Source organism: Talpa europaea, assembly GCF_964194135.1.
Source record: "Talpa europaea genome assembly, chromosome: 8".
Taxonomy (NCBI): Eukaryota; Metazoa; Chordata; class Mammalia; order Eulipotyphla; family Talpidae; genus Talpa; species Talpa europaea.
This window is the reverse complement of record NC_140075.1, coordinates 11,937,785-12,009,873: the sequence shown is the minus strand read 5'-3', so window position 1 is coordinate 12,009,873 and position 72,089 is coordinate 11,937,785. Positions and strand designations below refer to the sequence as shown.

The 72,089-nt window shown below is 45.6% G+C and overlaps 1 protein-coding gene across 1 annotated transcript; it reads left to right on the top strand.

Moving 5' to 3' along the window:
• Positions 1 to 45,309: 45,309 nt before the first annotated feature.
• LOC311175149 (golgin subfamily A member 2-like) lies at positions 45,310 to 56,786 on the top strand (the record flags this gene model as incomplete). Its single annotated transcript, XM_084240080.1, is given in 22 exon segments — positions 45,310 to 45,345; positions 46,822 to 47,008; positions 50,148 to 50,209; positions 50,371 to 50,419; positions 50,422 to 50,450; positions 51,217 to 51,255; positions 51,483 to 51,518; positions 51,522 to 51,545; positions 51,629 to 51,734; positions 51,825 to 51,931; positions 52,290 to 52,348; positions 52,604 to 52,741; positions 53,014 to 53,095; positions 54,820 to 55,065; positions 55,159 to 55,230; positions 55,443 to 55,514; positions 55,717 to 55,875; positions 56,017 to 56,070; positions 56,074 to 56,107; positions 56,193 to 56,299; positions 56,419 to 56,524; positions 56,608 to 56,786. Coding segments are annotated over 22 exon segments (1,983 nt in total).
• Between the last annotated feature and the right edge of the window lie 15,303 nt (positions 56,787 to 72,089).

Below are 72,089 nucleotides of genomic sequence, written 5' to 3'. Positions count from 1 at the left end.
ATTCTTGTCCTCCATCACTACTAGGTACCTAGATGGACTCCAGAAATTGAACCCTCATTGTTTGGAGGGGGATGCGACCCGACCAGGGTCACACAGCTGGTAGATGAGACATTCCCCAGGACTGGAATTCAGACCTGTGGGCCGACACGCAGTTCTTATCGCGACACTGTGTTTTCTAGATAAGTCGTCATGGCTGATGTTTACTCTGTGTGTGTCTGTTCTACCTCATGTCATCTTCACAACCATCCTACGAAGGAAGCGTAGTGTTATGTGAATGAACGACACTGTCCTCATCTTACAGAGGCACAGAGAAGTGTCCTAAACAATATAGGAAAAAATGAGTGTTTCCTTTGAAATCAGTTCCCCTATGAGGGTTAGTGGCATTTGAATGAGACAAGTGTTTTGTTTTGATTTTAAATGGGACTATCCCTTCAAAAATATCTCCAGGGCCTCCCCTGATTGAGCCCAGCCGGCCAGCAAGGGTCCCACATGGCGTGGCAGACTTCTCCTGTTGTGCCCGCTGCTCCCCTTGTAACAGGGTGGTCCCCAGGAAAGGGGGAGGTTCCCTGCCCCACCCAAGGGAGGGTGGAGCTGAGCAGGAAGAGGAGAAGCTGCAGAAGAGACTGAGGAAGGAAAAGAGCAAAATCAACATCAAGATAAAAGCCGCCATGGTCACCTCCCCACGGGTCTCACCCACATCTGTGTCACCCTGTCCACGACCAAAAGACAAGCACAGTTTCTTCACGTGTCTCTAGGCTCCATGCGCCTCCTCCAGGTCTCCTGGCTCCATCCTGCTTCCTACCTCAGTCTCTTCTGCAGCTTCTCTTCCTGCTCAGCTCCACCCTCCCTTGGGTGGGGCAGGGAACCTCCCCCTTTCCTGGGCACCACCCTGTTACACCCTCAGCAGTATATTTTGTCAGTCTGCCTGTTCTGTTCCCCACTCTGTCTCTGGTGAATCCCCTCACCCCCCCCACGCATCTGGCCAGTACCCCGCTTCTTGTATAAATAAATCTTAAAAAAAAAAAACTCCATGGCAGAATGTTCAACCTCTCTGGCCCCACAGTTAGCTCCCCACAGGAGCTAACTGCCCATTATGACAACATCAGGATTTCCCAAAACCTCCAAAAGGTTGTCCAGAGGTGGCCCTGCTGCTGCTGACTTCAGTGCCGGGCCCGGGGCAAAGGGGTATAAACAGAATGGCTGTGCTGGTTTGGCTATTTTTAGTGAAGGTCTCAAGGTGGAGATCCACGAGCACAACCTGGAAAGGTGAGGCAGCATTTCCTCCTGGCGGCCCAGGAGGGAGGGAGTCCTGGGCCACAGCACACCCTTGTATGGGGTCTCTGCTGCTGTGGGGCTTGGACAAGGTCTGCCCCCACTGGGCAGACCAGCAGGTTTGACAAGGTAGGGGGTGGGCAAGGAGGGGTCCCTGTGTCCAGGGGAAGCCAGGCCTGTTCAGTGGCAGTGTGGGCAAGGCCGCTGTTGCCAACCTTTCTTATATTCAGAAGAATCCACAGGGCTGGACTTTCATAGGAAATCTCTTTAGTGTCAATATTGGATTGAAAATAATTGTTTTAAACAAGTAGGCCAAGACAAAAACGCCTGCATGTGGATCTGGGTGGCTCGTGAGCTACGGCCAGGTCCTCTCGGAGCAGCCATTCCCATGCACGGTGTGCGCTAATTAGTGAGTTAAACTAAATCATTGATGTGTGTTAAATTTTTGAAAAGACTTATTTATTTGTGCATACAAAAACTAGGGTGCAGGCCAAAGGTATAGGGGGTGAGAGAATTCACCAGAGACAGAGTAGGGAGCAGAACAGGCAGACTGATTGAATTACACTGCTGAGGGAAGCAGAGGGCGAGTCAGGAGAGTCTGCTGCGCCATGTGGATTGCTCCCTGGCTGGCTGGGGGATCGAACTCATGCTTAGAGGCTTCCGGACAACTTCATAGTGTTGTGCTTAAGCCCTTGCACCACCAGGGAGGCCCAATTTTATATTTGTATAAGAGTTTTGATTTACCTTTAAAAAGTTATCCTTTCACAGAAACTACCTCTGAGGGTTGTTGTGAGGGTGGGATGAGGTCATGGATAAGCAGGTATCTGGCTCAGGGCCTGGCAGATCATGCGCCTCCACAGCTGGGGCAACACTGTCTTTTTGTTTCTGAGCCCCAGGGACCCCTGTGTTTTCACTAACACAAGAAGCAAATAAAATCTTTGGATTAAACACTACATCGCAGCATTAGTGACTTTGACTGCCAAGCATTTTCACATATTAGATGAGCACTTGCTGTCATGGTGGCTACCCAGACGGGTGCAGCACCCAGGTGTTTTAGAAATACGGGACCAAGCACCTTTAAGACCTGCCCTGCTGGCATCTAGCTGCAAAGGGCAGTTTGACCCCATGCCTAGGCCTCCCTGATATTGGAAGAGCCAGTGTCACCATGTTGGGAATAACAATTTCACCCTTGTACCAGGATCTAAAAGCATGTATTCACATAAAGTCCTCTCCTTAGATCTGTGCGGTGGATCTGTTTATACCTGTTGTTGACAAGGAGCTGGCAAGGCTGGATGCCTTGCCCAAGGCTGTGCAACTAGGAAACTGTGTGAGGGCTGAATTCTGGACCTGAATCCAGAGCCATGGATTTGAACTGTGAACAAGCATCTCTCACCAGGATTTTCCTCCACCAAGCCCATTGCTATGCTGAAATCTATAGCCGAGTGTGACCCTGGGCAAATGGAATGATCTGGAAGGCATCATGTGCCATGATAACAATAAGAAACTAATTAATTTGAACAGGTTTTCATCCATGGATCAGGGCCCAGCTGAGAGGAGCAGGCCCTTCTTTGACTGGGGGCTATGCCCAGAAGGGCCTGAGGGCTGCGGGAGTTTTCCCAGGAAAGAAGCTGGGCGGAGTCAGGCAAGCCTGTGGGAGAGCCATAAGCACTTCGCCCTCTCTCCTTGGACCCTGATAACTGGAGAAGACACAGGGCGCAGGAAGAGGAGTTTGCAGATCTTGGGATCTGAAGAGGGCTAAGTCCACTAAAACTAAAGTGAACTGGCCAAGGCCATGCTGCCCTTTGCACTGTGTGGGCCAGCTGTGGCAGGGCAGGCGGGCAGATGCTGGGCTGAGCCAGGTCAAGGACAGTGAGTCAGTGTGGCTCTCAGCCAGCCAGAAAAAAGTAGGCCCCAGCACAGGGAAGTCAGGTGTGTGGGTGTCTTGGTGATGGATGGGGGTTCCCTGACAAGCACAACTTTTCCATCCATCTGGCCCTGCTGGACAGACCCTGTGGCTCCAGGGCCCCTTGTCGCCCACTGATTGCTCTGTGATTAATGCTCAAGTCACTTATTCCCGCCTGCTGTCCCTGCTCTGTGCTCCTCTGGTGCACACGGTGGGCCTTCTGCGCTAGGTAATTTACTCAGAAATGATTGTCCCGGCATCTCCATCTGCTCTGCATACGGCGGAGCCAGGGCCTGCATGTGAGCTCCATGGAATTCTAACCAAGGACAGTCAAGTCACAGCCTTGGGGGAGACTTAAGTATCACACTGGCCATGAACACAGAAGGCCCGGCCAAGGCCAGAACCTGCCCCGGCTTCCTTTTTCACTCGCTGGAGCCATGTGTGTTCCACATAGGACTGACCACCTCACTCCAGTTTGGGAACCAGAGGATAGCAGCTGGAGCAAGGGACGCCACGCTCTAGTTCCCAGTGACATCAGGCAGACTCTGCCCCTTTCAAGCACGGAGCCCAGAAGCGGGTGCTGCCCCAGGCGCGCGGGCAGCTCCGGCCAGCGGTTGTGCTTGACAGTCACACCTGTTCCCACAATAATTTTCCTGATGTAGCTGGGGTAGGAATTCATACACCTATTTTGGAGATGAGGAAACTGATGCTCAGCAGGGGGCAAAGAAGAGAATCCAAGGAAGGAACCCAGATCTTGGAACCCAGGACGTAGAGCTCAGCTGTGAGTATAGCAATCCTGTCAGCACTGTGCCTCCATCAGCGCACGCCCCATGCCCCCCACTTCACACACAGCCCCTCCTTCCCCGGGGTGATCCTCTTCATTCCCCAGCTGAAAGTGCAGTGCAGGGAGGCGGACGGGCTTGCCATTGAGTCTGATAAGGGCCCAGGAACCAAGCAAAATCAGAAAAATTATGTTAATGGAGAATATAACTTATTTAGATGCTCAAGACATGATTTGGGATGTCTAGCTTAAGGTTTGTGTGTTCTAGAATAAAGAAGAATATTTTATAAAGCAGCCATTAATCAAAGGAACAAAGCATATCTAAGCAACCACAGTAATTCACACAATGTTAGTGTCCAAGAAAGAGATGCCTTCAGTATAGAAAGATAATCACAAAATGCCACAAATATTTTAGGTGACAGTTGCTTTTTTACTTGTGACATCACCAGACAAATCATTCATTAAAGAAAATGAGTGGTGGGCCTCTCCTGGTGGCGCAGCAGTTGAGCGCTGGGCTGCGAAGCTGTCCACAGCCTCTGCAGCACCTGTTCGATCCCCGGACGCAGGGCGAGTGTCCCAGATGGCGCACAGACCTCTCCTGCTGCACCCGCTGCTCCCCTCAGCAGTGTACTTCGTCAGTCTGCCTTCTCTGCTCTCCCCTCTGGCTCTGGTGAATTCTCTCACCCTCCTGGGCTTCTGACTATACCCAGTCCTTGCAACCACTTTTATTTTTCATTTTCAACATAAAATCTACAATGTTTCTAGAGTGACTATTTTTATAGCTGAGCCCATGTCTTTGATGAATAAATTACTATGTATCCAAAGAAAAGCATGCAATATAAGAGGAAAATAAAAAAGTTTAATTTAAAACCATCGTTGTATCCAAATCTATATATTTTAAATCATAAGACATTCACACATTAACCTCAACAGGAATACACAATTTTTTTAAATCACTGACATAGAAAAACACATATATCTGACATCGATAGAGATATGCTTGATTACATGTGCACTTAGGAGGTGCACATGAATATAATGAACTCTATTATTAGACTCAAAGGCATCTTTGTATTTGAGTAGAAGATAACATCTATGAGGAATAATTGAAACTCAAATAGAGTGTAAATAACTTCGATGTTTTAATCAAATTTGACAATCATTAATAGCTTCTATTATAAGTAGAACCTCAAGAAATATAAAATACATAGATAATGTATTGCCAAAATGATTCCACACATCGAACTAGCTATAGATTCAGATGGTAGGACCAGTAGCCCAGTGTATTACATTTGACTTCATTCTATGTTGGGATTGTACTTTGCGAATTTGTATATGTGAATATTTCACATGAAGGTAGCAAAAATTAGATAACTCATAGTTGTTGGGACAGGAATGTGCCAGCACATCCCTGGGGACACCCTGAGGTAAGAGTTATGGAGCAGGTTAGCAAGACAAGATTCTACTGCTCAGGGAGCAGCCCTATTGCTATTTGTTAGCAGTAATAAACGAGCATGATTGATTATGTGATAATGGCAGGAGGAACAGTGTCCGGGGAGATGAAGGATAATCAACTTTATGGGGAACTGGAGGGGACATTCTGGCCACATATACAGGGAGGACTTCCTGTACAGGTACTTGATACAATTTCTGTGGTACTCCCAGACCACCTCAGACAATGGCCACATAATCAGTCAATGGCTATGTAGGTGTCCCAGGCTGCCTCATGATGTGGTCCATTGTCATACAGGAGTGCCTTATAAAAATCCTCACACATATTGCTGCATAGAGAGGCCATACAAACACAGGTGTAGAGATCCCAAGTTGTAGAAAGGTCATCCATAGTAACAAAATATGAATGCAAGTTAAGCATACTCGAAAATAACAGAGGTCTTTGTTACATTAAGTTATTAATATTAAGAATTATAGTGGTAGTCAAATAAAAAAAATTAAGAAAATGATAAAATTCTAGAAATCAAGCCAGATTGGCTGGATACCACATGACATTCCACAGGCAGGACACTGCTGGCTCCCATATAGGTCAGCAGCCATCATGTGAGTTTCAGTGTGAACCCACAGGCTCCACCTGGGCTGGTAAGAACGTGGAGTCCATTTGTAGAGGGAAATAAAGTATCCAGACACCCCGACCTTCTACAGGATGCTTCTAGTACCACTCACCACCCCTCAGAGGTCATGTGACTTCTGCAAGACCCAACCAGTGCATTTATAGAATGGTGAGTGTCTGGACCCATGCTGGAGAGGATGCCAAAGCAGAGACCCCATCAACTCCAACTCAGTTCAGCAGAGGCTTTCTGGTGATCCACAGACCCACCAGCACCTGCCCAGATATACAGAGGCCTCATAATCTTCTACAGAACACTGTTAGTGCCCACCTGGATCTACAAAGGCCTTATGATTTCCTCCAAGATCCCACCCATACCTACACCAACTGGTGAATCACATGGCCTGCATGAGAGAGTGAGCCAGGGTTTCAAAAGGCCTCACAATCTCCCATGAAACCCTGTCAGTGTTTTGCCCTGATAAATGACAACCATGATTGGTGAGGGAGAGGATCCATGCCCACAGGAAACCCCACACACAAGTTGGGTTCCAGGCCTAATAATGTACAGAAGGAAATGCCCAACAAATGGAAACATAAGTCCTGATTGAATGATAAAACACAGAGAGAAAACAAATTCCCAGAATACCAAATCATAGAATTGGAAGTTTTGTTCCCTATCAGATACAGATTTTAGAGTTGTAATGATGAAAAAAAATGGAAAGATGTCCTTAGAAACAAAAATGTTCTTAGAAACAATTTCAGTGAACTGAAGACGGAAAATGAGCTCTGAATAAGATTTTAAAAAATGGAGATTCAGGAATTGAAAGGAGAAATACAGAGACTAAAAAACTGAGGAGAAAGTTGCAGAAGTAGAATAGAAGAAATGCAAAAACGACAAAGTATAATTGAAGACACAGATGTACAAATGACCTGGGTAGAGAAGAAAAGAGATAAATGAAATTTAAAAAGTGAAGAATAGGCCTCCCCTGGTGGCGCAGTGGTTGAGCCCTGGGCTGCAAAGCTGCCCACAGCCTCTGCAGCACTGGTTCAATCCCTGGCTGCCAACAACGGTCCCACATGGCACGACAGACCTCTCCTGCTGCACCTGCTGCTCTCCTCAGCAAAGTATTTCATCAGTCTGCCTGTTCTGCTCCCCGATCTGGCTTGGGTGAATTCTCTTACCCTCCCGCACTTCTGACTGTACCCAGTGCTTATATAAACAAACAAACAAACAAATAAATAAATAAATCTAAAAAAAAGGTGAAGAAGAACTCTGAGAACTATCTGACACCATGAGAAAGGGCAACATAAGAATAATACAGATACCAGAATAGAAGAAAGAGAGAAAAGAATGGAAAATGTATTTAATGAAATAATAAAGGGAAATTCATCAAACCTAGAAGTGAATGCATTTATAAGTAGAGGAAGTTAAAAGAACCTCATCACACCTTGATTAAATGAGATTGTCAGCAAAACATATGATATTAAATTTACAAAATTTCAAGAGAAAGAAAGAATACTGAAGTTGGCAAAGGGGAAGAAGTAGATACAATATAAAGTTATCCCAATGAGTCTAACATCAGAATTCTCTGAAGAAACAATACAAATGAGGAAAGAATGAAATGGCATGTGTCAAATACTTACAGAAATAACTGCTAGCCAAGAACACTAACCTGCAAGATTCTCCTTTATATGTGATGGAAGAATAAAGATCTTTTAAGACAAAAAAAAAAAAAACCTGAAGGATTTTGAAAAAAAAAAAAATCTCTTCATGAAATATTGAAAGGAGCTTATACATTGAAGCTGAAAAGAGGAACATTCACAAAGAAATAAGTAAGAAAATAGGTCGACCCTCAAAAATTATGAATAAAATGGCAGCACCTGATTTTCACTCATCAATCATCACTTTAAATATTAATGGTATGAGCTCACCAATTAAAAGAAACAGAGTGCCCAGTTGGATCAGGGAACAGAATCCATCCTTCTGCTGGCTTCAGGAAACACACCTAGACCATAAAGACCATAAAGTCTCAAAGTAAAGGGTTGAAAAACAGTTTTACAATCAAATGGGACTTTAAGGAAGGCAGGGACACTTATTCTTACATCAGACAAAATAGATTTCCAGTAAAAAAAAAAAATACCATGGACAGGGAGGAACGTTATATAATTATTAAGGGACCGTTACATCAAGAAGACATAATACACATTGCATAGCTTCATAGTGCTGTACTTAACACCCCCCTGCCAAAAAAAAAAAAAGACATAATACACATCAATATGTACTCATCAAATTAAGAAGCACTAAAATATATAGGCAGCGACTATCAATTCTGAAAATGGACACTGACAAAAACACATTTAAATCAATCTTTAATCTTTACTTGCACTATAAGCAGATCAACCAGGCAATAGTTAAATAGGGATACACTAGCTTTAAACAAAGTATTTTACTGCCTAAACTTCAAATACATTTACAGGGCACTGAACCCCGCAAATCAGATTACACGTTTTTCTCAAGCACACACTGGGCATTCTCTAGAGTAGACTACATTCTGGGATAGAAAACAAATATCAATAATTCCATGAAAATTGCAATCTTACCCATTACCTTCTCAGACTATAAAGGTATCAAACCAGACATTAGCTATCAAAATAAAGCAGGACAAAAGATTAATAGATGGAAATTGAACAGCACATTACTGAAAGACTAGTAGGTTAATGAAGAAATCAAACAAGAAATTAAAAAAAATACATTGAGATAAATGAAAACAAGCACACAACCATCCAAAACTTATGGGACAGAGAAATAGCAGTACTAAGAGGGAAATAGATAACAAAACAAGCCCACATCAATAAATCAGAAAGAACTCAAATAAACAATCTTGTATCTCAACTTGAGGAATTAGAAAAAAAAAACAAGAACAAAACAAAAACCAGTAGAATATAAATAATAAAAATTGAAGCAGAAGTAAATTAAATAGAAACTTAAAAGACAGTTAAAAAGAACACTGCAAACAAAAGCTTATTCTTTGAAAAAATAAAACAGACAAACCTCTAGAAAAACTCATCAAGAAAATAAGGGAGAAATCTCAAAAAATAGAATAAAAAATGAAAACAGAGAAATCACAACAGATGATTCAGAAATTCAGATGACAATTAGAGTCTATTCTGAACATCTATGTACGAGCAGATTCAATAACCTACACGAGATCAACAACTTTTTAGAATTATATGTTTACCAAAGACTGAATAGAGAATAGAAATACTGAACAAAATAATCACAAGTAAAAAAAAATGAAACAGTAATAAAAACTCTCAAAAAATAAAAGTCAAGGACCAGTTGGCTTCACAAGTGAGTGCTACCAAAACTTCAAATATAAAGTCATGCCTATCTTCCTAAAAATCTTTCAAAAATCAGGAAAAGGAATACTTCCAAATACTTTTTATGAGGCTAACATGACACTAATACCAATGCCAAAACACACAATATACAAAAATTACAGACCAAACTCCCTAATGAACAGATGCAAAAACGCTGAATAAAATCCTAGCAAACTGAATCCAACAGTGCATTAAAAGGATCACACACAATGACCAAGTAGAATTCAAACCAGAAACATAAAGATGGTTCAACATCTGAAAATTAATTAATATAATTCACCACATCAACAAAAAGAAAGATAAAATTCATTGATTATATCAATAGATGCTGAGAAAGCATTTGATAACAACCAACATCCATTTATGTTTTTTTAAAGATTTATTTATTTATTTATTTATTTATGCATTCAAGAGCTAGAGTACAGGCCAGAGGCGTTGGGGGTGGGGTGGGTGGTAAGAGTATTCACCAGTGGGGCCTCCCCGGTGGCGCAGCAGTTGAGCGCTGGGTTGCGAAGCTGCCCGTGGCCTCTGCGGTGCCAGTTCGATCCCTGGCTGCTCCCCGGCCACCAGAGGAGGGTCCCACATGGCGCGCAGACCTCTCCTGCGGCCCGCTGCTCCCCTCAGCAGTGTACTTCGGTCCTTCTGCCTGCTCTGCTCCCTGCTCTGGCTCTGGTGAATTCTCTCACCCTCCCGCGCTTCTGACTGTACCCAGTGCATGTATAAACAAACAAACAAATAAATAAATAAAACATGCCTCTAAAAAAAAAAAAAAAAAAAAAAGAGTATTCACCAGAGACAGAGTTGGGAATAGAACAGGCAGATTGACCAAAGTACACTGTTGAGGGGAGCATCAGGCAAGTCAGGAGAGGTCTGATGTGCCATGTGGGTTGCTCCCTGGCCAGCCAGGGATCGAACTCATGCTGCAGAGGTTGCAGACAGCTTCATAGGTGTGTCTTAACCCCTTGCGCCAGCAGGGAGGCCCTGATAACAACCAACATCCATTTATGTTGAAGACCATTGAAAACTTGGTATAAACAAAACATCCTTTAACATAACAAAAATATATATTCAATATATATTCAACTGAAATATTTCCCCCTAAGATGCGGTAATAAGACAAAGATGTCCACTCTGACCATTGCTATTAAACATAGTATTGGAAGTTCTAATGAGAGCAATTAGACGAGAGAAAGATATAAAAGTATTGAAACTGGGAAAGATGAAGTAAAGGGAACCCTCAAGATTCTGCAAAAAACTGATTGAAACAATTAATCAGCTTAGTAAAGTGGCAGGGTATAAAATCAGCACACGTAAATCAGTTGCCTTCCTTTACACAAACAATGAGGCAAAAGAAGAAGACATTAACAAAGTGATCCCATTTACAATTACACCAACAAAATTAAAGACCTGAGGGTATACATACCAAAGGAAGCAAAAAATCTATGAAAGAACATTATGACATTGTTGAAAGAAATAGAGGAAAACACAAAGAAATGGAAACGAATCCCCAGTCTATGTATTGGAAAATTATCATGGTCAAAACGGCCATTCTACCCAAAGCAATTTACACTCACAACAACCACAATAAAAATAGCAAATTCACATTTAAAAGACTGGAGCAAATACTACTGATATATGTCCGTATATAATCACAAAAGATCTCAGAGAACAAAGAAATCTTGACAAAGGAGGAAGAAAATGGAGGTATAATACTTCCAGACCTCAATCTATATTATAAAGCCACACTAATTAAAACAGCCTGGTACTGGAACAAAAACAGATAAATAAAATAGAAATGAGAACCCAGAAATATATACATATATATGTATATATATATGGACAGTTAATGTGGAATACATGGGAATAAGTATAACCTCTTCAATAAGGGAATTGAGGGGGGGAAATGGATACCTGCTACAAAAGAATGAAACTAAACCATGGCATCACACCAAAATCAAATGAATCAAAAAATTGGAAGTAAAATCTGAAATCATAAATCACATAAAAGAAAACATAGGCAAAACATCTCCTAAGTCTTAGATATTAGGTATTCATCCCCACCAACAAGGAAAACAAGAGATCATAAACAGCTGAGACTACATCATATACCTGATGGGAGTACCCCAATATTACCTCAGTTAAAAATAAATAAAACATAAAAAATAATAAATGAACAGTTAATATTAATTTGAAATATGTATATACATTGAAAAATGTATAGTAATAAGGGAGAAAGAGAGTTAATGCAGCTGAACAAATATTTTAGGCAACTGGTCTCCTGATATGGATTGCCTGAACAGTAGAGAAAGTCAGCAAAAGAACAGGGATTATGAAATAGAAAAATTAGCTGAGTTAGTATTTCTTAAAATTTAATACTATACTACAGAATTTGGAAATGTAAGAATATATTTTTTTGAAATTACTCAACTTATCATGAAAGAATACATCCACAAATCAATAAAGCAAACAGCATAAATTGCTTAAGTTTGTCCCAGTTAAATTATGAATGCATTCTTTCTAAGAATTAATGAAGAAAAGGCATAAATGAAATTGATGAGTAGTGATATGAAAGATAAGTTGGAGGGAGAAAACATAAAGAAGACTATCTTTTATGGAAATATAAGATAAATTATTAAAATTCCAAATTACATTTGAGATGAGTTCATACAATGTATTTTTCTACAAAAGCATTTTGAAGGAACTAATTTATTAAAAGAAAAGACACAACTTCAAAACAACCATAGAGAATGTGTAATTAATTGTTAGAATTGGTCCAGAAAGCCAATATAAGATAGCTATAAGCTGAACAAAGATAGCAATCTTGAGCTTTCCTTCTTAATGAGAAATTCATTGATTATTAAGAAATATGAAAATCTTGAGTTGAATCCAAAAAGGAAAAGATAATTTGGCAAAAATGTAGAAGTCAGACACTCTCCCATCATTTGTAAGGAACATCACAGCTGAGGGTCCTCTGGAAAAAAAAAATAGGAGTATAGGAAAATCAGTGCCTGATAACCTTAGCAATTCCATTTTATATGAAATTATTCACAGAAAAAAATGTAGATTGTACCTCCTCAAATTTTGTAGGACAACCCCCCAAAAAATATCGATCCAAAGTACATATAATGAGGTGCAAGATTATGATCATAATTGTCAGTAAAATCATTCTAAACCTAGTCACAATTTTCTTATGGCTTCATCCAAGAATAATAATTCTCTGTGTAAATTTGCATTTATTGCACTGTCTTCAAGTCATAGTAATTAGAATGATGCCATTCTGTCCATTCTCTGAATATTAAAAAAAAAATCTTTATTGTGTTGAGATCTATCCAATTAAGGATACTATTTGAAAATGTTAATGAGAAAGAAAAATGGAATGAGAAAGAAAAATGGAAGTTTTAGACAAAGATATAAAATAAAAATCCAGTAATGAGATATATTTTCCAGGAGATATAACTCCACTTTTCTTTCTTCCAGTTCTTCTAAAGCTGAAGAATAGGGAGATAACAAATCCCAGATTTTTTTATTATCAAATTTACTATCTCAACAAGTCAATGCTAAGTTTCACTTTTATGTATACATGAGTGGGCTTGATAAAACTAACATCACAAATCCTTTTTAACTGATAACAGAACTGTTCTTGAGCTGAAGTTTTCTTGTAGAGCTTGATTTGATTAAGAATTCATCAAAACCATGAAAACATGGGAAACTCTCCTGGCTAAAAATAATGTTCCCTGATCATGGATTGGAAGAACTAGCATTGTTAAAATGACCATCTTACCCAAGGCAATATTCAGTTACAATTCAATATCAAAATTCCAATCACATTCTTCAAAGACATAGAACAATGACTGATATTCATGTTGAACAATGAAAGACCACAAATAACCATGGATCCTGACAAAACTAAGAGGGAGAATGAAGGCAGATCACTCTTTCACAACATATACAAATATTGCCTCAAAATTGATTATTGACTCAAGTGCAAGACTTGAAACTGTAAAACAACAAAAGAAAATATAGCTAAAACATGCCAAATTAACTCACAGATACTTTGGTAGTGCAAATTCAATGGTAATGGTAACAAAAGCAAAAATAAACAAATGGAATTAGATCAATGTAAAAAACCTTCTGCACAACAAAATAAATTATCATTAAAATTAAGGATACCTTACTGAACGGTAAAAAATAATGTTCTTCATACATTCAACAGGGAGCTAATACCAAACTCCATTCCCAAAATAAAACATAACCCTAACATTTTAAAGTTGTCAAAGCTAAATACATACTTCTGTAAAGAAAAAGAAAACAAACACAGGTGGTTGAGCGCAGCGCTGTGAAGCTGTCCGCACACAGCTTCTGCAGCTCAAGTTCGATCCGGGTCTGCCGGCAAGGGTCCCACATGGTGCGGCAGACCTCTCCTGTCCCACCCTCAGCAGTGTATTTCATCAGTCTGCCTGTTCTGTTCCCCACTCTGTCTCTGGTGAATCCTCTCACCCTCCCACACATCTGGCCTGTACCCCATTCTTGTATAAATAAATAAATAAATCTTTAAAAAAACACACACACACACAAACAGATGGTCAACGGGCACATAAAAATGCTCAGTATCACTTATCATCAGAGAAATCCAGATTGAAACCACAAGGTCACCTGTAATAATAGCCCTTATCTAAAACATAAGCAGCCCTTATCTAAAACAAAAGTTGCAAACATATAGTAAAAGGAACCCTCATGCATTGTTGGTGGGAATGCAGACCAGTAATGTTCCTATATGAAACATTATGGACATTTCTCTAAACATTAAAAATAGATCTACCATATACCATACACAATGCCACTGTTAGGTGTTTACTCAGAAAATGCAAAATAACTACTTTGAAGTATACTTCGAACCCTAGAAATCTGACTGTAAAACCAAGAATAACAATAATAGAGATGGAAGATGGAGAACAATATAGTGAGAGGCCCCAAATGGCTATGATGGAGGACATGGTACCTTGTTATAACTGTGATATGCTTACATACATTTAAAAATGTGCAAACCTATACTGCAGAATCATAAAAAGTGTTGTAAGTCAACATTATGCCAATTAAAAAAAATGAACTACTACAACAAAAATGGCTCATGTAAGCACAGCTCAAAAATGATTGTGTCACTGGAGGCAAATAAAAAGATGTTCATAATACCTTATTAGTAGGGAAAAGGAAAATCAAAACAAGAATGAGATATATCCTCAAACCTGTAAGAATGTCTATTATCAAAAAGAAAAGGAACACGTGATGATGGAAAGAACAAGAAATGCATTTATGGGGATATAAATTATTAAAGTCATTATGATGATTACTTTTAAAATTAAAAATAGTAATTGTATATGATCCAGTTATCCCAATTCTGGGTATATACTTGAAAAAATACAAAACTTCTTAATCTGAAGAAGTACATGCTACCTCATGTTTATTGCAACATTATTTATGATAGTCACCATCTGGAAACAATTGAAGTACCATAGACTAATGGTTGGATAAAGAAGATAGTAGAGGGCCTCCCTGGTGGCGCAGCGGTTGAGCGCTATGTTACAAAGCTGCCCGCAGCCTCTGCAGCGCCGGTTGGATCCCCAGCTGTTCCCCCCAGCCACCTAAGGAGGGTCCCACATGGTGCGCAGACCTCTCCTGCCGCCCGCTGCTCCCCTCAGCAGTGTGCTTTGGTCCTTCTGCCTGTTCTGTTCCCCGCTCTGGCTCTGGTGAATTCTTTCACCCTCCTGTGCTTCTGACTGTACCCAGTGCTTGTATAAAATAAATAAATAAAAGAAGATAGTAGATAGATAGATAGATAGATAGATAGATAGATAGATAGATAGATAGATAGACAGATAGACAAAATGTAATACTACTGTGATATCAAAATATAATACTGAGGCCTCCCTGGTGGCTCAGGGGCTATCTTTAACCTCTAAAGATAGCAATAGTGCTATCTTTAACTGGCAGCCACTGCAGTATGAGCTCGATCCCCAGCTGGCCAGGGAACAACACACAAGGTACAGTAGACCTATCCTCTCTCTCCTGCTCCTCTCCTCAGCAGTGTATTTCAGTAGTTGCACCAGTTCTGGTCCTGACTCTCTCTGGTGAATCCTCTCATCCCCCAAACCTCTGCCCTGTACCCCAGATTTTGTATGCATAAATAAAATCAATCTTTAAAAATAAAAATTATATATATATATATATATATATATATATATATATATATATATATAATACTGCTGAGACCTTGGGCTCATGTGATGGGAAGTGTTAGAGTGGCCCCAGACCTCACAACCTCTCACAAGAACCTGCTATCCACACACTCAAACAGTGAGATCCCTGACCAATAACTCTCTATATACAACAACTTGGACACAAAGCAAATAATGGGGAGAAGGAGAGCCCTAACCAAAATATACACAAGTCCTTGTGGGAATAACACAACACAGAAAGACAACAAATTCCTACAAACCAATTTCAAAGATGTGGAAGAAATGCCCCTTGGTTCAGATACAAGGTATAGAGTTGTCATCATAAATAATCTCAAAGACATGGAAAAAATACTGAGAAAAAGATAAAAGCAAATTAATGTCCTTAGAAATAAAATCAATGAAAACAAGATAGAAAATGAAGCTCTCAGTAAGATAACAATGGAGATTCATGATACAAAAAAAAAAAATATATAGGAGATAAAAATTTCAGGAGAAATTTAATGAAATAAATAGACAAAATGACAGAATGAGTCAGTATACTTGCAGAAGAGACTGGTCAAAGAAACTGGGTAGAAAAAGAAAAGGATAAATGAAGTTTTTTTAAAAAAAAAGATAAATAATTACTCCAAAAAACATCCAATTCCAGGAGGAAAGGCAATTTAAGAATAAGGTAAATATGAGCCTCACCTGGTGGCGCAGCGGTTGAGCACTGGGCTGTGAAACTGCCCGCAACCTCTGCAGCCCTGGTTTGATCCCTAGCCGCATAGCGCTCAGAACTCTCCTGTCTCGCCCGGTGCTCCCCTTAGCAGTGTATTTCATCAGTCTGCCTGTTCTGTTCCCCACTCTGGCTCTGGTGAATTCTCTCACCCTTCCATGCTTCTGACTGTACCCAGTGCTTGTATAAATAAATAAAAAAAATCTTTAAAAAAAAAAGAATAAGGTAAATACCAAATTGGAGAGAGATAAGTATTTAAAGAAATGGAAGAAAATTTCCCAAATCTAAATAATGTAATATACAAACTGAGGTAGTTAAAAGAACCCTGGATTATCTAAACAAAATGTTACCTCAACCAAGACATATACTAGTTAAAAGGCCAAGAGATCAAGAAAAGTTCACTATTTATATTGACAAGGGAGAATAAGCAGATAATCGATACACCCAACTAGATAGAGAAGACACAAACAAATTAAAAAATGTTCCCTGTTCATGTATAAGAAGAATCAACATTGCCAATATGGCCATCCTACCGTAAGCAATACAGAGATTCAATCCAATCCTTATGGAAAGCAGTGTGGAGATGACTCAAACTACCAAAACTGGATCTACTGTATAACCCAGGAACTCTACTCCTAGACATCTTCCTGGGAAAAAAAAAATTAAAACCCTAATTTGAAACAAAACTTTGCACTTGCATATTCATCACAACACTATTTACAATAGCCAAATTATGGAAACAACCTAAATAACCAAAAAGAAACGTGTGGACAAGAAGATGTGATGTTCCTACACTGGAAAATTATTCAGCAATCAAAAATGTTAGACTCATGTCTTTTGTGATATTGGATGGTACTGGAGGGGATAATGAAAAATAAATTAAGTCAGGAAAAAGATAAATATTAGGTGGTCTCACAAATATATGGAATTTGGAGTAACCAAAATAAGGATCAGATAAAGACAAACTTAAAAACAAGCCCTTGAAACTTAAAGATACAGCTGAAGCATCTAGGCGGGGAAGAGGTTAAGGGAGAGGAATTAACAAAGAGGAAAAGAAGCACAGTGGACTCTGGTGGTGGACTACAGGTGATTACATGGTGGGTGCACTATGGTGGTAATACCGATGGGGTATCCTGATACTGTAACTAAAAATAAGAAAGAACAAAAAGAGAGCGAAGCAAAGAAAGAAGAAATTCTGCCATTTCCAATAGCATGGATGGACCTGTAGGGTATTATACTTGCAAAAAACTCATTCAAAGAAATACTATCAATTCTCTCATAGGTTGTATATGGAGACAACTGATAAATAAAATGAATAACAAATTTTAAAAATTAAGATTATTAGTGGTTACCAAACAGGAAAAAAGAGGGATTATGTGTAAAAGAATGCAGCTATATGGTAAATGATAAAATTTAATTTTTTAATTGTGAAATTAAAAACTATGTACTACATTAGGTATACATATTGGTTTATAACGATCCATACCTGAAACTTACATAACTTATATAATGCAATGTTACTTTCATAAAATAAATTAATGAAAAGAAAAATGGGGACACTCTTAAAGGAGTTGGATGATAAATTTCATTTACACATTGACTTTCCTGTGGTAACAGAATCTCACTTTCTATATCTAATTATGAAATTTCTCTTTGCATTCTTGAATTATGAAAGTAGTCATAGAAAACCTACACAAATGTGAAGATAGTCTTAAAGAAATTCATAGTCAATAAACATAACATTTAGAAGAAAAATGACTCGCTATGCCATTTGTAAAGTTTATAGCCAGTTCAGTCACTTCTGTGTAACTTGATAAATTTCTATACCTGTCTTGATAAATTTCTATACCTTATCTTATTTTTGCTATCTGTAAAGTGGGCATAACTATTCTAATATATTTATTTTTTTACCATTTATTTATTTGTATGCATTTTTTCAAATATTTTCTACCCACATACATTTTGTGTCTGTGTATATATTTTTTTTAAAAGATTTTATTTATTGTATTTATACAAGCATCAGGTACAGTCAGAAGTGCAGGAGGGTGAGAGAATTCACCAGAGCCAGAGCGGAGAGCAGAAAAGGCAGACTGACAAAATACACTGCTGAGGGGAGCAGTGGGTGGCAGGAGAGGTCTGTGCGTCATGTGGGACCCTCGCCCCACAGCCAAGGCCGAGGATCGAACCGGTGCTGCAGAAGCTGTGGGCCTCTTCGCAACGCTGCGCCACTGGGGAGGCCCATGAATTTTCTTTTTAATGCATTGTTGCATACTGTTGGCTAGGATTTTATTTATTGAGGTTTCTTTCATCAGTGTTCATTAGAGAGAGTGGCCTGCAGTGTTTTGTTTTTTGTTTGTTTGTTTGTTTGTTTGGGTTTTTTTGTCCTTGTTTGGTTTTGGTATTAGTGTAATTAGGCCTCATAAAATGTATTTGGTAGTATCCTTCCTTCTCAATTTTTTAAAAAAGATATATTTATTTATGCATATAGGAACTGGGGTACAGGCCAGAGGTATAGGGCATGAAAGGGTTCACCAGAGAGAGAGAAGGGGAGGAGAACAGGCAGAATGACTGAAATACACTGCTGAGGGGAGCAGCAGGTGAGACAGGAGAGGTCTGTTGCACCATGTGGGTAGCTCCCTGGCTGGCTGGGGATCAAACTCGGGCTGCAGAAGCTGCGGATAGCTTCACAGAGCTGTGCTTAACCCCTTGTGCCACCAGAGAAGCCCCTTCTCAATTTTTGAACGAGTTTGTGTAAGATAGACATTAGTTCATTTCTGAATGTTTGGTAGAATTCATTTCTGAAGCCACCTTGTTCTGGGCTTTTGTTTTGGGGGAGGATTTTGATTACCATTTCAATTTCATTGCTTTTAATTGGTCTGTTTTGGTGTTCTATTTCTTCTTTATCTAGCTCTGGATGATTCTATAATTCTAGGAATTTATCCATCTTTTTTAGATTGTTGAACTTGTTTGCATGTAACTGTTCATAGTAATATTTGATTATATTATTCTTTTGCTTTCTGCTGTGTCTATTGTAGTCCCTTCTCCTTCGTTTATGAACCTATTTATTTGTGCTTTCTCCTGTTTTTGCTTTGTGAGCCTGGCTAGAGGTTTTTCTATTTTGTTTATTTTTTCAAAGAACCAACTTTGGTTTCGTTGATCTTTTTGGACTTTTTTTTTTTAACTTCTATTTCATATATTTCTGCTTTGATTTTTTCTTATTTCCTTTCTTCTGGCTTTTTTTTTTTAATTATTGTTCTTAATCCAGTTCCTTAAGGTGGGAGATTAGGTTGTTTCTTTGAGTTTTTTTCTTGTTTCTCAATGTTAGCCTGTACTGCTATGTATTTTCCTCTTACCACTGTTTTTGCTGTGTTTGCTACATTATGGAGAGTTGTTTCCTCATTGTCGGTCATCTAAACATATTTTTTTTATTTTTTTTCTTTGATCTCCTCATTGATATGATGGTCTTCCAGTAGCATGGGTTTTAATCTTCATGAGGTAGGTAGGAGGGTTCCTTGTTTCCTTTAGTTTGAATGCCTTTATGGTCAGAGTAGACAGATGGTATGATTTTCATCTCAGTGCAGTCCCCTGCTACATAGTTATTTTCTCTAATATCTGCTTTTAGAAATGATAACAATTGTCTGATATATTTTGATGTTCCTTCATTTGGTGAGTATATATTGATGAGTGTTATGTCATTTTGATGTATTGTCCCCTTAATCATAATGTAGTGACCATCTATGTCACTTTTTACCTTTTTTTAGTTTAAAGTCTATTTATTTGCTATATGTATACTTTTTTTGTCCATTTGCTTTTAGGATTGTTTTCCATACATTTACTTTCAATCTATGTCTATCTTTTGTAGTTAAATGTTTCCTGTAGGGTTTCCCCTGTGGCACAGCAGGTTGAGTGGAGTGCTGTGAAGCTGTCCGCAGCCTCAGCAGTGCAGGTTTGATCCCGGGCAGATGGAGAGAACCACATGGCGCAGCAGACCTCTCCTGTCTTGCCCGCTTCCCCCTTCAGCAGTGTATTTCTGTCGTCTGCCTGTTCTGCTCCCTGCTCTGTCTCTGGTGAATCCTTTCACCCTCCCACACCTCTGGCCTGTACCCCAGCTCTTGTATAAAAATAAATAAATCTTTAAAAAAAAAAGTTTCCTGTAGACAGCACAAGGTTGGGTTCTATTTTTCAGCCCAGCCCACTGTTCTGTGTCTTTTTATTGGTGAGTTTAGTTCATTTACATTTAGAATTAATATTGACATACACTGGCAGACATATTTGCCATTCTGTTTGCCTTTTTGTGATTCTATTCCTCACCCTATTCTGTCCTTCCTATTCATTCCTCTATTAGTTTTGGTTTTAGGGTTTCTTGTAATACTTTTTGGAGTAGAGGTTTAACAGTCATGAATTTCTGGAGATTTTGTTTGTCTGAGGTTTTTATTTTTCCTTCACATAGGGAGAGTTTTGCATGGTAGAACAGTCTTGGTTGGCATTTGTTGACCTAGAGTTTGTTAAATATGTCTCTCCATTCTCTTCTCACACATAGTGTTTCTTCGGAGAAATCTGGTGTCAGCTTGATTGGTTTTCCTTTATAGGTTATCTATTTATTTGCCCGCATCAATTCATTATGTTTTCCCTGTCTTGGAACTTTGGAAGCTTTACTATTATGTATCTTGCTGTAGTTTTCCTTTCATTGTGATAATTGTTCTAGCTTCCTGTATGTCTATTTTCATTTTCTTCTTCACGCTGGGGGACTTCTCTTCAATAATTTTGTTGAATAGTTTCTTGGGTCCTAGGTGTATTTCCTCACCTTTTGGTATTCATATGACTCTTATATTACCTTTCCTCATGGTGTCAGATAGTTCTCAAAGTGTTTCTTCATTATTTTTCCTTTGTACTTCTTTTTCCTTTTTGGTTCTTTTTATGTCTATATCTTCAAGAATAGTGTGCATTTCTTCTATTTGCATTGTTTTTCCAAGAATTCTTGAGCTCCTCCACTAATCTCTGGATATCCTCCAGTTCCTTCACTTTCTTCCTCAGTTCATTGATTATATTCTTATCAATTTCCATGATTTCTCTTAGCAATTTGTTCTTATTATGGCTTTTTTGATTTTTTTTTCTATTAGGTGGAGATATTCTTCTGTGCCCAAATTATTGGATTCTGGAGGTTATCTTTCTCTCTGTGGTGTATTGTTCATAGAAGGGCCTGCTTGATTATTTGAATTTTTCGTTCTTTCCATTTTTAGTCTTTGGCTTTGCTTCATTCACATTGCCCATTGTCCTTGTATTGCTGGTGCTGATGGGAATGAATTCTTAGTTCTCTTGCTGAAGCATGGATGTGTCTGTCTAGTGTCTGATTCACTGTGGCTGGGTACATATCTGGATACTCTTCTATTATGGTAGGTGTTGTTCTGAGTTGTGATTTGCCTCAGAAGACCCTGCTTTTCCAGCCCCAACTAAGCAGGATGGGATACGAAATCTCAGCCTGTGGTAATCAAGAGTCTCATGTGAGTGCTGCATTTCCAGACATATGCTGAGGCCAAGTCCACTGGGAAGTGCCTGTAAGCTGGGTGGGATGAATTTCTCTGTTGAACTGTTATGTCCCTCTAGGCATGTCTCAGAAGAAAACCAGGATCAAAACAGTACAAAGAGTGATCAAATGGATAAGAAGAAAGAGGAGTATGATCCAGAAATTAAAAGGAATAAAGATGAGATAAGAAAGATAGGGCGGGCCTCCCTGGTGGTGCAAGGAGTTAAGCACAGCAATGTGAAGCTATCCACAGCCTCTGCAGCATGAGTCTGATCCCCCAGCTATCCAGGGAGCTACCCACATGGCACAGCAGACCTCTCCTGTCTCGCACACTGCTCCCCTCAGAAGTGTATTTCAGTCAGTCTGCCTGTTCTGCTCTCCACTCTATCTCTGGTGAATCCTCTCATCCCCTGCACCTCTGGCCAGTTCTTGTATGCATAAATAAATAAATCTTTCTAAAAAAGGGCTAGATAAGGGGAAGAGAATGTATAGAAAGAGAAGATAAAGTAGAGATGGTAATGTTAAAGGGGAGAAAGAAGAAAAATAGAAGAATAAACAAACAAACATACAAACAGCTGGGGGAGAATTGATTCTAAGGGCTCTGGTGTCTCCCAGTGAGCTAATTGTTATTGTTTTAGTCTGGTCCTCTGGGAAGTGCCACAAGACTGGGAAGAGTAGTCTTCCAAGTGCCTACTATCTCCCTTGTAGCTGTTGAGGGAGTTAAAAAAAAAAAGGAGCACAAAATGTCACAGATTGAACTGTAGCTGTAGGTGTGAGAAGATCAGCACTATTTCTCTGTCCAAGAGATAGTTGGTTGGGTGATGGAGCTCCTGTGGCCTCCTTCCACCTGAAGGTTTGGGTTACTAAGAGTCTGCTGGTATAGGGACCAGCCCTATGATACTCCCCCTAACACCTTTCCCAGTGGTAAGTGTGACCAGTTAAATAGTCTCCCAGGTCTCCAGGAAGGGGCAGGTGAGGGAAGTTCCACAACACCTCTGACCTGTACCCCAGCTCTTGTATGCATAAATAAATAAATATTAAAACAACAACAACAACAAAACTATGAAAGTAAAATAGACCAAATGGAAAACTGAGTCTCTGACCTTAAAAATAAGAATACACATGCAATGCAGGTAGAAAAAGAAAGTGATGTACTAATAAAAAATGATGAAGAAAACTTCAAAATTTCCCAACTCCGTGTGGAAAGGTAAAATAAGAATAATGTGTTGGGGGAAAGAGAGAAGGGAGACAATAGATTATTAATAAACAAAACAGAGTAAAGCTTCCTGATCTTGGAGAAGGAACTAAATATACAACACCAAGAATCTAAAAGAATAGGAGGGTACCGGGCCTCCCCTTGTGGTGCAGCGGTTGAGCGCTGGGCTGTGAAGCTGCCCGCAGCCTCTGCAGCACCAGTTCGATACCCTGCTACCGGCAAGGGTTCCACATGGCACACAGACCTTTCCTTTGGCTCTGGCTACTCCCCTCAGCAGTGTATTTCATCAGTGTGCCTGTTCTGTTCCCCGCTCTGGCTCTGGTGAATTCTCTCACCCTCAGCACTTCTGACTGTACCCAGTGCTTGTATAAATATATAAATCTTTAAAAAAAAAAGGAGGGTACCTAAATAAAATGAGAAGTACACTAAGACACATAGCAGTATAACTTCTAAGAGCTCGAAACAAAGAAAGAATATTGAAGGTGCCTAGGGGGAAGAAGCAGATCCCCTATAAAGGACCCCTGATCAGACTAACATAGGGCTCTTCAGAAATACTACAGATAAGAACAGAATGGATTGACATAATCAAGTCATTTAAAGATAAAACCTGCCTCCAAGAATACTCTATCCTACAAGCTTGCTTTACATATATAGTGGAACAACTAAGTTTTTTCTCAGATAAACAGAGGCCGAAGGAGTTGCAGCACTAGAAATCCTCCCCAAGTAATGTTCGAAGGAGCTATTTTATTTAAATCAGAGGACAATACACAAAGAACTGAATAAGGAAATACATAGAACTGCAAAATAAAAGACAAAATGACAAAAGATTTTCATATATCAAATATCATTAAATATAGACAGACTGAACTCAGAAATTAACAGGCAGAGAGTGTCCGGTTGGGTTAGATAACAAGATCCAAGTTTCTGACATCTCCAGGAAAATCATTCAAGAGGCAATGATAAAGTATCAGTGTAAAGAATTGGAAAATGATCTGACAAGTGAAAGAGATCCACAGGTGGGCCACACTTATATCAAAGAAAGGAGATTTACAGCTAAAAATGGTAACTAGAAGCAGGTATGAACTCTGCATAATGATTAAGGGAACAATATATCAGGAGAATATAACATCAATATATATTCACCTACCAAAGAAATACCACAATACATAGGCATTTACTATCATATCAAAAAATAGACACTGGGCAAAACACATTTGTGGTGGTTAAGTTCAACTCCCTACCTTCACCAATGGGCAAATCAAGTAGACAGAAAATAAGTAAGAACAAAATAGTGTTAAATAAATAATTAGACCACATGGACTTAAGAGATATATTTATAGGGCAATTTTCCCCCTTAAATCTGACTACACATTTTTCACAAGTGTGTGTGGTACATTCCTCAGGATTCACTACTTATTGGGTCACAAGGCAAGTAGCAACAAATTCAGGAATATTGAAATCATGCCGAGTTTCTTCTCTAAACATAAAGGTATTAACCTAGAAATTAATAGAAAAAATGAAAGCAGAAAAAAAAATCTAATACATAGAAACTGAATAAGACATCCATGAATAACTAATGGGTTAATGAGGAAATCAGAGCAAAATCCAAAATTACCTTAAGATAAATGACAATTAGGAAACAATCTTCCAGGACTTAAGGCTCACAGCAAAAACAATGATAAGATGAAAATATATAGCAATGCATGCCCATATCAAGAAGGAAGAGCTAGAATAAATGACTTTATCTTTCACCTCAAGGAACTAGAAAAAGAATGACAAACAAATCCAAAATCCAGAAGAAGAAAGGGGATATTAGAAAGTAGAGCAGAAATAGAAGAAATAAAAATTAAAAAAAAAAAAATACTGCTCTTGTTGAAAAATAAATGCACAAACATCTAGCTAGGCTCACAAAAAATAAAAGACAGAAAACTAAAATAAATATAATCAGAAATGAAAGAGAAGTCACAGCAGATACTACAGTAATTCAGAGGATAATAAGATTAATATTAAAATTCATATGCTAATAAATAAAATAATCTACACAAGATAGACACATTCTGAGAATTATATAGCCATCTGAGACAGAATAATGTAGAGACAGGAAATCTGAACAGATCAGTCATAAGCAAGAAAATTGAAAATCTCCCAAAAACAAAATTCTGGAAGAGAAGCACACAAATGAGTTCTACCATACATTCAAAGTTGAGATATTACCTATCCATCTCAAATTCTTTCAAAAAGTTGAGAATATACATTGTAGTAAGGGAAGCCTCATAAATAAATGGTGTTGGGAAAGTGGACATACTCATAAAAAGAGTGAAATTAGACCATTGTCTCTCATGCTAGACAAAAATAAACAGAGAATGAGGAAAAGTGTTGGATATAAGATTGTATATTATAAAACTCAGAATAAAACAGGAAAAAACTCCATGACAGATTTTATAAAATATTTTATGGGTTCAGCTACATTAGCAATGAAAGCAAAAAAATGTATATGTATACATACATATATATGTGTGTATATATGTATATATATCAATAATTGGGGCTACATGTAACTGCATATGCTAGCAAGGCTACTGAAAATAAAGGTAACCTTTTTACCTTTTTTGGTGGGAATTTTGGTGGGAATGTAGCCTGGTCTAGCCCTTATGGAAAACAGTACAGATGTTTCTCAAAATATTAAAATGGATCTGCCATATGATCCAATATTCCACTCCTAGGTATCTCCCTGAAGAATACAAAACCACTAAGCTGAAGGACAACAAAGCATTATTTACAATAACTTAACTATGGAAATAACCTAAGTGCCCTAATATATAATAGGAGATTAGGAAGATGTGGTGTGCATATATACACAATGGAAAGATACTCAGAAATCAAAAAAGATAAAATCTTGACATTTGTAGCAACATGAGTAGAGTCTGAGATTATGTTTGGTGATATAGGTCAGAAGGAAAAAGACAAATACTGGATAGTGTCACATGCAATGACGTATAGAGAAGCCAAACACAGGGTCAAATAAAGTCAAAATAGTAATTGATCCTAGAAAACTGATGATAGAATTGAAATATCTATCAGAGAGGCAGAAGGAGGAGAAACAGCATTTTTCAGAGGGAACACAATGGAATATGGTGATGGACTATGTGTGTTTTGGTGGTGAGTGTAGAGTGGTGACAACACCTGAGATAGATCCTCTGTTTCTGAGATAAAACAAGGATGCAAATGATTGTTACCTCAATTAAATAAATAAAAATAAGTAAATAGATATTCATTGCAGTTATACCAGCTTTATGACATTCTTGGTGAATTGCTTTGCATTTATTTTCTTCATTTTTTTATTGACCTACTGTCATATGTTTCCAAATACATAGATAGAAGTTGTATTTTAAAATTTGTCACAGACTTTTAGGCATAACATAAAGTAAGCTCCACTTTTCTGGGAACCTTGGGTAAATAAGTAATAATAATTCAAAAATGTTTTAAAGATTAATAACATAATTAATTCTCCTCAATCTGTTCCTATTTTTGTAATGTCTGTAGTTGATGAATTTTTCATGGACAATATAAGAGAATGCTTATAAAAAGGCTATCTATTGTTCTTGTTTCTTTGACATTGAACTATGTCCCAAAGTCTATGTCTAAGAATTGTTTGTGAATCATTTCAGATTCAACTTGTGACTTATTCAACAGACGTCCTAATGTCCATTCCTTTTCCATATTTCTCAGGGACTTTTCTTTATCATTTATAATTATACTATTGTTCTACTTTCTTTTTCATAGAGAAAAACATCTGATTAGATATAACCCTCACTGAATTATTAGATGTACATATGATAAAAGATTGAGTAAAAGTTGTTTAATGTATGATCAAAATATTGTCAGGTTTTATTCTGGCTTTAGTTTTGATACTTCCTAAAGATAAAGAAATCTTCTGTTTCTGATACTAGGTTGTCTCCAAGTTATATTCCATTAACCCCTTGAATTCATGATCTTTCAAATACCTTAAGGAAAATAAAGGTGAATGACTTCAGGTAAGGTTTCACCATGGTCATTATTTACCATATGATTGCTGTCATTGAGACCCATGTCTATTGCAGAGAAGTGGTTACCTTACAATATTGAGTCTGCAAAACATCCTAGTTCATTAGTTCTGTCCAAGAGAAAGACCTGGTTCATTAGTCAGAGGAATTAACTCATCCATCATACACAGCCACACAAACACTAGACCGCAGTACTATTCTTCATTTACCAATGATCATTTCTGCTCTAATATTCTCTATTTTATATTGATAAACAATTGCAATACTATTTGTAATTAATGCAAGAAAAAACTTTATTTGTGTTATAACAATTTTGACTTAAAAATAACTGAAATAAAAATATGAAAAATAGGGCCTCCATGGTGGCAGAAGGGGTTAAGCACCACACTATGAAGAAATCTGAAGTCCCTGCAGCACGAGTTCAATCCCTGGCTAGCCAGGGAGCAACCCACATGGAGCAGCAGACCTCTCCTGACTTGCCCGCTGTTCCCCTCAGCAGTGTGTTTCAGTCAGTCTGCCTATTCTGTTCCTACTCTGTCTCTGGTGAATCCTCTCACCCCCCCACATCTCTGGCCTGTACCCCAGCTCTTGTGTGCATAAATAAATCTTTAAAAATATGAAAAATGATTCCCTGATTAATATTTTGTATATAAATTTATTACTTTTTTAAAATTAAACCCAATATATACATCTCAAATAGTTTGCATTGACACTTTACCCAACTTTCTGAAAAATAGGTATTTCTTGTAAAAATGAAAAATCTCAATTTTTTTTGTTCATTCAGTTGTAAAATTTGTTAAAATACAGAGTTAACACAATACAGAGTTAACATTCAAAATATGAATGGTTAGTAAAATTATTGAATACACATTATAATAGATTAAAAAATAATACCTCTATATACTTTATGTAGAAAAATACAGAAAATTGCATTGAAGACTATATAACAACGGTTTCTTAGTTATTAGAATAATAAATATATTTTATGTTTCCATTTCAAATTTACTTGGAGGGAAGTTATATATGTGTTTATGTTATCTATACTCCCATAAGTATATTTATAAGTATGTATATATATCAGCTACAATTATAATTGTATACATTATATAAGTAAACAAAGTTATGTTACTAAGAGCATATGGATTAACAAAAAAATAAATTAAAATATATTTGAACATTTGTTTTATACTGAAAAATATTATTTATTTATTTATTTATAAAGATTGATTGATTGATTGATAAAAGCACCGGGTACAGTCAGAAGCGCGGGAGGATGAGAGAATTCACCAGAGCCAGAGCAGGGAGCAGAACAGACAGACTGACGAAATACACTGCTGAGGGGAGCAGTGGGCGGCAGGAGAGGTCTGCGCACCATGTAGGGCCCTCACCTAGTGGCTGGGGAAAAAACCGGCACTGCAGAGGCTGCGGGCAGCTGCGCAACCCAGTGCTCAACCGCTGTGCCACCGGGGAGGCCCTGAAAATTATAATTTAAATACATGCATATACGCATGCAGTGTAGCTATGTATCAGAACTTATTAATTTATTTTCTTCTTACTATGTTTTTTATTTCCATTGTTAACTATTACAAATAATCTTGCACTGGAATCATTTGTACATAAGTCACTAGCAATGTGTCTTTTTTTTGCAGTGTGTCTTTTATTCATTAAATTATTGTACTAAATGTGTATGATTGTCAGATTTTTTAATAAATTTTTCTGTGTTGGAGTTAGTGATATAAATACCATATATTTTCTGAGTAAAAATGGACTTTAAGAGGTTCTTTAATGGAAACCTACACTTTTTTTTACCTCTAAGTATCAGAAATGAAAGAGAATTATTCAAGGTTACTCTAATAAAAAGCAATTGATTCATACAAAATTTCAGCCTGCTCTCAAGAAACTTCCTGTTCTAGTCCCTGCAAAACACACCCAAGAATACAAGTGACCTTTATACTTTTATGAATTTGACCTTAGATGAAATTACCTTTTTCTTAACTTTTAGTTCTGGTAGATAAAACTTTTTACTTCTTCTGGCCCATGTAAAATTGATATTTCTACTTTAATTGGGCATATCTTAAAGTTCTGCTTTCCAATTCTCTCACAGAACTTGGTTCCAGGTGACTTATCTTCTTGCTATGGGAATTTCCTGCCATAAAATGAGTGTTGTTATGGAGAAATAGAAGCTGTCCAATATTATCACCATAGATTATGCCAAAAGAAGCAGTCAGACCAATATTTAAAATATAGTATCATTTTATAAATGTTTTGCCTTTCTGATAAGCTTCATAATAATATTTGACAGGTATCCCTTACACCCTTCCTAGTTACCCTTTCTAGCAGTGTACCTTTAGCACTGGAAAGAGAAACAAATATTTGTTAAATGAAATTAACTAATTTTTTGAGGATTTTATAACAAAATCATGGTAAAATTAAATTACTAGTATTTTTATTTTCTAAGTCATTTTAAAAATCACAATAAAATGAAGCTGATGATATTTTATGTTTTTCATACTATTGCAAATTTTTAATTTCTCCCCACATGTATCCATAAAATATTATTTTGCAGACGCAGAAGTGAGAAAATAAACAAGGGGGGCATATATGGTCTATTCATTTAAAACAAGCTTTGACTTTAATGTTTAAAAATATGGCATAGTTTGATAATGTAAGTTTGTCCATAAAGAGGATACTTTATGGGGCCTCCCCGGTGGCACATCGGTTGAGCGCTGGACTGCGAAGCTGCCCACAACCTCTACAGCGCTGGTTCGATCCTCGGCTGCTCCCCGGTCACCAGAGGAGGGTCCCGCATGGCGCGCAGACCTCTCCTGCCGCCCGCTGCTCCCCTCAGCAGTGTGCTTCGGTCCTTCTGCCTGTTCTGTTCCCTGCTCTGGCTCTGGTGAATTCTCTCACCCTCCCGCGCTTCTGACTGTACCCAGTGCTTGTATATATAAATAAATAAATAAATATTAAAAAAAAAAAAGAAGATACTTTATGGGCCACCCTCGTAGCACAAGGGGTTAAGCACCACACTGTGAAGCAATCCACAGCCTGTACAGCATGAGTTTGATCCCCGGCTGGCCAGAGAGAAATCCACATGGCACAGTAGACCTCTCCTGACTCACCTGCTGCTCCCCTCAGCAGTTGCTTCAGTCAGTCTGCCTGTTCTGTTCCCCAATCTGTCTTTGGTGGATCCTCTCACCCCCACATCTCTGACCTGTACCCCAGCTCTTATATGAATAAAATCTTTAAAAAAAAATACTTTAAAACACATAGTGAACCAAATTCCTAAATATTATATTTATTATTTACCATAAATATATGTATTTTTATTTTAATATATCAAATTTTAGATTCCTTTGTTTTTGCTTATCTAACAATCCCATTATTTCATTCACATTGTATTTGCTATAACTTTGGATATAAAGGAATTGCTTCATGCCAATCTTGAAAATGTTGCTGAATCTTTGAAATGATAATTGGACAGAAATTTCATATTAATATGGCCTGTGAAATAGTAGCTTGATATCCAATGGCAGTCAGTATGGCTATCCTATTTCTTTTTTAATTTGAATTTTTAAATAATTCATTTTCCGGATGTGTACTTCAAGAAATCATAGGAGGGCCTCCCCTGGTGGCGCAGCGGTTGAGCACTGGGCTGCGAAGATGCCCGCAGCCTCTGCAGTGCTGGTTCAATCCCCAGCCACAGGTGAGGGTCCCACATGGTGCAAGAGACCTTTCCTGCCCCGCCTACTGCTCCCTCAGCAGTGTATTTCGTCAGTCTGCCTGTTCTGTTCCCTGCTCTGGCTCTGGTGAATACTCTCACCACCCTCCCATGTTTCTGACTATACCCAGTGCTTGTATAAATAAATAAATAAATAAATAAATAAATCTTTTTAAAAAAAAAAGAGATCATAGGAATAAAGATATATCATGACATCATCAATAGTCTCTGAGGAGACAATTGTTATTGACTATTACATTCCCTAATATATGCAAAAATAATGGAATATCTTCAGCTATAAGCATGATACAGAATTAAATAACATTCAGATCAATATACTTATTTTTTTAGGGCCTCCCTGGTGGCCCAAGGAATTAAGTCTCAGTGCTATGAAGTTTTTGGCAGCCACTGCAGCAGGAGTTACATCACGGGCCAGGGAGCTGACACACATGGCACAGCTGACCTCTCCTGTCTTGCCTGCTGCTCCCCTCAGCAGTGTATTTCTGTCAATCTGCCTGTTCTGTTCCCCACTCTGTCTCTGGTGAATAGTCTCACCCCTGACATCTCTGGTCTACACCCCAGCTCTTGTATCCATAAATCAATCAATCAATCAATCCTTTTAAAAAATGTATTTATTTTTCAGTGATTTATTTAAGTCTTTTCAAACAGAAGAATTTGGGCCTCCCTGGTGGCACAAGGGGTTAAGCAACGCACTATGAAGCAAACAACAGCTTCTGCAGCACGAGTTCGATCCCCGGCTGGCCAGGGAACAACCCACATGGCAAAGTAGACCTCTACTGTCTCGCCTGCTGCTCCCCTCAGCAGTGTGTTTCAGTCAGTCTGCCTGTTCTGCTCCCCGCTCTGTCTCTGGTGAATCCTCTCACCTCCACCCCCGCATCTCTGGCCTGTGCCCCAGCTGTTGTATGCATAAATAAATCTTTAAAAAAATAAAAACAGAAGAATTTTATTTTCACTTTGCCCTAGACTTTGAATCATTCAAAATGATTCAAAAGATAAACCAAAAAAATACTTATTTATCTCATATTTAAAGGTAATAAAATTCACTGAGTTGAAAAATACATGTATTCAATTTAATCAAAAGTGACAAGTACATTTGTAGAAAGCAGGTAAAAATATCAGACCAATTTCTAAAAGTGATGTTGGAAATATAACCACTGAGGCTTAAAATAAATTGATACTCCAAAGTGGTCTGTGGTTTAAAGCAATTTAATCTTTCCTTTTTTTAAAAGTTGGTTGGATTCCCAGCCGGGGAGTAACCCACATGGTGCAGCAGACCTCTCCGCGGCTCCCCTCAGCAGTGTATTTCAATCAGTCTGCTTATTCTTTTCCCCATTCTGCCTCTGGTGAATCCTCTCACCCTCCCGCGCATATGGCCTATGCCCCGGTTTTTGTATAAATAAATAACTTAAAAAAAAAAAACTGATCAAAGTCCACTTAAGGCAATTTAATTTCTCTGCACATTTAGAATTCTGAATGTGTCTATGTCAAGACTCAGAGCTTCTAGAGTTTTCTCTGTATCAAATCAAAACTGCATTACTGCTATTCTTTGGGGAGAACATATCATCTTGGATTTTATTGTTTTCAAGGTTATATTTTGATTGTGTTGTCATAAAGTACTTTGATACATGGTCACTGACATCCACAAGTTAATTAATACTAATGCCCGTATACAGCAGGAACCAAGGCTTCTCTGCAGATTTGTTTTTGAGGGTAAGTTCAGCACTCTCCATCCATTAATTCAGATGCTGTTTTGTTTTGTTTGTTTGTTTGTTTGTTTTTTATAGAGGCATGTTTTATTCATTTATTTGTTTTGTTTTGTTTTGTTTGTTTGTACATGCACTGGGTACAGTCAGAGCGCGGGAGGGTGAGAGAATTCACCAGAGCCAGAATGGGGAAAAGAATAAGCAGACTGATTGAAATACACTGCTGAGGGGAGCAGCGGGAGGCAGGAGAGCTCTGCGCGCCATGTGGGACCCTCCTCCGGTGGCCGTGGAGCAGCCGGGGATCGAACCGGTGCCGCAGAGGCCTCGGGCAGCTTCGCAAACCAGTGCTCAACCGCTGCGCCACCGGGGAGGCCCTAATTCAGATGCTGTTTTAATTAACTGCAAATATTAAGAGACAGGTGATTTTCCAAGATGATGAAAAGGTCCCATATATATCAACATTTTATTCTAGAATTTCAAATGACCAGCATTCCAGAATTATAGTAAGAAACAGTGAACTCATGTTATCATCAAAAAGCAGATTCTGACTGCTTTCAGCATCATAGCTATGATGGTAATAAAACAGAATAAATACATTCCCTTTCACAGCCATAACTTGAGACAGACCTTTGCATTATGTTCTATCAATAAAACTTAAAGTCTGGAAGCTCACAGTTAGGTATAAAACGTGATCTTCAGTCAAAATCTTGATAAGAGTGGTTGATTGCATTACTATTCAAATAATTGTACTAAATATCAACTTCTTCAACTGAATGCTTTGATTTTGTACAGGAAGAATGCAATAATTTTCTCTTCATGATCATAGTAGGAACAGAGATATTCTTGGGCATTAGCCAATGTTAATTCACAATAGAGTGTAAATACACCAGATTATAATTGATAAAATGCATTGAAAATGAAAGGTCATCATTTCTAATAAACATGACTCTCTAATAAAACATTGTTATAAAATAAATTTTAAAATGCAGTATTTTCTACTATGTTAGGTCAACAACTTATGTAATGCAAGAGACAGGATTAATCTTTTCATAAACAAATGTCAATAATAAAAGAAAATATTGTCTTACAAGAATAGGCAACAAATAATCTTGAATGTCACATTGTTCATTTGCATGTATATGGACAATACATTCCCAGAAGTGCTATTGTAAGGTCAAGTGGGTAAAAACTTGTAAAATTTCGTCACTTTTTTTTTCAAATCATGCTGCATTTTACACATATTCCCAAAATTTGATGAGATTGTCTGTCTCCTTACAAACTTGTCAATGGTACATTATCACAATTTATATGTCTGCTAGCCTATTAATTGGCAAATGGCATCTCAATAGAGTTTAATGTGCATTTCTCTGATTATATAAGCATGAGTTTTTTAAGCTATTTATCTTTTTTTGTTTGCATAATGTCCATGCATGTCTTTTCTTCCTTTTAATATTGGATTTTGAATTTTTCTTATTCATTCTTTGGAGTTCTGTGTACATTAGACATTAATATTTTGCCTGTAATGAGTTACCCTACTATGCCTGAACATATTATTAATCTTTATTTGATTAAAGTATTCTATTAGATTTTAAATGCTGTAAAATTCCTATCTTTAATTTATGACCACCGTATTTTAAAAAATGGTTACAGTGTTCCAATATTTTCCCCAAAATATGTGTCCATATTACTTCTGGTACTTTTGCTATTTTATATTTTAAATTTAAGTTCTGATTCATTTTGAGTTTATTCTGATGTACAGTATGGCTATATATGACTTAGAATTTATCTTTTTTTTAAAATTCAAAAGTCTAATTCACCTAATGTACTAAAAACAGACCTTTATTACATTCTAAAGCATTATGTATGTAGATATTTTATTTTGTTCAAATTTTTATGACTATTCATGTCACTAATTAAAATCTCAATTTTTGAAGATTTATAGTGTGTTAAGGGAAAGCTATTTTATTCTACCCTGTTTATTCTTTTTTGAAAACTTTTTGACTATTAATATTTATATATTACATAATTTGTACAATAGGAGTTGTCTATGTTAAGGGGATAAAACATGGGTTTATTTCTTCTTATAATGCATATTGTTGTGGTTTAGAGCACAGACTCTGGTTTCAACCTCATTTCTGTAACAGGGTGGTCCCCAGGAAAGGGGGAAGTTCCAGGTTCCCTACCCCACCCAAGGGAGGGTGGAGCTGAGCAGGAAGAGGAGAAGCTGCAGAAGAGACTGAGGAAGGAAGCAGGATGGAGCCAGGAGACCTGGAGGAGGCGCATGGAGCCTAGAGACATGTGAAGAAACTGCGCTTGTCTTTTGGTCGTGGACGGGGTGACACAGATGTGGGTGAGACCCATGGGGAGGTGACAATGGCAGCTTTTATCTTGATGTTGATTTTGCTCTTTTCCTTCTGGGCTTGTCTGATTGTTTCTGACCCTTTGCTGTGGGTCCCCACTGGAAGGTGCTTTAGACTTGTGGCAGGCTTTGGGGCCTTGCTCTGGGCCGATCCCATTTGGATGGACTTTTACCCACGAGGGGACGGGTAACTTTGGGTGCTTCACTTAGAAACTAGATTATTTGCCTTACCTGTATTGTTTCCTAGTTTTATTAAAGTTCCTTCCCATTAAAGTCTCATATGTTTTGTGTTGATGCGGCGGATGGCAGAACCCATTTAGAATAGGCAGGTTTGCGGGGTTTGGGCTGCCCCTCTCCCTGTCCTATAACAGATTTGGCATCCAACGTGATTTAGGACAGAGCCATCCGTGGTTAGTCAGCCCCATGGGGAAATTGGGCTTCCCTATGGCACTGGCTACCATAAGCGCAAATGTGATTTTTGGTTTCTCCGGTGTGTTTGTTTCATATGTCGATTTGCTGTTGAAAAACTGGCTTGGGCTTTGTGAAGATCTTTGTGTCTGTGTCTAATTTGTTTGTAGAGACTTGCTAAGAGATTTTAATTTGTGGAAATTGTTCTGTGCCAGTTTTACTCAAAAGATTAGGCAGTACATTGGACCATGTGGCCAGATCAAAGATGGCGTCTGAGGCCACTTGGCTGGCTCTTGGAAAATTCAAAGGTTCTTGTTGCTAGGACTTTGGAACTTTTTTTTTTTCTTTCTTTTTGTAATCTCTGCTGTCTCATTAGCATTTCTAAAGGCAATAATGGTTCTTCCCTGGTATGTTGCTTTGTCTTTGGCTACTTCCTGCTCCTTGCCTGATGCATTTTGCAAGCCAGTTGTGGAGCAGTGGTGTTTAAATTAGCAAATGTATGCCTGGGTGTTAAGGAAAGAGTACCCTTAAGCAGTAACTGGTAATTGCTGGTATCCTTGATGGATTCTTGGAGATAACTTGAATTTTTGCAGTCTGGATCAGAAAAATTAACAAGATTTTGTCTGAGTCTGAAAGGATTTGCTACTGTGAATTTTGTCTACACAATTTGTTTTGGGCATGTTTGCCATTTTGAATCCTGGATTTGTTCAATTGCTGGTGTAAGACAAGATTCTAAGTTTCTGCTTCCTACTGAGGAAGGTCTGTTATGGAAAGCACTCTTTAGGGTGCATCATGTAACCGTACCAGGTTTTCATACCTGTGTTGTTTTCCCTCCCTAGTGTGGGGGAGGGGTAATCCGTGCTTAGATGTTTAATCTGCTCTTTCAGCTTCTGTCCCAGAGTGGCTAACAGAAGTAAGGAGATGATTCCTTTTAATTGAAAGTTAATTACTGATAATTTGATTTTGCTTTTTCAGGTTCTATTCCAGGAAACCCAAGGAGTGCCTGCTTGGTGGCTAACAAGAGATGACTCCTTTTGCTTAAAAGTTAACTGTTACTTTTATTCTTTCAGTTGCTGTACAGAATACCCCAGGATTGACTTCTAATAAAAAGTCTTAAACACTGAAAACCCTAAGGTGATAAACAAGGTCATGTAACTCTTGTGATTAATAAAACTTTTCCCTCCTATTTCCAAAGTCTTAGGTTTGTAAGATGACAACCGGAAATTTTTCTGCCAGCAACACTCCACATTTTTTTTGGACTTTGACGTTTTTTTTCTGAGCCTATGGAGTAAAACTGCAGTTACATAACATTCTACGTGGCATAACTAAAAAAACTGTCTTTGTCTATATGTTGTATGTCTGTATGTCCTTCTGTCTGTCTTGACCTCCAGTGATTGACAGATTGGTATACATGGTGCCCATAGACGTTGGAAAAAAAAAAAAAAAGAGTCTCCGGTTATGAGAAAAACAAAAAGTTATGGTTTGATTGTCAACATGGTGCTACTGAACTAAGCCGGAGCCTTCATAGAGATTGAATATTGTTGTTTCTGTTAATTTTCTGATACTTATGGCAAAGCTTCCCAAAAATCTAAATTCAAATACAAATTTGGTAGCCTGTCATTTGACTGATGCAAGGAAATTTTGTGGAACCTCAGTAGAGCTCCTGAGACACTCCACGAAGTTTCTCCTTTTTCTCCTGGGAAGGCATTACATGAATTTGTTCTATTTGGCTTTTACCTAATGAAGTAAAACTGGAAGGGAAGCATTGTCACTTGGGAAAATGGTAAAACTTTGGTATGTACAAAATGTTAACAGTAGTTTTCTAAAATGTGTATGAAAAAACCTCTCAGTATCTGGTATGTATGTAAATTGTCAATGGTGATTGTCACCTTGTAATATTGTATAATTCAATTGTTTCACATCTGCAGAAATTGTTTCTGGAAATATAGGGAGAAAAGGTCTCAACAGATTCCTATTGATGGAACTGTTGAGAGTAAAAAAACTTTCCTACAAAGGACTGAATAGACCTGGAAATACACCTGACATTTACTAAGGTTTCTTTGACATAATACTGGAAATTTTTTTATGCATTCTGTCCTGAATCCACGAAGTTTTTGTTTTGTTTTGTTTTGAGTAACCAGGATCTGCAGAAAGGTTGCAATTTTTTTCCCAGCAAAGCTAACTCGTCACATTTTCTCTCCCCTTGATACCAACACAGCATACAAATAGTGGTAGTAATTTTTGCTACTTATTTCAGAGGCTGTTTTTGCATAACTTCCATAGGGATTTTGTCTGTTTTAACAAAAATTGGACGTGAGTTTGATTGTGTGGCTTTGTGTGGAGTTCTTCCAAAAAGTTGAAAAAGAGCTGAACCAAGAAGAGGAGAACCTGTTTGCCTTGTTTGTAGGGTTCCAGAGACCTCCAAAGAAGGTGAGGAAGCTGCCTCCATTGGCAGGACTGGACAACCGGGCCAATGAAAATGCCCTGGTACCCTCGAGAAGAGGAAAGCCCAGGTGGAGTCTGATGAGACCAACTTTATACCTGAAGCATACATCGACTGGATGCCGCTGGTTCGCTCTGATCCTGTATGAATATTTCAACAAAGCCAGCTAAAAATTGCTGTTAGTTATTTCTGCCCTGTGATTTTATGCAAAAATAGGAAAAATGGTTTAAAAGTAGATTTAATTTGCAAACTTTTGCTATGCTGAAAAAAAGTTTGGGATCAAGGTTGAGAGAATTCGTTTTTGCATAAGTTGAACCATTTTAACATTTTTTCCCTGTGATTTTGATATATTTGCTGTCTTGTTTTAGCTAACGCTCCAATTTTTTTTTTCTTTTGGCTGGTATAATGGACTATTTTTCAGAATGGAAAACTGTCATACTGGACATTCATAGACAATGCTGCTGACTAATTGTTGCTTCTCTTACACACATTGTAACCCTGAAAAAAAGACTGTCTCCTAAGATTACACCCTGAGATCTGTGCCACCATAGATATGGTGGAATAAAAATTAAAAGGGGGGATTGTAACAGGGTGGTCCCCAGGAAAGGGGGAAGTTCCAGGTTCCCTGCCCCACCCAAGGGAGGGTGGAGCTGAGCAGGAAGAGGAGAAGCTGCAGAAGAGACTGAGGAAGGAAGCAGGATGGAGCCAGGAGACCTGGAGGAGGCGCATGGAGCCTAGAGACATGTGAAGAAACTGCGCTTGTCTTTTGGTCGTGGACGGGGTGACACAGATGTGGGTGAGACCCATGGGGAGGTGACAATGGCAGCTTTTATCTTGATGTTGATTTTGCTCTTTTCCTTCTGGGCTTGTCTGATTGTTTCTGACCCTTTGCTGTGGGTCCCCACTGGAAGGTGCTTTAGACTTGTGGCAGGCTTTGGGGCCTTGCTCTGGGCCGATCCCATTTGGATGGACTTTTACCCACGAGGGGACGGGTAACTTTGGGTGCTTCACTTAGAAACTAGATTATTTGCCTTACCTGTATTGTTTCCTAGTTTTATTAAAGTTCCTTCCCATTAAAGTCTCATATGTTTTGTGTTGATGCGGCGGATGGCAGAACCCATTTAGAATAGGCAGGTTTGCGGGGTTTGGGCTGCCCCTCTCCCTGTCCTATAACATTTCCATCTTGGCATTGATGCTTTTCCAGCAAGTTATCTAAATCCTTTGTGCTTCAGCTTGCATCTCTGTTAAGTCATTATAGCAAAAATTCTCTCTGTGGATTATTTAAAATATTTCCAAAATTAATAAATGTTAAGATCTTATACTTATGCCTAAAGTATTAAAATAATATATAAAATCATTTATCAGTTATTATGTGTCATTTAATAATTAAAAATATGTGCATACCATTTATACCCACATATCATTTATACTCTTTCTCAAGAACATTGGTTTATCTTCCAATGTTACCATTTGGACCTTCAGATTTGGACCCAAGAGCAGTGTTATTAGTCTTTCTGGTTATAACTTAGTTTTCTTTACGAGATTTCTTGCTTTCTGATATGACAAAAGGATTTCAGGATTATTGTCATATTTTTTGCACCATATCTCGAACATTCATTTTTTTCAAAAAAATCCCTTATTCAGAGTGAGTGTACTGATTAAATTTGTATTTATTAGTATAAATATATCTTAAAATTTAAGTACTCATTATTACAAGAAACAGTGTAGAATATGAGACTCACAAACTGGTACAAAATTATGAAATAAGAAATTTGCCCAGTTAACTCAACATTCAGTAGGAATGAAAAATGAAATAAAGAAAACTGATATAAGCTGCTAATCTAAATCTGTGAACAGTGACACTAAACATAAATGCAAGAAGTTGTTTAAACAATAAATATTGACGCTGAATATTTGCTAGAGATACACCTCAAATTTGATAAGGCAAATGATAAAATATAAGAACACTGAAACTTTGGCCTTAAAGGATTAAAAAAATGACAGCTGTGTTAACACCAGCAAAATTAAAGTTACTATGTATATATTACTATTTGTGATAAAATAAATTAAAGCAAAATTATTTTCCTAGAGGTAAAAATGACAATATAGGGCCTTCGCAGTGGAGCAGTGGTTGAGCGCTGGGTTGCGAAGCTGCCGGCAACCTCTGCAGCGCCGGTTGGATCCCCAGCTGCTCCCCGGCCACCGGTGGAGGGTCCCACATGGTGCGCAGACCTCTCCTGCCGACCGCTGCTCCCCTCATCAGTGTCCTTCGATCCTTCTGCCTGCTCTGCTCCCCGCTCTGGCTCTGGTGAATTCTCTCACCCTCCCGCGCTTCTGACTGGACCCAGTGCTTGTATAAATAAATAAATAAATCTTAAATTTAAAAAAAAAAATTGACATATAAACATTCAACTTAGGAAGAAAATGTAAAATCCTTTAATTTATATATAATCAATAGCTTAATTCAAAATGCATAAAAATTGAATTTACAAAAAATTCTACTTATAATGAAAATTCAATAAATCATAATCATAGATTATATAGATTTGAACGCTCTTTTAGTAACAGCCTATTAAGAGGAAAAATATCACCAGGTGAGAGAAGATAAACAAATTAACATGAGACATCATGCCTAAAATTGAGGAATTTCTTTCATTTTTCAGGTATTATCTCTTTTGCACATATTGTAAAAACATAACTTTTACACATTGTATACAAATACGCATATTTATTATTTCCAACAATTTTAGGGACATTTCCAAACCTTTTTTTAAAGACCTATTCTCTACAAAATTGCTAGACTATAAAATGATTTTTTTTTTGTGAGATTAGCTTTGAAACCAAAAAAAATCAAGAAATTTGTAGGAGGAGATATTTAAAGTGACATATACAATTGTTATTTCAAGGGGAAGTAGTGGATGCACCGAGATCATTATCTCTGTTTTCTTTTCCTCATCTGAATAAAGGAGCCATAATGTTGGAGTCATTTTTCTCCTTTTTCATGCTTTCATAGGGGCAGACACAAGTCCTGAAGATTTGAGGGATGAATTAAAATCGGAACTATGTGAAACATAAAGCAGGCAATATTAAGTTTGGGCAAGAAAATTGAGCAAAAGAAACTCATTTACTGCTTGAGATGCAAAGTTTGGTTGGAAGTTAGGAAATCTCTTTGTCAGTATTGACCACAACTACACATAAAACATACCCTGTGATCAGGAAATGTTACATATAAAACTGAAATGTGAAGATGATCACAAAAATACATACGCACATATTTTTTAATTAAAAGTTACAAGTAATGAAAATGTCTACCAACTGTAGGACAGAGAAATAAATTTCACAAAACGAAATTTTTGAGGGCAATGGAAATGAATGAGTTATTTCTCAATGTTTCAATACAGAGGAAAACATATACTTTGAGAATAGTTAGATGCTAAAGGATACACAATGTGATTCTACTTCATGAACTTCAAAAATAGACTAACCTAAGCTATGACATTAAATATCAGTATGGGAACCCCCAGGCGGCGCAGCGGATGGAGCTCAGCGCTGCGAAGCTGTCCGCAGCCTCTGCAGCGTGGGTTCGATTCCCAGACCGCCAGGGAGATACCCACAGGGCGAGATCTGCCTCGCCCGCTGCTCCCCTCAGCAGTGTTTTTGGTCCCTCTGCCTCTGGTGAATTCCCTCACCCTCCCACAACTCTAGATTGTACCTCAGTGCTTGTATGAATAAATAAATCTTTAAAAAAAAATCACCTTAGTGGTATTTTGGGATGACGGCGTGGGGGACAGGGGGTTGTGGTGCTCAGAGGGGTACATGGTGATCTTTTGCAGGTACCAGTGCAGTCTCATTTCTTTAATCTGAGTGGGTATTGAACACATTGAGTGTTAATTTCATGAAAATTAAATTGTTTATGTAGGTCTCTTTTTTTTGTTTGTCAAACACTTATATTTTCGAAAACTGTTACGAATATAAATATGATGGGGGTAAACAATCCATCTTATAAAGTCTTGAAAGAAGTATGCTTCATCTCAGAGACAGTAAGGGTCCAGCAGCCGAAAGAATCACAGTTCTTAAGACTCAAATACTCCTCCAGATAAGACAAGAGGTATAAGAGTGGTTATAAATTCAATCACTCTTAACATTGATCTCAAAGGAAGAGAGAATTTTGTTTTAGAATTTTATTTGATTTTATGATGTGTGTATTTGTATGTATGTGTGTTTTGGGATGGTTACCTTATTGGCATTTAGTATTGAATTTTTATTTCAAACCCAGATTTTGAAATTAGAAGGGCTTCTATACTAACTTGAATTTTTATGGTGAAACTGTATTATTTGAGGATACTTATGAAATATATATATATTTGTATAAATACATATATGCACACATAATGCCTATGTATAAAGTACGTTAAAACCTTCCATTGTTTCAGTCATTTGGAAAAACACGTGGAATTGTATCACAACTGAATATATGCATTCTATCATCTCTACCAAATTCATAGCTAGTTATACATCATACAGAAACTTCTGCAAACAGGTAATGTAAGATATAAAAAAATGAATGTTCATATAAGTACAGTTAATAATTGAAATGAGGACATAATCTGAATGTCAGTCATGATCATATTGGATAAATATAGTTTACTAAATCTAAGGATTACTACAGTGAGGGCACACTATCACTTATTGTAAAACTTGATTATATGGTGTGACTTATATAAGTCATTATTACCTCAATGAAAATAATTAAAATATTTTTAGTTACATAGTGAAGTATGTCAATTATTCTCAAAAAAACTGGATAATAAAAAAAATCAAGGTAAATAAATTCATATGTTTATAATGGCTTTTTTTGCTAATGTTTATACTGTCAACATCTATGGGTCCCTTTAAATGTCAAAAGTTTTTAGTGTATACTTGTTTACCTTACACATATACTAAGTACAAGCTAACATTCCTATGACTCTGAAAACAAATTATCGTTCATTTCGATAAGGTGGGTATTTGCAAAGCTATATCATTAGCTTTTTAATTAACAGGGAAGTATGTTATTGGCAAAATACAAGATTCCATTTAGATTTAATTTTGTAAAGATTTATCTAAAATTAAACCAAATTGTATCTCTTAGAAGCCTCTGCAATTAGACTCAGGTTAAAAAACTGCAAAGATCTTCAATATCCATTTAATCCCTTTAGGGAAGTTTTATTTATGTACATTTTAATTCTGCATTCTTAATTATATTTTACTTGTCCATAGTTAGTTTTGTTCCTTTGTCATGATTTTTTTTAATTGTGAAAAGTTCCAGATGCTACTTCCCTATTGCCTTGTCTTAGTTTTCCAAGAAATTTTATTTTATTTTTTTTTTAAATAGAGGCATGCTTTATTTATTTATTTATTTATTTATTTATTTGTTTGTTTGTTCCTTTGTTTTGTTTATACATGCATTGGGTACAGTCAGAAGTGCTGGAGGGTGAGAGAATTAACCAGAGCCAGAGCAGGGAGCAGAGCAGGCAGAAGGACCGAAGTACACTGCTGAGGGGAGCAGCGGGCGGCAGGAGAGGTCTGCGCGCCATGTGGGACCCTCCTCTGGTGGCCGGGGAGCAGCCGGGAATCGAACCGGTGCTGCAGAGGCTGCGGGCAGCTTCGCAACCCAGCGCTCAACCACTGCGCCACCGGGGAGGCCCCCTTTCCAAGAAATTTTAAAAGAGTGATGAATGGATCAAAATTTTGTGGTATAAATACACAATGGAATATTACTCAGCAATCAAAAATTCAAACCCATGCCACTTGTGGCAATATGGATGAAGCTGGAAGGAATTATGCTAGCCACAATAAGGCAGGAGAAAGAAATATCAGATGGTTTCACTTATATGCAAAATATAGAGAAACTGAACAAAATGTAAATAAAGACAACAGTAGCAGGCTGACCAAGAGCTGAGGCATCCAGTGGGGGGTGGGGAGGGGTATCACCATGGGGAGGGAAGAGAACAAGGGATTATGGTGATGGGTCACGGCTGCTATGGTGTGGGAGCACTATGGGGACCACCCCTGAGGGGAAAAACCAATAACTAAACAAAAATGAACAAGGATGTAAGAAAAGAAGGAAAAAAAAAAGAGATGGACTTTAAGGACAGGGAAGACCCTAAAACAATATAAATAAATAAATGCACCCAAAGGGGGGGTCTCATCCTGAACAATACTGCAGCCACTGCTGGGACATCTCTTCCTCACCAATTGTTCTAGATATCCAGGAATTTTTTTCTGGTAGGTGCAGCAATTAAGCCTGCTGTATGGGAATAATTCCCAACATGTCATTTCTCCTCAGATACTTCTCCTCAACACTCCTTACTACAGTATTTCTTCTCAGATTTTTCTCCTCAGAGGCCTGTCTTCTCCTCAGAATCTGCTTGCCAACGTGTCATTTCTCGTCAGATATTCCTCCGCAACACTCCTTACTGCAGTATTTCTCCTCAGTTTTTTTCTCCTCAGAGGCCTGTCTTCTCAGAATCTGCTTCCAAGGGTGTCATTTCTCCTCAGATATCTCTCCTCAACACCCCTTACTGCAGTATTTCTCCTCAGATTTTCTCCTCAGAGGCCTGTCTTCTCAGAATCTGCTTCCCAACATGTCATATCTCCTCAGATAATTCTCCTCAACACTCCTTTCTACAGTATTTCTCCACAGTTTTTTCTCCTCAGAGGCCTGTCTTCTCCTCAGAATCTATATCCCAGGGTGTCATTTTTCATCTGATATTCCTAGTTCACTGCCTTTGCAAAAAGAAATAGAGAACACAATAGAATGAAAATCCTGTATTCCAAGTCAACTGTCACAGATCGATATAAATCTAGTGTTCTGCCAAACAAAACACGTTCATTTTCTGTCTCATCCTAGAAATGATAACCTGATTATTTCAGCAGAGGTTCCATCACTGACAGGAAAGATGGTGGTGTCAAAATTTATATAGATTCTTTTGTGGTAGTTCAACAGTGGTTTTATTTCTGGGTAAACTTGTAAACCATACAAGATCAGAAGTTTCATAAATGAAAAGGGTGCTAAGGCTCAAGGAAAAGGAAGGAAAAAAAAAGAACAACTGGGAATAGTAAGAGGTATCAAGGAACGAAAGAATGCCAACAATATTTAACTCCCATTTTTTAAAAAGGGGATTTTATTTTGGGCTAAAAAGGTATCCTTTAAATGAATTTTATCCACTGTAAATGAAAGGAAGCCACTGACACAGAGTAGACGGGTATTGCCATGTCTATCCGTGACCTTTATTGTTTCTGACAGTGTGACTTTCAAGGCAGCAACAATGGCAACAGATGTTCTAGTCTCAACCCATTTGAGCAATGTTGAAATGGAATTGCTCACAGACCCCACAAAATGGACATCCTCACCAACATTTCCACCCCAGACGTGAGGACACTCGAGCCTTCCCCATTCATCTTACAATTTTTACATTGTCACCATCTTCGGAGGAAACATGGGCTATTTACCTTTATCTCACTTTGAATTTCCACACCGTCATGATAAAGCAGGGCCATCGGGTGGGTGTCGTCACTGTGAGTCCCGTCCTCTCCCATCCAGGCTGCCGTAAGACTTGGAGTGAAGTTCTGGCCTGGGCCTACAGGTGGGGGAAGGATGGTTAAGGAGGGAGTGGGGCCGGCAGGGTGGGGGCAAAAACCCTGGTCCTGCAAGACCCAGCGGGACGGCATGCTCTGTGCTTCCATCTGGGCAGAAGGGGAGCCCACAGAGAGGGGAGAGTGCGGAGCATCTCATGTGGGCGGCTGATGGCAGAGTGGGGGGCACCAGCCGGGAGGACCCCAGGGATGGAGGGCTGGATGTGGAAAACCACCAGGCGCTGGCAGGTTGCGTTGTGGGCATGGAGCACAGAGGTCCGGGTTCACTTCTGAGCAGCCCACTGGGTCAGAAGACGCCCTGTGGAGGGGGTGGGGCCAGGAGACCCACCAGCACCTGAAGCTGTGCTCTGAGCGCAGCCAGTGAGAACCCCCTCTCCCGTTCAGGCGGCACAGACGTGCCCAGGTGCCTGGGACCAGGCGGCCTCTGAGGTGGGAGTCTGTCTTTGCCGCCTGCTTGCCCGGGGGTCCACGCGAAAAGCATGTCCTCCCTGGGATGCGGCTGTCTCCCCTGGGAGAGGGCACTGTGGGGCCAGACCAGCGTGCTCCAGGCGGATCTGTTCGCGGGGCTCCATCCCTTGGCTCGCGTAGCTTTCTGCCTCAGGCAAGGCGGTGAGTGGCCATCGGGCAGGATGCGCAGGCCAGAGTGTGGACCGGTCCTCCTGCCTCCGGTGCCCGTGGTCCAGAGCTGCTCTCTCTCTCCTCTGACCTTCTTGTCCTCTCTAAGCCGCTTTTCTCTTCCTCCCCTTGCCCTTGTTTTTCCCTTTTCACCTCCTGAAGCATCAGGACATTCCGCAGGTGCAGGTGTCCAACCTTAGCCACTCCAGTGGGGTAGTGCCCCACCACCCCCGGCCAGGAGGAAGGCGAGGCCACACCGAGACCCCTCTCTGGCCTGCTGTCTCCCCACGTGCGGGCTGCAGCTTGTCTGGTGTGGGGTCCTTGGCCTCCAGCTGGCTTTCTGTTGCCGTCGTTAGCCCTTGGTGTGGCGGCCTCTGCGCTTTCACCGGCTTGGCTGATGGCTGGTTTCCTTGCCGTGCATATTTGTCTTCTCGGGAAGGTGCCATGCGCCGTGAAGGGTGAAAGGTCAATGGGGAACAGCTTCCAGAGCAGGGGTGTGAGATCGGGCCTTCCTGGCCTCCAGCGTGAACGCCCAGGGCCGTCCTGCAGGAGAGTGTCCTAACCACCTGCACAGGGCTTGCCCTCAGGCTAAGAGAAAGGGGCTTCTGTTCCAGGTGCAGGGGTTGAGACTAGATGGGAGCAGGACTGCAGAGTGACTGAGCTTAGCCAGAGAGGAGCGACTGGGACATTCCAACCCTAGTAATTAAGTCTATTAAAAATCAACTGGACACTCACCCAACCTCCGGGGGCCCTTGGCATCGGGCGCTTTGCTCGGCCGTGCAGTGGGATGTGGAGTTGCGGGAGCAGTTGGCTGTAAAGGGCGTGGAGGCTGGAGGGGTGACCTTCGAGACCTATGTGTGGAGGCGGGTGGTGTTCATCCCCGCGGAGAACTGGGCAGGTGGGAGTCGCGGCAGAGGGCTGGTGCGGGAGAGGATGAGGGTGTGGAGCACAGAGAGCACTTGGCAAGAAGGTAAGTAAGGTGCCCAGGGTGCCCTGGGCTGAGAGACGACCTTGTCCCGAGGTGAAGTGCTCCTTCCGAGGTATATGGGAGGACTCTGGGGTGGGGCAGGGTGGGTCAGACAGCCGCCCGGTGAGAGAAGGACGACCGACAAGGACTGACACCATCCAGGACAGTGTGGCGGGAGGGCTGGGCCGGCCTGGGGGGCCGGTGTGAGTCTTGTCCTCAGGATCGCTCGCGCCAAGTCCATCGGGTCTGTGCGGTCCTGGGACTCATCTGTGGGCTCAGAGCAGGCACTCAGAGGCACCCGGGGGAGCACAGGCTTCCTTCCCCTAATGTTCACCCCCATCTCCTCTGTTCCCCTGGAGACAAAGATCCAGCCCCCCATATGCCTGCTTGTTTTTAAGCCTCTCCGTGACATAAGGGTTTCCCGCTCACGTTTTCTGTCCCAGCCACACGGGCCCGTGACTAGTGTTCTGGGCGGTGTTGAGGGCATTTCCAGAGATGGGGGATTCTGGGGGAATAAAACAATTTCTAATGGAATGGGACCTTTGAGGGGGCATGGACAGTGTTATCTTTTTGAACTCCAGACTTACCTACAAGGCTTGACATGACAGAACGCGGTTGCTCACGAACCAGCCGTGTATATTTCAGAGAAATAGTACATCTCGAGAAAAAGTACATTTTCCCCTCGTGAGCTTACTTGTGTCTAACTAAGCATCAGCAGGAGCCCGGCAGGCACCCAGGGCCTGCCAGGCCCTGGCTAGATGTGCCCACCTCACCCCAGCGCCTTGCTCTGGCCTCTTAGGGTCTGTTGTGGAGGTTGGCACGGCAACACCAGGCTCCAGGCCAGAAGTGGGTAGTAAGCACATGCACAGCGGGACTCTCCCCCCAGGCTCTGCAGCCCTTGCTCTAAGGAGGGTCGTGATTGGGTTTTCAGGGGCCATCTGAGGGGTCCAGAAAATAGGAAGCCCTTTCCCCCGAGGGAGCTGCAGCCCCATCCTAGTGGCCCTGCCACGCCCCTGCCTCCCTCAAATTGGAGCTTGTTGGCCACCCTTCCTGCCTCTCCGTCCGGCCTGCTGGATGCCAGCTCTCAAGGGCCAGGGGCTTGAGTTCAGTGTGGGGCCTGAGCCTGGAGAGGCTGGTGGGCCTCTGGCCGAGCAGGTGGGTCCAGCTGGGGAAGGGGAGGCTGCTTCTCTAAAGCTCTGGGCTTTCAGGAAGCCACGGGTCAGCGGGTCAACATCTGCTCTCTGGTGACATCTGGGGTGTGTGGGTGTCCTTGAGCTCAGAGGTCGGGGTGCAGGAAGCGGCCAGGTTTCTCTTTTACCAAATCCAGCAAGAGAGAATGGAGTCCAGGGGGCAGCTTCTTCCCCAGAGAAGGGAGGGCCGCCCCACCAGAAATAAAATAATTCTGATGAAATGGGGCAATTGAGGGGAGTGTCTTTTTGAACTCCAAACTTAGTTCCAAGCTCAAAGGATGTAATCGGTCACTGAAAGACCAGTCATGAATGTGTAAGTTCTAAGGATTGGGCCTTTTTCCCCTCCTGTGCGCTCCTGTGTCTTAACTGTAAAGATCCAGGAAACCCAGGAGGCAGGAGGCACCAGAGCCTGCCAAGCCCCGGCCAGGTGTGCCTGCCTCGCCACAGCCCCTGCCCACCGGCTGCCTTGCTCTGGCCTCTTAGGGTCCAGTGTGGAGGTTGGCATGGCAACACCAGGTTCCAGCCACTGCCCTTGGCCCCCGCCCCTGGTGTGCTTCCTGCACCGCTGACCCCTGAGTCCATCCCCGGGGCTTTCTGGCTGGGGGAGGAGGACAGAAAGAAGGGGCGCAAGAGGGGAGAGAAGTACCTGGCGGCCTTGCCGTCTGCCTCTCATACTGCCACTCTGCCCTGCAGGGCCCAGGGTGCGGGCCAGGTGGGCTTTCCAGAACAGTGCCTCGCTTCTCCCGGGCTTGGCACACCTTTCTCCTGCAGTGACGACCTGTGCCATGCCCACCCAGGCTGGGGCTGTCATCTGGAAGGCCGCAGAGCGCCCCGAGGCCTGGACTCCCTCGGCCACGCGCCACGGTGGCTCCCAGCGTGGGACCGTCCTCTGGCCACAGCATCCCCGTGCTCCCTGCCCGCACCCCTGCACCCTGGCAGTGAGGCAGCCCCTTTCCTGCATGGCTTCCCTAACCCCCGCCCCGCTCTGCCCTGTGCCAGGCGCCCTGCAGCCGCGCCCCTCCTCCGGAGACACTGGCTGGTGACCACAACACCGTGTCCCCTGGTGTCTGTCCTCCCGACGCTGCCCTACCTGATGCGAACAGCACGGCGTCCACTCAGGTCTGTGCCCCTTATCCCTGCCTGCACCCCACTGGCTCGCCCACCCTTCCAGAAGGACCGCGCCTCCCCTGTTCTCTCCCATGTCCTCCGTGTCACTCACTTCCTAGAGCCGAGGGCCCTTCCTGAGGACGGGGTGGGGAGGCCGAGAGCTTGGGGAGTTGAAGGTGGTCAGAAAGCACTGGGCCCACCCCAGCCTGGTGGGCTCTCCCCAAACTGAATGGCCGCCTCCTGCATTTCTTCCCACACAGAACTGTGATGCAGAACATGGCTCTGGTTCCTTGGGTGAGAGCATGTGAGTGTCTCCCGTGGGGCAGCAACCCCTTGTAGAGGGTGTTGGGGCACCTCATGCTCGTGACCCCCACCCCACTGAGCTTCCTGTGGCCCAGAATCCTCTGTCTGTCTCCAGGGCTGTCTCTTCCACCGAACGCCTGTGGCAGCTCTCATGTCAGCTGAATGGACTTCCAGCAGAGGTGCCCTGGGGACGGGGCCCAGAGGGGTTGTGGGGAAGGTTTGATAGGAAGACACTGAGATAAAGGTTCCCAAGGGGGGCGGCGTCCTGGGGCCAGCCCTCACCGCCAGGGGATGTCTGGCTGGCCGCTGCTCCTTTGGAGCAGTCAGATGAAGGGTCGGCCCGCGAGTCTGCGGTTCCATCCTGCCGCAGAAGCATGGGGTGAGGGGTCAAGGGGGAGCTCAAAACCAGGAGAAGTTGGCACAAAGGAATTTTGAGCAGAAGGGAGGCAGGAAAAGGAAATTTTGCCAGTGGATGGGGAATCTGGGGGCTTAGGCCTTGAGGGGGACAGAGAGCCGCTCCATGGGCGCTCCGCCTCCCTCAGAGCCTCCCTCCTGTGTCAACGGGGAGGACCAGGCGTCTGTTGTTAACATAAAGGATCTGGAGGTAAGGGACCCTGCAGGCCAGTCCCCACCTTCTCCCAGAGTGGGGGCTGGGTGCCCTGCTGCCAGGTGAGACTGCCCAGATGCCCCTCCCAACCCTGCGGACCGCTCTCTCTCCCTGTCCCCCGCTCCTCCAACCCCTCCTCCTCTCTGCATGTGCCTCAGAGCCAGCATCAAGAACTGGCACTAGCCCCGGACTCCAGCAATCTAACAAATAACAGCTCACTAGCAAGATAGAAGAACTGGGAAGAGCCCGCTGGGGCCCCGGATTCCCAGCTGCAATCCAGGACTCCGATTTCCTCTTGGGGCCCTGAAGAGAGGGTCCGGGGGTCCTGGTGCCAGGGGAGAACCGGGTGTTGGAGGATCCAGGGCTTAGCTGGAGGGGGCCCAGAGTACAGAGCTGGCAACATGGCTCTCTTCTGGCTGCCCTCTTAGCCCCTTCTCTGCTCCCCAGACACCCCTGCTTGTGCTCACTCTCCCTGGGGGAAGCACTGGTTTGGATGGTGTGGTCCGACCCTGACTCAGCCCCTCACTTCCTCCGCTTTCACCTTGTACAAGATACTTCTTCGCCCTGGCTTTAGTTCCTCCAGGAGGCAGACGTAGAAGGTGTCAAGGTCTCCGGTAGCTCAAATAATCCCAGGTCCTTTTCCTTCCTCCCCCTCTTCCTGTGCACACAACCAGCCTGCAGTTTGTGCCGCCTCAGTCTCTGTTGGGTGAACGGACAGACCCTGCCAGGTCACCTGCCGGCAGAAGTGTCGTCTTCCCTTCTCAGACTCTGCCTGGGGCTCAGGGTGTTGTCCTCCAGGGGAGCCAGGTGCAGACTCTCCCTCTGTCGCTGAGAGCAGCACCCCCCAAGACCCAAGGTCTGTCTCCTGGGGAGCGTGAGGAGGGTCTGGCAGCTCATGTATGAGAACTTCAAACCCATCGCTGGCCCTGCACATGTCACCTCTCTGGTCTGAGAAGACGGAAAAGGGGGACACTCAGTTCCCTTCCTTTGACTTTTCCCCACAGAAACAACAGAACCAGGAAACTTTGGATCAGCTGGAAAAAGTAACATGTCCTTGTTCATTCCCTGACGTGGGGGTCTGGAGAGGCTGATGTGGGGTGTCTGGGCTTGCCTGCTTCCAGCCTGGAGACACGCAGGGCCCCTGGCTTCTCTCCTGCCCCTTCCTCCCACCCCCATGGTCTGGGCTCGCCGGTGGGCCCGCCTGGGCCGCTGGTGGCCCGCGGGGCTGTGCCTTGCCTCTGTCTCCTGGAGACCCTGATTCCCTTTGCAGGAGAAGAAAGACCACAAGCAGAAGCTGTTGAGGGAGTAAGGTGCGCTCTGGGAGCAGTTACAGGTGAGGGGCAGCCCGGGTTCCCCATCCCTGAGGAAATGCCTCTTTTCCGCCTCATCCCGACTCATTTGCTTTGTTTCCCGAAGAGTCACATCCAGGCCATCGGGGTTCTGGTGTCTGAGAAGACGGAACTGAGGGCTGCGCTGGCCCACGCTCAGCAGGCAGCCAGGCAGAAAGCAGGGGGGGCTCCAGGCGCCCTTCATTCATGCACCAGGTGTGCAGCAGGCCCACGGGGCGGGGGTGCTCCTCCTCAGGGCTGTGCTCTGACCTGTCTCATGGCAGGTGAGTCGGAGGAACTGGCTGGTCGCTTCCAGTCTGCGCGTCTGCGTGTTGGAGAGCTGGAGTGCATGCTCTCTGCCGTCTCCACCCATCGCAGACAATCTGACCAGGTGAGCACTGCCGCCTGCCCAGCCCCTGGTGGGGCACCCCCCCCATCAAGGCGGGGGCGAGCCTCAAGGTCCCTGATGTGGGATGGAGCTCTCTCCACCCAGAAGGTAGCACAGCCAGCTGTTCGAAGGCTGTGGTCAGCTGTGGCCTGAGGGAGGTGGCCGCTGTGGGCCTCGTCCTTCGCTCCCGAGCTCCTAGTGAATGCAGATGAGAAAGGGGCTCGGAAATGCTTTGGAAAAAGGTGAAGTGTGACTCCGGGCGAGGAGGGCTGCTCTGTGCTGGTCCCTGTCTAGTAACGAGTCTGCAGGCTGCATCCCTGCCCACAAATCCTGACCTCGCCTTTGCCTCTCATGTCTGCAGCACAACAAGGAGCTAATCCAAGAGAGAGATGCTCTCAAGCTGGAGTTATCTGAGAACAAGTAGGCCTGGGGGCGGGTGGGGTGCTGGGGGGCAGGCTTTGGGCCCAGCCCTGTGCTGGGCAGTGGGAGGGATGCAAGTGCATGGGGTGAGGAGGGCAGACAGCTCGCGACCTCTCCCTGGCCAACCTCTGGCGATGCTGAGCCCTGGGGCCCTGGGTCCTGCCACTGCACTGGGGTCTGTGGCGAGGGCAGGGTAGATCTCCAGGGGGACCCTTTCTGGCTCTGGTTATGCCTCTCCCCTTTGCGTGGCCCTAGCAAAGCCAACGAGGACCTGCAGCAGTGCCACTCCGAGCTGGAGGAGCGGCTCCGGCTCTTGTTGGAGGAGAAGGACACCATGCAGGCGAGACTGGAGGACCTGGAGAAGAAGCTGGAGATGTCTGAGCTGCTGTCGAAGCAGGTGAGGGGCTGGAGCAGAACCCCAGGGAATCTGTGCTCCATCCAGGTGGGGCTGGGTCTCTAGGGTTGACTGTGATCGAGCTGAAACCCTTTCGGGGGACATTGCACAGAAGACGCTGGGCTCCATACATCACCCCCTCACTTTTTGAAAATTTTTACTGTTGCATATAACTGGGGGGTAGGCAGGGTGAAAGGACTCCCCAGAGACAGCAGGGAGCAGAGCAGGCAGTGAAAACCCATTGCTGAGGGGAGCAGCAAGGAGACAGGAGAGGTCCGCTGCACCCTGTGGGTCGCACCCTGGCCAAGAAACTCGGCCAGCTGCAGGAGAAGCTGGCAGAGCTGCAGGAGACGGTGAGCCCTGCGCCAGCTGGCAAGGTCTCGGGGCCTCCGGGAGGGAGGCCTTTAGGCCAGGACAGAGGGAGCCCCAACTCAGAGCAGGGGGCACCAGTGACCTTGTGTCCTGCCGGGTCCATGGCCACCTGTGCCCTAGGCTCTGCCATGGAGCGTGTACCCGGGACTGTCGGTCACTGCCCTCCTGGAGGCACGAGCCACTAGCAGAGAGATGAGGAGACATGGAGACATCCTGGATTCCAGCCTTGGCTCCAGGCTCGCTCTTGACTGAACAGTGCTATGCCTCAGCATCAGCATCCTTCCCTTCAGAGGGCACTCGCAGGCAGTTCTGAGGAGAGTTAAGGAAGGGGCCTGGGCAGGCGGCAAAGTCCCACAGTGCCTGCCTCAGGAAGAGGGGCCCAGCCTGTCCCCCGCATCTGTGCGTGCAGATCTGGGAGGAGCCTCAGTGGCGGGAGCCAGCAGCAGTGGTGGTCTCTCACTCTGCCGCTCCAGCACAAGGCCGTTGTGGCAGTTGCTCCTCAGAACTGGCCTTTTCTGCACGCTTCCTGGGTGATGGAAAGGACTAAAAAGGTGCGGGCTATTAGCTGATGGGTGCCAGATGGTCCAGTCAGCCACAGGATGAAAAATGGTCCAGGGCCTCCCCGGTGGCCCATGGGTTAAGTCTCGGCACTATCACCACTACTGCCTGAGTTTGATCCCTGGTCGGGAGCCGACCCATGGGGCGCAGCAGACCCCTCCTGCCTTGCTGGCTGCTCCCCTCAGCAGTGGATTTCAGTGAGTCGGCCTGTTCTGCTCACTCTCCACCTCTGGTCAGCACCCTGGTTCCTCTGCACAAAAAAGGAAAAATGTTCCAATCAAACTGATGTCAGGGCACCCTGAAGAGTGATAGAAGCCAGGGTCAGAGGGAGCTCAGGGGCTCTGTTCCCACCTCCAATGAAAGAAGGGGAAGACTCTGTTCCTGGCCTCTGAAGAAAGAAGGACCAGAAGCTGAAAGAAGAAAAGCAGCATCCAGTAGCCAGCCTGTGCGGGAGGAAGAGAGGATGAAGACCTCTGGCAGAGACTGGCCTCCAGTCCTGTGTCTCACATCACCTGCAGGGGGCGCCCAAGGCTCTGGCCTCGTGTCTGAAAGAGCTGCTTGTCGGTGTTGTCCAGCAACTCACCAAGGGCTTTTAACGCTTGGTGTCTCTGACATCGGCTGGGATCCCAACTGAAAAGGGGAGTCACAGGGCATGAGGATGGGATGCCAGGACAGGCCACAGTGGCCACCCACCTGCCCTGGCTCGAAGACAACAGAACCACCAAAAAGCCCCAGCGCCAAAACCAAGGGCCGTAGCAACAAAGTCCCCATCGACAGGGGCCTACAGGCTAGAGCCGAGGGAAGGATAGTGCCTGGTAGGGGACTCATCACTGTGCATCTCAGCCATGTGCACAATTGCAAGAGATTTCAGCCTCTGGGAACAACCAACTTGGGGGTCATTTTACAAATAGGCAACAGCTTACTGTGGCTACAAGTGGTGTCTGGCTCACCCAGGTAGTGTCCACCAGAAGTACCAGCAGAGTTCCAGTCCCCCATCACCAAGAGTGCTGGGCAGCACTGGCCAGTAGTGATGGTCACTACTGGTCCCCCTGTGGTAGTGTCTAGCTGAGGTAGCTGGGTTCTGGTGACAATTTGGAGACTGACCACCACCTGCCCTCACCCTCCCCTCCCTGCGTCTCCCCTGCAGGTGGAGGAGAAACATCAAGAGGCTCAGGAGCTACAGCAGCAGTGGGACCAGTACCTCGGTCATCTTAAGCAGTACATGACTGCCTACCAGCAGCACGTGGCTGCCTACCATCAGCTGGCCAACGAGAGGGATGTCCTGCAGAAGCAGGTGCTGCTTAACACCCAGCTTGTCCACCAGATGCAGCACGAACAAAAGCAGAACAAGATGGAGGTGGATTTGGCCCGCCAAGAGCTGCAGGAAACACAGGTGGGGAAGTTAGAGTGCCAGACCCACAGGGGGGCCGCCCGAGCAGGAAGCCCTGTAAGTGGCAGCCCTCCTCCTACTTTCCTGACCCCTTAGGGCCGCCTGGAGGCTGCCAGCAAGCAGAACGAGCAGCTGAAGGCCCAGCTGAAGCTCATGGCTCAGACTGGAGCAAGTGAGTGGGACTTCAGCAGAGAGCGGCTTTGCAAGAGAGGGAAGCCACCCCTCAGACAACTTGGATCCTTCTCCTTTCAGGACTTGCTGGCGCAGGGTTGCAGGGCAGGGGGCAGAACATGCTGGCTTTCAGGGCTGCTTCAGAACCCAGGGGTTCTCTGAGCCCCTCTGGCTGCCCCCCAACAGTAAATGGACTGAACGATGAGGAGGAGAAAGAGGCGGACAAGGGTCCCCTGCTGAAACTCAGCATCCCGGACGACCTGGACAGCCGCGAGGCCGTGGTGAGTCGGCCCGCAGGCCACTTCCCTACCCCATCTTCTCCCTCCTTCCCACACACCTTCTTCCTGGTTTCCCTCCCTTTGGTTACACTTTCCCCCCACCTCTGCTGGGGACCAGCGGGCAGCACCAACACCAGCCTCGGCTCTCAGGTGTGCCCATGAGGCCCCGAGAGGTGTGCCTCCCAGGCCCCTGCCTGGCCCACAGGTGGCATTTTTTAACGCGGCCTTGGCCGGTGTTGAGGAAGAGTGGGCACGGCTGTTCAGGCAGCTAAAGGGGCAAAAGCAGCTCTGCTGGTGCCTGGCTCAGCAGGCGGCCCCATCAGACCAGGAGCCCAAGAAGATGGAGGCCCCAGCCCCCAGGACCGTGGGGGAACATGTGCCTGGGGAGACCCACCAGGCCCTTCAGGGAGCCATGGACAAACTGCAGGTGAGTGTGGTTCTCCAGAGGGCTGGGCGGGCCGGGTGCTGGGCGGGCCAGCACCCTGAGCCCGCTGTCTGGCCACAGGGGCTCCTGCAGGAGAAAGCAGCCTTAAAGGAGCGGGTGGAGGAGCTGGAGCATTGATGCATCCAGCTGTCTGGAGAGAAAGATACCATCGGTGAGCGGGGAGGCTGGCACCCTGGGGCCAGGGCTGAGGCTGGCGAGACCCCGGCAGCTGAGCTGCCCGCGCACCCTCCCCCTAGGAGAATACATCAAGCTCTACGCGCAGCAGAGAGCACTGATGAGGGCAGAGCTCCGCGAGAAGGAGCAGCACATCAGCCGGCTGGCCCAGGACAAAGAGGAGATGAAGGTAGTCGGAGCTCTGGCTCCTGGGTGGTGCGGCTGGGGATGGGGCGGGCTTCCAAGAGTCTCTCCTTCCAGGTGAAGCTGTCGAATATGCAAAAGCTGCTTTTCCGGGTGGCAGCCTAGCGCAGCGAATGGCGGGCCAAGTTCCAAGCAGCCAACAAGAACCCTGCTGCTGAGCCCACTGGAGCACCTCCAGCCCCCAAGGAGCCTGGTGCTGCCAAGGGCCAAGGTGAGGAAAGCACCCCGCGGGTGGCCGGGCAGGAAGAGCACCCTCCGCCTGGCACTCAGCGCCCTGTCTCTGTCACTCCAAAGAACCGAGTGAGGTGCGTCTCGCCGCTGCCGTGAGGCCGACCCAGGGAGAGGCCCAGCTGGGCCAGACTCCCCTGGAGATACAGAGCCCCCGGGAATGCGTCGCCACCAGAAACATCCTGTTCTTCCCATTCTTCTACTGGGCTGACAACATCGAGGTGGTGAAAATAATGGTGGTGTAGGCCACCAGCATGGGGCCGGGGGCTCTGCCCCCACCAGGCCCTCACCAACCCATCCCCGTTCCCCAGAATTTCACACCCTGTCCTTTGGCTCCCCGTCCTGGTCGTCCTCCTATCCCTAGGCTATCAAAAGGGGGATAATAACTCCCCCATCCAATGGGGGAAACAGGAGCAGACCCCACCATCTTAGGGAAAGGTGCCTCCCCGACCATGTGGTGCAGGACAGCACTTCGAAGGCCCTGCGCACATGTCTAGACTAGCCAGAGAGAGCCACAAAGGGGTGACCTCCCCTGTACCCCCTCACAATGGACCCACGGGCATGAGGCCACCCCAATCTGCAAAGGGGTGGCCTCCCCCATCCCCCCATCACAAAAGTCCCACGGGCATGAGGCCACCCCAATCCGCAAAGGGGTAGCCTCCCCCTGTCTCCCCTCACAAAAGTCCCACGTGCATGAGGCCACCCCAATCCGCAAAGGGGTGGCCTCCCCCATCCCCCTGTCACAAAAGTCCCATGGGCCTGAGGCCACCCCATTCTGAAAAGGGTTGGCCTCCCCCGTCCCCCCCTCACAAAAGTCCCACGGGCCTGAGGCCACCCCAATCAACAAAGGGGTGGCCTCCCCCATCACCCTCTCACAAAAGACCCGTGGGCATGAGGCCACCCCAATCTGCAAAGGGGTGGCCTCCCCCATCCCCCCATCACAAAAGTCCCACAAGCATGAGGCCACCCCAATCCGCAAAGGGGTGGCCTCTCCCATCCCCTGTCACAAAAGTCCCACGGGCAGGAGGCCACCCCAATCCACAAAGGGGTGGCCTCCCCCTGTCTCCCCTCACAAAAGTCCTGTGGGCATGAGGCCACCCCAATCTGCAAAGGGGTGGCCTCCCCCATCCCCCCTCACAAAAGTCCCACAGGCCTGAGGCAACCCCAATCCGCAAATGGGTGGCCTCCCCTGTCCCCCCCCCACAAAAGTCCTGCGGGCATGAGGCCACCCCAGACCGCAAAGGGGTGGCCTCCACCATCCCCCGTCACAAAAGTCCCACGGGCATGAGGCCACCCCAATCCGCAAAGGGGTTGCCTCCCTCATCCCCCCTCACAAGAGACCCGTGGGCATGAGGCCACCCCAATCCACAAAGGGGTGGCCTCCACTTGCAGTCTTTAAAAAGTCCCGTGAGCCTCTGTGCCTACATATCTTGGAGGCCACCCCGTATCTGCAGAGGGGTGGCCTTTGGTGCTGCTTTTACAAAAAGTCCCTATAGAGGGGATGTGTGGCTTATTTGGGCAATTTGGAGGTACACATGTACTCCACTAGCCGTGTGGACAACTGGGCTAGGCTCAGAGGCCGGGCCATGGTGACTGGTGGAGGCCGGGCGGAGGGCTCAGGGGTGCCCCGCAGCGTGCATGCTGTCCTGGGACACCCCGGGAGAGGAGGCTTCTATGAATTATTTGGCACGGAGGAAACTTACTTGTCGCTCGCCTGCGCCAGATAGAGGAGGCCAGGACAGGGTGTGTTCCCGGCTGTTCCACTTTTATTTCTGAATAAACCGAATTCACCACGTGACTTAGACTCATCTGTCTCAGCAGCGGCCCTGGGACCTGGGCTGGGGCGCCGCGCAGGGGTGGGTCCCGTGGGCAGAGGGCAGGCTTCGGGTGGCGAGGTGTACCCCGCGCGGCGTCTGCGTGTCCGGCCCCGCTCAGCTCTCCAGCCTGCCAGGCCTGTGGGCTGCGCGCTGCCCAGGAGGGCCAGGGCCCTGCTCAGATGACAAGGCTGGGAAACCTGGTCAAGTCCTGTGGAAGGAAAGCAGGGTGCCAGCACCCCAGGTATTGGCTTCCAGCCTGGGCATCTCTGCTCTCCCCCTGCTCTTCTGGGGCGCCCAGCCAGCCCGCACGGCCTCCAGGCTGGCACCTATCCCCGGTGGCCACAGCAGGGCTCAGAAGACGACCGGGAATGTCCAGGTGCTTTCCAGGGCAGCCTGGGAAAGACGGGGTCCTCCCCGGCACCCCTGCGCCCCCACCCCCGTGCTTAAACCCTCCCTTCCCCCTGAACTCCCCGGGCACAGCCGCCTGCAGCCCTTCGCTCCCGCTGGTCAGAAACGGGCTTTGCTCGCAGCGAGAGCCCATAGGACGTGGAACCGAAACCGCACAGCTGCGGGCACAGCGCCCTTTGGGGCAGGGCAGGGGGTGCCGAGGGCGACTGTGTGAGGCGGGAGGGCGGGGGCTGCCAGGGAGCAGGGGTTGGTGGGGGCAGGCAGGGTGCAGCATTTCTGTGCACCTGGGCCAGGGGCTCCTGCAGGTCAGCTCGGAGTTCCCAGCACCAGAGATGCATGTGCATTTGTGTGCGTGTGCGTGTGTGTGCGTTGCATGCACAAGTATGGATTTACAGATGTCTACAGGGCAGGGCAGGCGCGATCCCACAGGGGACACCAGGGTCACCGACGCCCGCTGGGCTGTGTCACCACAACAGACTAAAGCCGCAGGCGAAGTGGGGGCTGGGGAGCCCCATCACGGAACAGCCCCCCGCAGGCTCGGGAAGGGAGGTGCGCGGCAGAGGGGGGTCTAGTTAGAGGTCGAGGGGGACTTGGGGCTCAGGACGGGTGACTCGCCCGCCGCCGGGCTGGCAGCTGGAGAGGGACAGAGAGGATGGGCGAAGGGCTGGGGCAGAGCTGGCAAGGCCGGGCAGCCTGGGCTGCGGGGCAGGAGGGGGTGGGGAGGAAGAGGCGCGGTGGGGGCAGGGGTTCTGGATGATAGGAGACAGGGGAAAAGGGGGCGATGGAGGAGCAGGAGCTGAGCCTCTCCCTGCAGCTTGCGCCCCACACACACACCAGACAGTGCCCCACGCTCCAGACATGTGCTCGCCCCCCCCCCTTCCCTCCCCTGCTCCCCTGTCTTTCCAGCCGCCGGCCCAGGGCCACCCTTGGCCTCGGGAGTAGGGGCCACCGGCCCCACTCCACACCCCCATCTCGGACAGGTAAAGGCAGGCGGGAGAACACGGTTTGCACCAGGAGGGCAGAGCGGAGAGGATGGCAGGAGGCAGGATGGCAGGAGGGAGCCTGGGGGCCCCCTGGGATGGGCAGAAAGCCCGGGAGTGCTCCGGAGGGACCCTGGGGAAGCAGGGAGGGCAGGAAGCCGGATGCCAGTGGCCACAGTCTCCTCAGTCTGAGAGGGGAGCCTCCGCTGGCCCGGGACCCACAGGTCTCGTAGGTGAGGCCGGGTCCTTCCGGCTGGGGAAAGGCGGAAGAGCAAGTGCCAATGTGGGGGTACAGGGGCAGGCAGGTCCGTGGGGCATGTGTTACTGCCCAGCTGGGGCAGAACTCAGAGAAGCCGACTTGCCTGGGTCAGCAGGTGCTGAGGTCCCCTGGCTGCAAAGGGGAGGTGACCCTAAGGAGCCACAGGCCCAGGTCCACGGTCCTGCAGGTGGGCCACGGTGCTTCCCCTGGGGCACAGGGGCTGCCTTGGCCCTGCCCTGGTGGGCACAGCCACACCGGGCATGGATCCATTCGTCACCCTACAAGCCTAAGACTTTGGAAAACGCTAAGTTAGTTAGAGCATTTACAAAAGAGCCACATGCCTTGTGTACCACTTTAGGGATGATCTGTTCAAGACTTCCTATTAGAAGTCAGTCCTGGGGTGCCCTGCACAGCAGCTCAAAGAGCAAATTAAATATCAAAGTACAGATGACCCCTCCCCACACTCAGGAGAAATGGCAACAACATAGGGAAGAAAAACCCAGTAGACTGAACTGAAATCCACTGCAGAGGGGAGCAGCGGGGAGACAGGAGAGGTCTGCTGCGCCATGTGGGTAACTCCCTGGTGGGCTGGGGAATTGAAGTCGTGTTGCAGAGGCTGCCGACAGCTTTACAGCGCTGTGCTTAACTCCTTGCACCGCCAGGGAGGCCCAATACCTTGATTTTTATATAAAAAAAGACTAAAGTTTGGTGTTACATAGGTACACCACTGATATTTAAGTCAATTAAAATCTTTTCCCATAAGTCACTTGAACACACAAAATTTCTTTTTCTAAAATTTGTCTTTCAGACCTTTGACCATTTCTTTTGCTTTCTTATTGGTTAACACTTTTCCTTTCTTAACATTTCTTTTTCTCCCTCTCTCAGACCTTTAACACTTGCTTTAAAACTTTTTACTTTACCTTTTACTTTACCTTTAAAATATCTATTGTTAATACATGCATTTCTTTGCAAACACTCATCTCACTTTACATCTATTAAGCATTATTGTGTCTTTCATGTTTAGTAGAACATGTAATGGCTGTTACACTATCATCTGTTTAGAATACATAAATTAGACATAAGCACAGCCTTTCTCAGAGATTGAAAACTAGCTTCCTACCTGACAAGAAATAAAAGGTTACCTGAAAGCTCAATGATTTTATACAAAGTGACTTAATTATTTAACAAACTTTCATTGTTAAACTCAGTAAATCCTCAGTTTTATAAGGAATTTTGCCATTTTTTAAATAATGATAAAATAATAAAGCTAAGAGATACCAAAGGTATCTTTCAGCTTTTCTTAGGACTGCTATGCTAAATTAATCACAGAGTTGCCAAATGTAACAATGCCAGAAACCAAGTCTCTTCCTTAGGCAATCACTGGATAGACCCCCCCCAAAAAAAAAAACAAAACAAAAACAGAGTTAATATCATATACATTTCTTGTATACTTGTGAGAGACTCAGTATGACTAAGGAGTTCGTCCATGTGACTTTAGATATTCTCTTGAATTCTTTAGCTAGAGAATGAAAGAAGTTAGGGTATTTGCTAAAGAAAAAAAAAATGTTATAAGATAAGTGGATATGTTTTCCGGGAAAGGAACTTTAGCAAGAGAAGTTTTAATATAAACATTAAAAAACAAATTTGTCTTTGTTAACACAGACCAGATGAATCACTACTTTTTCGAATACTATGAACTTCTTTTTAAAATAAAGACGTTTAAACATAAATCAAGTATTGATACACAACATGGTAACTCTAGGACATGCAGGCTTTGAATTATAAAATTAGATTTGAACTAGCTGTTGTTTACCAAAAATCCTGGATCGTGATCTCAAAATTTGTTTCTATTAGAATTTATATAGGCACCATGTATAATGAACTCTCCAGAGGTAAAAGACAAAGACATACACAGAGATCTCTTGATTCTCATTTAAAATTTTGGCTATGTGTACTAATTTTAAGAGATCATTATTTTACCAATATGTGTTAAGACACATATTGAGAAACTTGGGGCCTCCCCGGTGGCACAGTGGTTGAGCGCAGCGCTGTGGAGCTGTCTGCAGCCTCTGCAGCACGGGGTTGATTCTCAGCCGGCTAGGGAGCAATCCACATGGCACAGCAGACCTCTCCTGTCTCGCCCGCTGCTCCCCTCTGCAGTGTCTTCGGTACATCTGCCTGCTTTGCTCCCCACTCTGTCTCTGGTGAATCCTCTCATCCTCCTGCACCTCTGTCCAGTACCCCAAAAAAAACTGAGAAACCTGCTTTTGATTTAATTTCAGATCCTTAGCAATCCCTTTTGATCAACCATCTTCTAAATATGTATTTTTAAGAGTGACTTCTTTGGCTTTAAAGAAGTTGTGCACAGACAATTTACACTGATTTTTAAAAAGATTTATTTATTTATTTATACAAGAACTGGGGTACAGGCCAGAAGTGTGTGTGGGGTGATAGGATTCACCAGAGACAGAGTGGGGAGCAGAACAGGCAAGCTGACTGAAATACACTGCTGAGAGGAGCAGCGGGTGAGACAGGAGAGGTCTGCGGTGCCACGTGGGTTTCTCCCTGGCCGGCCGGTAATGGAACCTGCGCTGCAGAGGACAGCTTCACAGCACTGCGCTCAACCTGCTGTGCCACTGGGGAGGCCCCATTGATTTTTTAGGACTAGAAAAAATCCTCCTTTTAAATTGTAGAGGAGGGTTCTTCATAAAACAATTCAAACTAGTTTTTGAACTACCTTAGATTTTAGTTTAAGTTCAATACTCTCATTGACCAAGTTTTTTAATACTTTTTTATATTAAAGATTTTTAATGAAACAAAAGCAAAAATCTTTACATAGACTAAGTGTCTAATCTTAATCATTACCAAAGACCTAGGGTTCAAGAACACAATGATTCAAGCAGTTTGTACTAACTTTTTAGGTAAGAAAACATTTTTGAGTTTATAGTTCTAAGAAATGATCCTTTGGCTTTAAGTTGTTACTGTTTTATCTCACTGAGACCAAGAACATTCTTTTTTTTTTTTTTAAATTTATTTATTCATGCATACAAGAACCAGGGTACAGACCAGATGTGTGGGAGGGTGGGAGGATTCACCAGAGACAGAGTGGGGATCAGAACAGGCAGAATGACTGAAATACACTGCTGAGGTGAGCAGCGGGCAAGACAGGAGAGGTCTGCGGCACCATGTGGGTATCTCTCTGGCAGGCCGGGGTTGAACCCATGTTGCAGAAGCTGAGGGCTGCGCTCAACCCGCTGCACCCCTGCGGAGGCCCCCAAGCACATTCTTAAGACAAAAAAAAACAAGTTTTCTGAGGACAGGAGAGGAGGTAGATTTCTGCAGTTTGCCCGTTTCTAGACTTTTATGAAAATCCGAGGTTTGGAAATTTAGCTCAAAAAAGTTGTATTTTCATTTTATATTTTTACCAGGATAATTAGTTGTAACAAGAATCTCAACATTTTACCTTTTATTTGCCCAATAAGCAAATTTTAATTTTTTTTTACAGTCAACCAATAATCATGTAGTAGGAGCCACAGAGAAATAGAATTTTTTTACCCACAGAACAGACCAGAAAGCATCTCAAGGTGGGCAGAAAGAGAGCCCAGGCCCCCCAGCAGGAAGGCAGCAGAGACCTGCCAGTGATCTCAGCACTGGAGCAAAGGCCCAGGCAGCCCCACCCGCCCGCCGCTGGCGGCTGATACTGTTTCATAAAAACCCTTTAGTCTCATGGTCATAGTAGACCCACTTCCGCAAACCTGGACAACTTTGAGTGTACTTGGAAGACCATTTTTAGAAATATCCTTTTTATTTTCGTAAAAAGAGCAAATGGCAAAACGCTAGTGTGAGGGGACCCTGGCCTCCGCCTCAGGTAATGAACTGGACAAGCTTGAGACCCGTCTCCCCGCGGTCTCTGAGGAAACGTTGTCCGAGCAGGGCTCCGCGTCTGGAGACCGGCTCGGGCTGTGGGGTCTTGGCGGCACCATGGCAGGAAGAGGACGGCGCCTCCACTCGGGAGATGTGCTCCCTCCTCTAGGCTCAGGGAGGCCGCGCCCTCCCGCGGGCTCGAGCGCCGGGGAGCAGAGTTCAGAGGGGCCAAGCCCAGGTGGAACGGCCTCCCCCGGGGAGCCACTCTCAGCCCTGAGCCGCCCCCCACCGTTCTCACCTGCCCCGCGGGAGCCAAGCCGAGCCTCCGCGAAGCCAAGTGCTCTTGGGGGGACACGCGGGCCTCTCCACCCGGCCCTCCCCGCAGACCCCCGGGAAGACGCAGGCTCCAGCCGCCCCGGAGCCCCCAGGCCTCCCCCACAGCGCGGGGCTCCGCCCTTCGGTGCCCAGCGGCCTGTGCGGCTTTTTCTCCGGGGACTCCCCCACTCTGGCTGCAGGAGCCGGTCCTCCCCTGGGGCCCTCCCCTCGGATCCTCCCCTCGGCTCCTCCCCTTGGCTCCTCCCCTCAATTCCTCCCCTCAGATCCTCCCCTAGGTCCGTCCCCTCGGATCCTCCCCTCGGCTCCTGCCCTCAATTCCTCCCCTCAGATCCTCCCCTAGGCCCGTCCCCTCGGCTCCTCCCCTCGGCTCCTCCCCTCCGCCCCTGCTCGGGCGCCGCCGGGAGACGGGTGGGGAGGCCGGGGAGGACCCCGGGAGGGGGGCTGCCGTGCTCTGGGAGGGGCGCCCCCTGCGCGCCGCGGACGGGCCTCCCGCCGGGACTGCGCGGCGGCGCCCCAGGTCGCGGATGAGGCGCCTGTGGCGCGACGCCGGCTGTGGCGTCCCAGGACGAGGGCGAGGAAATGCTTTTGTGTTGCTAATTAACGCGCAGTGAAGACCATGTCTGGCGGGAGTGAGAGGTGAACGCGCGTGGACGCGTCGCTGGACGGAGCGCGTCGTGGAGGACGCGCCGAGGGGAGACGCGCCGGCGCGGCCGGGAGGGCGCGGCCGAGCCCGCGGCCCGGGCGCCGAGACGCTGCGGGCCGAGCCCGGACCAGAAGGGCCGAGACGCCGGGGCCGCGCGGGCGAGGCTGGCGCGCGGACGGCTCCTCCCGCGCCCGCAGAGCCGGACCCGAGGCCGGACGAGCGGCCGGACGAGCGGCCAGAGCGGCCCCGCGAGAAGGCGCGGTCTGTGGCCGGAGCTTTACAGGCAGCGCAGAGGCGGGCGCAGGGGACGCCCCGTGCCGGCCCCCACTTCCCGCGGCCTCAGGGCGGCGCGGGGCGCTTCACAGCACCCGGGACAGTCCCCAGGACACGGACACCCCGGGGGGCAGCGCCCCTGGGGCTGCCCCGCGCCCCTCGGGCCGCACCGCCCCCCGCCGCCGCCAGGGGGCGCCGCGCCCCGCGACGGGCCTTTCCTGGGCCCCGGACTCTCCCGGGCCCGGCCCTGGGCCCTGAGTGGCCTCGCAGGGACCTTCTGCTACGGGGACCAGCTGGGCCGAGAAGCGCAAGAGGCCGCACGGGGGGAGCGGCCCGCGGCCCGGGGTCAGGCCACAGCGGACAGGAGGGGCTCGCGGAGGGGAAGGCCGCCCTCCCCCCCCCGCCCCGCCCCCGAGCGCCCCAAGCCGAGAAGGAGGAGGGGAACCCGCGAGGGCCGGAGGGCGGCGATGAGCCGGGAGGCTCTGGGGGGCCCAGAGCGAGGCAGGAGGCGCGGAGCGGGGCGGGCCGGCCGTGGGGTCGGCTGCGGAGGCCCGAGGACCGCGGCTGCGCGAGCGCCGCGGCGCCAGGAGGAGCCGCATCCCGGATCCCGCGCGGCGCTCGCCCCAGCGCGTCTGTCCCCACTGCCTCCTGAGGGGCGCCGGGAGCCGAGAAGGCGCGCCACAGAGAACGTCATTCGGTGCTTGGGAAATGACTTTGAAACGAAGAAAACGCTGTGCTTGCGAAGACGTCCCCTGGCTCTTCATTATTTACAGGAACACACGCTGGGAAACCATCTCCGTGGAAACCCCCGAGGACCGGCCACTGCCGTTCCCAGACACGTAAACGGCTACCGCCATCGATGGAGAAACGGTGCATACAGTTCCTGAGGTAGCGTTCTTCCAGCTCGAATAGATACGTGCACGGAATGATCTCGCGGGCCGTACCAGAGAAGGTCCAATTACTTGGCACCGAGTGGAATACTATACGGCGGAGAAAACACGAGCCTCTGGCTACAGCCAACCCTGTGGATCGCCTCACCCACGTGTTGTTGGGTGAAAGAGCCTAGATAGAAAATGAACATATGATTTATTTATATTTTAAACACCAGATAAAATAAAAAGTGTGTTTTTATTATACATTCAATAATACATGATGGTGTGGGGATGTGTCTTGGGGAGCAAGGGAAACATCAGGAGCAAGCAGACATCAGGAGGACAGGGTGATTGAGGGGGTTCCCTATTGGTGCGGACTCAGAGAAGCAGAGGATGGTATGGGATTTTGTTTCTTCATCCAGTGAAGGGGAGTTCATTGTGTGATTCTTAAACTGTACATGTATCCTACCTGCCCAGATACACGGGTGGTGCAGTTCACGATTCAAGGTACTGGAAATGACGAGGGTGAAAGTCCGCAAACTCATAAAAGCATTTCTCTTTGGATGAAAAATCATAGCTGACCCTTGATCACTTTGGTTTTATGCTCCCGTTCATGTTTTCTAGAAGGTACACAGCTCTCTCTTAGGATCGGAACCAGTCCACTACAGCGGACGGACACATCATCAGCGCACTCACTTCCCCATCCTTGGCAGGGGGGAAGGAACCAGTAATATGATTTTTAAACTAAATCATTCCATTGCGGTCATACAAAAACTTTTAATAAGGAAGAAAATGTGGCCTCCCTGCTAGTCAGGCAGGCACGGGCAGAGCGGCTTCATTTAGAGAGAGTGTCAAGCTCACCTCAATTATTTTGGTGAAGGGGTTTGTGTTTCTGGCCTGAACCAAGACTCCTGCTAGTCTGTAAATACCAATAAACACATTTTGCCATTTTTTTAATTTCTAAAATTTTAAGTTTATTCTGTTTTATGCAGAAGTTTCATAATGATTGGATTTGTTAAAAAAAAGTGAAAGTGAAATAAGACACTCATCCAAAGTCTACACCCATTCAGCTTTCAAATACAAGAGTTCTGAAAGTTGTACATGTACATGCTGGAGCCATGATATTTCATAACACAAATTTTGAAATGACGGGAAGATCCTTGCTCTGACTAGTTCATTGCCTCTACCAAAACACAAACTACAAAAAAAAAAAAAAGGACAGAATATGGGCCTCCCTGCTGGCATAAGGGATTAAGCACAGAGCGATGAAGCTGTCCCCAGCCTCTGCAGCACGAGTTTGATCCCTGCCGGCCAGGGAGCAGCCCACAAGGTGCAGCAGACTTCTCCTGTCTCGCCCACTGCTCCCCTCAGCAGTGTAGTTCAGTCAGTCTGCCTGTTCTGCTCTCCACTCTCTGGTGATTCCTCTTACCCCCTGCATTGCTGGCCTGTACCCCAGCTTCACTATGCATAAATAAATAAATAAATAAAAAGACAATTTTATTTTGGGCTTAAATAGTTCAGTCTTAATGAATTTATGTCAACTGTGAACAGAGAAAACTAACGTACTGCAGTTGCCTTTTGCAATGTCTATCCTGGCCCTTTTATTTTTACAGCGACATTTTCAGCATAGTAATGTGGATAACATCGTTATAATCAAAAGCTCAACACATTTTGGCAACTTTGAAATTGAATTGTGTACAAACATCATAAAATTGATGTCCCAACACGTCTGCCAAGGCCTATGGGGGTGTTGAGCCTTCCGCTTTGTACTCAGGCTTCTTAGGTGGACACTATTGATGGAGCAGGTTCCAGGCATTATTTGATGTGGGTGTGGGGTCCCATCCTCCCCAGTGGGCCCTCCTGGACCTGGAGTGACATCCGTGCTGGTGGGAACCTGGTCCCTCGGGACCCAGCAGGGCAGCACCCTCTGCACTTTGAAATGGGGAGAAGGGGTGCCCTGAGGGAGGGGAAGGTGAGGAACATATTCCTGTGGGCAACGGCTGCCTGTGGAGGAGCGTCCAGAGGGAGGACACACTGGAGGGAGAGCTGGGTTTGAATGCTGTCAGGTTTGAGGTTCTTTTTGTGCCTGGAGGAACACAGGCATCCGGTTTCATTCCTGAGCAGCCGACTGGGTCAGAACCTGCCCTGGAACGGATCCCCAGGAGACCTGCGCTGTGCTGAGCACTCTGAAGACAGAAATCAATGGAACAAGGTAATAACACACCATGCCACTCCCAGGAGCCTCGCCTGCAGCTCTGTGCACAGCCATGGGTTCCGCCGGGAAGGGGGCTGGCTGCTCACTGACTCAGGTCTCAGTGGTCATCCGAGACCATCCGCATTCGCCTGACCGGAACTCCACCCCTGGAGGAGGCTGACTCCACACCGGCTGCCACAGAGCCCAGGAGGAACGCAGGGTCAGTCTGGCCAGCATGAGGGAGGCCTCTGACGGCCCCGACGTGGGGAGGGCAGCTGCACTACTTGCCCCTCCAGGAGGCAGAGCCCTAACTCTCTTGCCTCACCCACTGCTCCCCACAGCAGTGGGTTTCAGTACTTCTGCCTGTTCTGCTCCCCACTCTGTCTTTGGTAAATCCTCTCACCCCCCCGCACCTCTGGCCTGCACCTCAGCTCTTGTGTGCATAAACAAATAAACCATTAAAAAAAGGATTTTAAAAAAGCTCCCACTCTGAGCTTACCTGTGGGTTGAGGCATCTGGCCTCTGGGTGACTAGTGGTGGTGGTTTGGGGACATGATTCAGTGGCCTGCTGGTGACCACAGGATTTGGCTGTGCACTTGCACCCCCACGGGGGGGGGTGCTCCTGTGCTCGGGAAGGGTCAGAACACCAGGCATCACAGGGCTATGGCACGAGGGGCAGCACATGACCCACTCCTCTCCTGCAGAGATAGGGCTTCGGACACTGTCTCTGTATCCTGTGGGCTGACGGCACCGGGACCACGAGCAAAGTGCTGATGACAGACACTCAGATACAGGCCCAAGTGTGACGCACTGGGGCTCTCAGGGTGCCCATAGCGTTTTGGCGTCAGGCGCATGGCTGTCGGTGCCCACGGCAGCGGGTGGAGCCTGCGGGTGTGCCTGTGTGCCGAGGGCCCAGAGACATGGCTTCAGTGTGCCTGGACCTGTTGGAGGCTCCGGCACCGTAGTCCATCCAGGCTCAGGACCATGGTCTGTGGCCAGAATGGTTTGGGCTCAGGTTCCTGATGCAGGTGTTCATTTGTCAGAGTAGGGGGTGCAGGTGGCCGGGGGTGCAAACACACAGGCTGCAACATGGATGGTGCGTTTCCTCTGTGGCCTTTACTCACAAGACAGTGTCTGCAACAGCTGAGTCATCTTTTGATTTCACACTTAGTTCAATTCCACTTCTTTAACTGGGGGGCTGTTACCCCAGCCTCCGATATGCAAGCCACCTGCAGGTGTTCTGGCATTCCGTCCCACCTTTGAGGATTTTCATGAAATGATCCAACAACATTCTTGCTTGTCAGCAGGGGCTCCGAGCAGTGAGGTGTCTGCTGGTTGCAGCCGTCACTGCAGACGGGGGCCTGTGCTGGAGACCCAAGCCCCCGGTCTCCGTAGCCATGGTAGGACCGGAATGCACCCAGGGACCACCCTCATACCTCGGCCATGGCACAGGCCTCAGGTACTTTGTCTCATCATTCCTTGTTCCTTTTTCATCCGCCTTTACTTTTCAAATCAAATTTTATTTAAATATTGTTCCATGGCTTTAGGAGGACAGCGGCACCCCCAAGGTGGCAGCTACGTCCCTCGCCGAACCCACTCCCTGCCAGGAGCCTGAGCCCGGCAGGAGTCTGAGCCCCTGCGGGACCCCTCGCCCAGTGGAGCCACCGGCCCTGGTGACATGCCCCGATCCCTGCTGCTTGGCTCACGTGCCTGGTCGGTGTGTTTCCTCCACAGATACTGACACGATCCTTAACTGTCTGATTTCTTTCTTTCAGAGTGACCACCTCCACCCCATCTGAACTGCTACAAAGGCTTGATTCCATCTTTTTAACAGCTGGACAGTGCACATGCGATGTCCCCAGGGCAGGCGCTCGGGCCTCCGCGTCTGCAGTCACTCCTTTCGTGGTTCAAACGGAGTCTGCAGCGGCTTCATGTTGTTCCTCTGAAACCCCTGACCTCCTCACTGACTGCCTTGCTGGCCGGGGCCAGGGGCAGAGGGCATTCTGCACACAGCCAGTGCGGGCGAGAAGCCCTGGGCGGTCCAGCAGCCTGTCAGGGAGGCCCAAGGGGCAGAGGGCAGGAACACGCCTCGCGGTCCCGCACCGACACGCAGATACAGGCGACTGGGGAGCGCCTCCATCATGGCCATGGCAGGCAGACGGGGTCCCTTGTCCGCCCTTATGAGATGCGTTGTCCTTGGTCAGCCCAGCGATCCGCCCATCACCGCTTGGGCTCACTGGAGTAAGTTCGGTGAGTACCCTTCCCTCTGCCGACGACGGTCTCCCTGTGTGAGCTTCCTGGACTCTTCTTTCTTGTTCTTTAGCCTTAGGAGGGGCTGTGGGGCAGGCTGGTGGGAGCCCAGGAGCTCTCCTGGCCATTGTGCCTTTACCAACCGCCTTCTTCCGTAGCCATGGACACAGGGTTGGCCAGGAGAGCACAGGGCCACGGGCCCAGGGCTGTGTGGTTCTTTGTGATGCCGGCAGTCTCTGCTGCTGAGGTATGTCCCTGGTCGCTGCCATCTGGTCTGCATGTCCCCGAGTGTCTGCTGCTTTGAGGGACTGTAGTGAGCACACGATGTGACTGCTAGTCTCAGAAAGCGACTCTACTGAGCTGACCGTGGCCTGTGCAGGAGCGAAGGCAGAGTCAGGCAGACCAGCGAGGGGCCGCGATGTCCCTGGACTGTCCCGACTGTCCTACTGTTGAGCTCAAGACAGCTGGGAGTGCGGCTGAGAGCAGAGGAGTGTGGTGCAGCAGCTGGATTCCAGGCGGCTTTGGGTTGTGGAGCCATCAGCTGGCTGGGCCAGTGCTGGCCCAGATGGGCCCTTCGTACTCCTGGGACAGGCGAGGACGCAAACACTGTCTTCAGAGGGTGCAATGCGCAAGAGGAGACAGCAGGAGGACTGTGGGCGCAGGCCGGACCCCACCCCCAACCCCCACCCCACCCCCCACCCCAGGCCCCAGGGAGACACAAGCTACAGAAGTGAGGTCTTGTGTTTCTAGAGAGCGCTGTCTGGGAAAAGCAGACATCAGGAGGACAGGGCAGGCAGGGTGCAAGTAGGAAGAGCAGGCAGGAGGGGTCTGCTCTGACCAGGCTGGGGGCAGCGGGAGGACAGCACCCCCGGCCGTGGCTCCCCCCCGCTGCAGGCAGAAGCACATGGCACTGGCAGGGGAGAGCAGGCACAGCCCCAGGTCCCGCCTGGAGCCTGGCTGGGTGCTCACCCCACAAACTCCCCAGGCCTGATGCAGCTATCCCTCACAGGGGGACCTCGTGTACGTGAACTACGGGCACACCGAGGACTTTCTGCTGCTGGAGAGGGAGATGGGCATCAGCTGCGCCGGGAGGATCATCCTCACCAGATACGGGGTTTTCAGAGCAAACAAGGTGCCTGTGCTCCGGGCCGCCCCACCTAGCCCTAACCCTAACCCTAATCTGCCCTGTGTTGTCCAGGAGAAAGTTGCCTTTTGCTGCCTGAGACCCCTGGAAATTGCGTTTACTGGTTGGCAGGTTTCAGGGGTGCAGGCTGATAGCTCCACAGATGCCGTCACCACCCCCTCCTGCCCCCAAGGCACCCACAATTCTCCATCAGCCAGCGCCCCACCCTGCCCCAGGGGCTCCACACAGCAGCCCCGCCCAGCCTGCTTTGCACCTGGGTGCCCCAGGCCAGCCAGCATCCCCTGCTCCCCCGGCTCTCCACTTAGGTCAGGAACGCCACAGCGCCTCAGGAGTCATCTTGTTCTCAGACCCGGGCGACTCCTCTGCGCCTGGGGTGCAGCCGTACCCCGAAGGGTGAAGCCTGCCTGGGACCGCTGTCCAGAGAGGCAACGTGTTGAACCTGGACGGCGTGGGGGACCTCCTCACCCCGGGCTACCCAGCCAAAGGTACCCCAGCCCGCACCCTGTCC